Source organism: Eublepharis macularius, chromosome 5 (genome assembly GCF_028583425.1).
Source record: "Eublepharis macularius isolate TG4126 chromosome 5, MPM_Emac_v1.0, whole genome shotgun sequence".
Classification (NCBI taxonomy): Eukaryota; Metazoa; Chordata; class Lepidosauria; order Squamata; family Eublepharidae; genus Eublepharis; species Eublepharis macularius.
Genome location: NC_072794.1, coordinates 3,880,087 through 3,938,689, shown reverse-complemented (window position 1 = coordinate 3,938,689; position 58,603 = coordinate 3,880,087). Strand labels below are relative to the sequence as shown.

The 58,603-nt window shown below is 47.1% G+C and overlaps 1 protein-coding gene across 4 annotated transcripts; it reads right to left on the bottom strand.

Moving 5' to 3' along the window:
* Positions 1-13,725: 13,725 nt before the first annotated feature.
* On the bottom strand, positions 13,726-55,384 carry RANBP3 (RAN binding protein 3). 4 transcript variants are annotated; one of them, XM_054981209.1, is made up of 18 exons: positions 55,337-55,384; positions 53,297-53,352; positions 48,580-48,765; positions 43,994-44,033; positions 42,640-42,726; positions 41,834-41,905; positions 35,926-35,991; positions 33,415-33,504; positions 31,208-31,314; positions 30,784-30,903; positions 29,654-29,757; positions 29,451-29,529; positions 25,619-25,721; positions 24,436-24,560; positions 23,251-23,371; positions 22,485-22,627; positions 21,528-21,714; positions 13,726-16,391 (listed from the first exon to the last, which is right to left on the bottom strand). In XM_054981209.1, the coding sequence occupies exons 1-18, from the start codon at positions 55,356-55,358 to the stop codon at positions 16,348-16,350; spliced, it is 1,752 nt and encodes a 583-aa protein (XP_054837184.1). In that variant the 5' UTR covers positions 55,359-55,384; the 3' UTR covers positions 13,726-16,347. The 4 variants fall into 4 exon arrangements, with proteins under 4 accessions (XP_054837184.1, XP_054837186.1, XP_054837187.1 ...); XM_054981211.1 differs by having other exon boundaries at positions 24,436-24,545; XM_054981212.1 differs by lacking the exon at positions 48,580-48,765.
* Between the last annotated feature and the right edge of the window lie 3,219 nt (positions 55,385-58,603).

Sequence of the window (58,603 nt, the reverse complement as noted above, 5' to 3'; positions counted from 1 at the left end):
ACTTGAACACATTTCAGAACTTTCCCAGGGGACAACAAAGGAGGATAACAGGGTTGCACTTACCTGTAACCAGGGCTTTTTTTCCTGGGAAAAGAGGTGGTGGAACTCAGTGGGTTGCCCTCGGAGAAAATGGTCACATGGCTGGTGGCCCCGCCCCCTGATCTCCAGACAGAGGGGAGTTGAGATTGCCCTCCAAGCCACTGAAAAAAAGCCCTGCCTGTAACTGTTGTTCATCTAGGTCTTCCTCCAGGCACACATTGGGACTGCGCATGCGCAGGCCTGCTGACTAGAAAAGAGTCTTTAGCTCTAAATGACCAGAAGGGGGCACTTCACCCCTACTGTGCACGTGCAGGAGTTTCCCGCTGAACACAAGTAGGGGGTGGAGCGCCCCCATTCCCCACAGTTCTCCTGAGCTGCCGGATGTAAATTACAGTAAAAAACAAACACACAGCGGGACAGGAGGGAGGGAATGTGTACCTGCACGAAGACCTAGATGAACAACAATTACAGGTAAGTTCAACCCTGTTTTCATCTATGGTCTTCAGTGCAGTCCCACATTGGGAGAATAGCAAGCTACTCACCAATGGAGGAGGTTGTGAGTGGGTCAGCCGACCAAGGAATGCAGGACAGCTGTTCCCACTGCTGACGCTTTTTGGCATTTGTGTTGCCAGTGTAGTGCTTTACTAAGTGATATCAGCTGCAGACCACATAGGAGCCTGACAGATGTGCTGAAGAGGGACCCTTTGTGAGAGAACTGCCAAGGCTTGTATCATAGTCAAGTATATTCTGATCGCCCATGCTTCAGGTGATCTTAATCTCTTTTTTATTATTATTTTATTGGTTTCAAAAAGAATACATACATATACACATAGACATCACATCAGGGGATATCAAGCACAACTTAATAAGAAATCAAAGGCGATAACAACAAACTATACTCATTTTCCACCTCTACAGTTCCTTCCTCTCTATATCTTGTTTTCCTTATCCAAAACCTAGTTTTCCTGTAAGGCTACCCTGCTTAATTCCTGTAAGTATTCTATCTTCATATCCTATGCTTAATGTCTTGTTCCATATTTTGATTTAACCCATCTATGAAAGGGTGTCCATCTTTTCTGCTGATCGCCCCTACTTTGTTCTTTTATCAAGTCTTAAGACAGCCATTTCTGCTGTTTCTAAGATTTTTTCTATCACTTCTCCCTTCAATGGTATCTCTAGCTTCTTCCAATACCTCACATATATTATTCTTGCCGCCGTAATTACATGATCTTAATCCTGTGGTGTCCAGAATAACGGACAAGAAGGCGTTCAGATTTGTGAACCCTTTGGTTTTTCTAATTGCTACTAAAATCCCTTCTTTATATTCAACCTGTGTAATTCATGTTCTGCTACAAAAGCACCATTAGGGAAAAAACAGGTGAAATTTTGACACCACCTTTGGGTGGAATTTGAGGCTGATGTGCCAGACAACTGCATTCAGAAGAATTGAGTAAACGGGGAATCGACCGGAAGGGTCATGAATTCCCCCCATTGTCCAGCCAACATTACAGGAACCATAAATGCCACCTTCTGAGATAAGCAGGGAAGGGGCAGGAAAAAAACATGGGTTCAAAGGCTGTTAATAGAGAGAGAGAGAACCAGCAGGAGACTCCATAAAAGAACTGGAGGGATTCTCAGAGGAAGGGTACCAAAGATAATTCTGAGAAACACAAGAAATATGGTAGGAGAAGAAAACATGTTGTTGTCAATCCCACCATGAAAGGCTGATGTGGCAACGAATTGTCCTTTAATAGAAGACAAAGTGGTTCTGGTATTAAAATTAGTTGTTAATGGTCAGAGCAAGAGCCATAGTCCTTTAGGTTCTAACCATATTAAGAATCAATCCCACGTGAGACCATGAGATATGAAAAAAAAACACCATTTTGCAGATATTCAAATAGCCTGGTTCACCTCCTTGGAGAGAGGACCTTGTAGGTTCAGTAGCCACACAGTCAGTTTCAGAGGTGCTATATCACAGTGCTATACCTGACCTCTAAACAAAGAGTCTGGTAGTATTGGGAAGCAGAGGCATCAATATTGGGACAGAGTCCCTGAAGCGGCATGGCCAAAAACAGGTGGGTAGAATGCAGTGAGTGTGGAAAATCCAAATTCTGCAGAGTATCCTTATATCAGGGAAATAGTTGGAACTACGAAGAAACCTCTGGTCCAAGGAATTTGGAAAGGATCGGGTACCTGCTAGGAGACACAATTATTTAGTCTTGGCAATGCAAGGAAGTCCATGGTGGGGAAAAATCACAGATGAAATGAACAGGACATACTTGATACAATAACAACATTCAATTTATATACCGCCCTTCAGAACAACTTATCGCCCACTCAGAGTGGTAAGTATGTTACCATTATCCCCACAACAATCACCCTGTGAGGTGGGTGGGGCTGAGAGAGCTCCTAGAAGCTGTGACTGGCCCAAGGTCATCCAGCTGGCTTCAAGTGGAGCAGCAGAGAATCAAACCTGGTTCTCTAGAGTCCCACACTTAACTACACCAAACTGGCTCTTGCCCATTCATGGTGATTATGAACAGTTGCACTGAGCAGCTCCACTTTGTACCTTATTTCCTACAGCTTATACCACAGAGGTGTGTTATCCATGGGAGTCTGAACCCTCCTGATGTGCAATAGATCTGCAACAGAAACAGGGAAAAAGAACGGACGCTCCAAGTCCAAATATCCTAATGTGTGGGGATTTTTTTTTGAGATACCATAGATACCCCAAACCCTGAACGAAGACCAAACCACAAAGTGCACCCCCATCTAATGCTGAAGCATTTGTGGCTATAGAAATGACAGCACAGGATCTTCTGAATGGGCACCCTTGGGTTAGATTCTCAGTTTGGGCCCACCGTGACAACAATCCAAATACAGATCCTGGGATAAACAGCTTTTGCTTGTTGATGGGTCATCACCAGGTTACAGTGATGTAAAACCCAATTTGCAGTGGCCCTATACTCAGTTGAGTGAAGAAATAGGACAGAGGTAATAGTCGCTATGAGACCCAATAGCTTCCAAACCAATAACATGGATTGGTAACACAGCGATGGGTCAGAGATCAAACCTGATTCTGATAATCAGGAATAAGATTCTGTCCACGGAGAACCAAATTCAGACCCCAATGAAGTGTATAGTTCTACCAGGGGTAAGAGTGGCTACTAGTAGCCATTTCCCCCAGGAGGGATACACCTAGCAGAGCCTGGGTTGGAGGAACAGGACTACCACTGTCATGCGCCCAGTAAGCACACCAGGTGCAGAGGACAAGGGGAGGGAAGGCACCGTCTATTGAACATTCATCACCCATAGAACAAAGATCCCTCCTGTGGTTGGGATGTATAGAGATGCATAGTGTGCCTCTTTAAGGCTGACAGTGCAAACTCCACAAACAGTGGATGAGATAAGCATGTGAATCCTGTGAACTTAATTATTCAGGAATGGAGGCTCAAGTAACACCTCTGTCCAGTGAACTATAAATACTCTCACTGAAGGCAGGAGAACAGGCTTCTGCTCTAGAGGAGCCTACACAAGGATGGTCACTCAGAAAACATATCAATAAACCTGTTTCTATAGGCAGCATCAAAGAAAAAATAGTGACAGAAACCCAAGAGAAAATAAAGGGGTGTAATCTGTCTAGAAGAACAGAAGAGTGCTAGACCCAGCATTGGTTAGTCGTTCCTTGTCTCATTACCCCTTTGGTGGTGTGACATTGAGCTGAGAGATGGGGTGTTTGACCCTAAGGTCGAAGGTAGGAATACCTTTCAAGTGATGCTGGTACGTTTGAGGGCACTGCACACTGGCTTGGGCCAGTAGCAATGACAGCAAGCAACTTTATGGACCGGTAATTTTCCTGTATCTGGCTTACGGAATCATATGCTGCTCCCTAAAAAGACAACAACATTGAAGCGAACATTCTCAATCATCCTTATCCCCAAGGAGCGCTGTTAAGCATAACCTGGTTTAACTCCTGATAACTACAGCTGAAGCTCTGAACCTGACTAAAGACTTCATAACGCGCCTTCCAGCTGTCCTCTGCTATTTGGCTGATTAATAGCCTTCTGTCAGTCAGAGGAACCAAGAGGGCAGGACAAAAAACAGCCTTAAACCTCCTCAGCAAGCAGGAAGGATGTGCAAGGGAGGTAAAGATGACTGGGCAATCATGCTGTTTAAGGTTGCAGCATTTCTCGATCTTCCGAGATATGGTAAAGGGGAGGAGGGTTGTTTTGCACCGGCTGTGAGCAAGTGCATCAGCTCTTCCATTGGTAGGAAGGGCTACGAAAGCAGGAGAGATGGAATAAAAGTGTGTAAGGCTTTATTCCCAGGTCAAGATTAGAGGTCCAGTTGGCTTCTCCCTTTCAACTATTGGTTCATTATAGATTGCATATTGGACAATTTGTCGTCATTCATTCTACAGTCTTTACAAGGGAGTCTTCGGTGAAAAGAATAAATGCACACTTGAGGACTTTGTTACCTACCGTGGGACTGCCTTAAAGGGACATGGTCATTATTTGTCATTTGTAATTGACTTGTAAAAATTTTGTATAATAGTGATTAAGAAACTGAAAAAATTTTGGTATCACAATTTTGCACTGAGCACTTTAAATAGATGAAATATTTTCTATAGATTTGCAGTAAGTCATTGATTAGATTATATTGCAAGTGCTGTTGTTTGGATAGCCCTATGTTGCAAGCCATTAAACATGTTTTGGACAAATATATATTAATTATAATAAATGTATATGTATCTTCCTGCCTAAGTAATTTAGCCCTCCTTCAGGTTTGGAACCACTTAACAGTTTTTTTGGAGGATATCAAAAAGAAATTTCCATTTGTGGAAGTAATCATAGCAGATTTTAATGTGAGGGTGGGGAGTGACGAATGACTCTTCTTTAAGGCACTGGAGCTTGATCAGGACGATTCACTCCCTTCCTTTTTACCTCACGAGACACTCTTAAGGACAACCACTTGAACACCGCAGGTATTGGTCCTGCTAAATTCTGTGCTCAGTTTAACAGAATTTGGCTGAACGGTCTAGCTGATTTTGGTAACTCAGGCAAATCCACTTTCTTATCAGCAAGAGGCTGTAGGGTAATTTATTATATTTTAGTGCCCACCTCATTTCGGGCCCTTGTGGAAGACTTTTCTGTAGGCGATTATACCTGTAGTGACCCCTCTAATCCTGACTGCTAACATAGGTTCTTCTTCAGATCAGTTCCCCTTTGTATCGACTCTGGATAAGGAGACAACTCTTCTTCCAGAATCTATGGGTACTCAGCACCAGGGCTTTTTTTCAGCAGGAACGCGGTGGAACGGAGTTCCGGAACCTCTGGAAAATGGTCACATGGCTGTTGGCCCCGCCCCCTGATCTCCAGACAGAGGGGAGTTTAAATTGCCCTCCACGCCGCTCAGCGGCACAGAGGACAATCTAAACTCCCCTCTGCCTGGAGATCAGGGGGCGGGGCCACTGGCCATGTGACCATTTTCTCCAAGGGCTATCCACTGAGTTCCACCACCTCTTCTCCCAGAAAAAAAGCCCTGCTCAGCACTAACACCAAAAATTCAAGAACGACTTAAAAACTAGATATTTCTTAGAGTATAGATCCTGAATGCTCTGTGCTGATGAACCCATTAGATATTCATAAAACCTATGAATTACTAATATGGTTGATTCATTAAACAAAAATCAGAACCCCGGAACAACTGAGGGAGAAATCACACAAATCCCTGGTTTGACATGGAATGTAGGAACTTAACATTTTAATACATGATACATTCAGTCATTATTGGAACACTAAGGCTGCAGTCCTTCCATTAAAATGTTTTCTTCTTAAAAACCAGCTTCAACAGCTTATCAAAAAGAAAAGCAATGATTACATCAAGGGTCAATGGGAACAATTAATTCAAGCCACAACTTTGAACAGATCAAAACAATTTTGGGCCATAGTTTCAGGAGGATCCCATGTGGAATCCCATTTCATGTCCTGCATTACTCCTCATTCCTGTTTCCAACATTTTTTAACCTTATTTCTTTAGAAATGTACGAGCGTCATTGAACCCCTTGAACCTCACCTAAATGATCTACCTGCCACCTGTGGAAGCTGATGAAGTTAAGGAATTAATTGCTCAATTAAAAGTAGGGAAAGCTCCTGGACTGTATGTGATAATTGCCTGAAGTTTTAAAATTAACCTAGATCGGTGGGCACTTCTTCGTGCTTCCCTGTTTACAATGGTAGATAAGACTGGCTTAATGCCAAAGGCTTCAATAAATGCAGTTATAGTACACCTATTTATAAAAAAGGTGACCGTACATCCACTTCAGACCTATAAGTCTCCTTTCTATAATTGGGAAGCTCTATGCCAAGCACTTATTTTCCAAACACAATACGTGGATGACACAACAACAAATTCTGGGGCCTGAGCAAAAGGGCTTTTGTCAAGGGAAAACCACACTGGACCACTGTACTATTGTATCCCATCTGGTAAATAAATACACTAGGAAGGCAAATCTTAAATTATACACTGCTTTCCTAGACCTTAAAGAGGCTTTTGATTCTATAGACAGAGATGCAGAGGAGTTAGCCGTGTTAGTCTGTAGTAGCAAAATCAAAAAGAGTCCAGTAGCACCTTTAAGACTAACCAACTTTATTGTAGCATAAGCTTTCGAGAATCACAGTTCTCTTCGTCAGATGCATCTGACGAAGAGAACTGTGACTATAGACAGAGACTTACTCTGGAACAAACTGAATAAAAAGAACATTGATGAGAGTACTTTTGCTTACCAGAAAATTACATACCTCTATGACCTGTCAGGTTAAATGTTCCCCAGCTGGAAAGTTAACCCCCCAAATTCCAACTAATAAAGGAGTTAAACAGGGCTGCATTTTAGCGCCCTCTTTATTCAACCTTTTCTTCAACCACTTTGCATCGACCCTCTCCGGAGTCAATGGTTACAGCCCTAAACTTGGTTATGCTCATACATGTACCCCCGTTACTTTATGCTGCTGATGCACTATTAATCTCTTGATCGCAAGTGGGCCTGAAACGCCTTTTAAACCGATGCCTTGAGTACTTTGCCTCCAACAAACTTCAATTGAACTATGAAAAAACGAAACTTCTTGTTTTTTCAAGAGCCTGGAAACCTCTTAAATGGGAACTCAATGGAAATAGAGTAGAGCAGGTTAAACATGTTAAGTATTTCAGTATCCACTTTCAATATAATGCAGTGTGGACTATTCATCATAGGTCTGCAACTAATACAGCTAAATGCAGTGCCTAGGCTATTATGTGGGGTTTTTTACAACAAAAGTAATCCATTTGTTCCGGCTGCTTTGAAAGTTTTTAATGTCAAAGCAGATGCACTGTTGCTATAATAACAATAACATTCAATTTATATACCACCCTTCAGGATGACTTAACATCCACACAGAGCAGTTTACAAAGTATGCCATTATTATCCCCACAACAAAACACCCTGTGAGGTGGGTGGGGCTGAGAGAGCTCTGAGAGAGCTGTGGCTGACCCAAAGTCACCCAGCTGGCTTCGAGTGGAGGAATGAGGAATCAAACCCGGTTCTCCAGATTAGAATCCTGCCACTCTTAACCACTACACCAAACTGGCCAAACTATATGGTATACCACTATGGATTGGTGCTTTTGACCATTCCTTGGAATGTGATCCTCTCGATTTACATAGCTGTGCCTTTCATCTTCAAGGAACATCATCTGCACCTGGGCTTGTGCACATTCATCACCCCCATCTCATCCATCGCTGGAAGTGAGGAAACCTTGTGGCCGCAGTCCAGAGCCCGTTGGGGTCATAAAGCTGGAGGTGGAGAACCAACGCTGAAGGAGGGGGGCACCCTGGATTCTCTGCTGTCTGTGCAAGGGCACCACTGAAGGGCAAGCACTGCTGGGTTGAAGTTCTGTAAATATTTTATTTTTGAACAGGTGACTGTACATATGTAAATATTAATAGATAGCAACTGTTTCCTAAGAAATTATGAGTTTTGTAATCATTACTATACAAGCTATAAGTCAAGCTGTTACACTGAACTTTGGGTGTGAACATAGGTAACAGTAAATGTGCAACAGGAAACTGAGAAAAAAAATTAATGGTTAACACTTCAAAATGTAAGCTGACAGCAAATTATTTACAATAATCATACCTACGAAAGATACTATGGAGCAGTATTGTAGAATGAACATTAGGTACACTAAAGGAACGTCAAAGACAACGAACGGGTTTTTTTAATCATACAGAGGGGTCATCTCTCTCTCTCTCCTCCGAGCAGTGCAGGAACACTTTGTGTGGAGGTTGTTCCCTAATTGCCGAGGGAGGAGATGCATTCCCTGATTGAGAACATGCTTCCCTGCACTCCTGAACAAACAATTCAGTCAGGCTGCTTAATGCGCTGACCGCTTTGTTCAGTACTTCCATATTTTGAGTCTAAGAGTTCACAAATCCCTTCCTGTCCTTCCAAGCCTCTTTCAGTAACTCCTCATGTTGCTTCCTGTCCTCCTGCAGGACCAGCATGTGCCACCTCTGCTCTGCATGCCACTTTCTCTATCTTCCTCCTCATACTATGCCAGCATTTTTTCAGCCACAGTTTTAAGAAGCATGATGTGGTGTGTCCTACTTTTAGCATTCTCCATGTGCGTTGCGGGAGACAACTGTGCCACGGCAGAAGACGGGGCCCATCTTTGGGGAGTTTCCATGATCTCTGCATTAGAACACAAACAGTTTGTTCATTCCAGGGAGAAGCCAGGAATACCATGGCCAGTTTTGATCAGTTGCCTACCTTCCTGTGCCCCTGGGGTTTCTTGATTTTCTCCATGATCATCGGCTATTTGTGTTTCATCAAAATCTCCTGAAAAATAGCAAGGAACGTAAAAGTTCAAATTTGGTTTCAGAAGGGGATTTCAGATTCCGCTTGTCACCCAGGACAGCAGCTTCACCTGTGAGCTCAAAAGTACTACTAAGTACGTGAATTTATTGTATATGGCCACAGGCCTTCACAATCCAAAACTGTTCATTAAAAAACAAAAAAAATACAAGAATACAAACATAATTACATGCATATAAATAAAATTACTATAAAATGCATTTTACCTAAAATGTAAACATTGAACAACATTAAAACCGAATGGTTTCTAGCAGCATGTAAGACAACAATCTATATCAGGTGTTTACTCTCCTGGTTACATTTGCCCTTATTTTCCTAGCAACCAGCGCATAGAGGGCCATCCTATTTGAAATAAAGGGGTCTTAATCTGAAAGTATAAAAATTAGTTTATCAAAGTCAGAAGATGGAGACCAGATAAAATATTCACAAGAAATTTTCCCCTTGGTTCCTGGTATAAGGGACAGTTTAAAACAGTGTGGGAAGTCCTCAGTTGAGGTTCCACAGATACATATATGCTGATCAATGGGGTTTTTTTAAATCGCCTGAGTAGCATCTCAGTTGGCATAGACTGGAAGCATAATGACATACATGCTACCCTAAGTTTATAGACTGTGATATCAGTCAGATAATGTGCTCTAGTATGGTCTTTTTTGATGGTTTTATACCATGGAGCAAATTTTGTTTTACTGATTAAAAAATTGTCAGTGTGGGTTCAAAATGATTACCAACAGTTGTTATTTTTTGGAACCAATCATCTCACTGCCCAACTCAACAAAGCATGCATAGCTGCTGAAGAACAGCAATACTAGTCTGACCCTTAATTGATTAAGAGCAGCCAGGGTGTGACATTGGGGGTTGGTGCTTTCTTCACCTCATCTGCACATCAGGAGTGCACAGGTACACAGTCTTTGCTCATTCAGACAAGCATTTGAAGGTATGTTCATGCACCGTCACAAATGGACACCTTTATCTTATAAGCATTGGCAGGATGGCAGTATTTTTTCCCCACTCACAGCACAAGAGGAATGAGGAGGGACTGATGATGCTAAGTAGATAGAGAATACATGGGTTTACATTAAACAGACACTGACCTTCTCCTTCATTCTCTCCTGCGTCTTCTGCTGCAGAGATGAGGTGTGCCTCACTAGTGGATGGCCCTGATCCCTCTGAAGTACCTGCTAGGGAGCAGACTAGGAGGAAGATCAGCAAGGTGAAGTTAGTGTACTGTTCCCTATCCAATTATTCCCACACAAGTGATGGCACCCTGCTATATAAAAAACAAAACAGCTCCAACAACCCAGCTTTCGAATCACCCACTTTTCAAACAGTTATTATTTGGGAAAAGCATTTACCTGTACTATTGGCGTTGGTGGTTGTGGAGATGTCCTGTTGTTTGAGGGTCACCATCGCGTGGCTGAATAACTCCTCTGATCTCTCCCATCACGCCTCAGAATACAGTGAAGCTTGCTATAGAAAGGGCAGGATGCTGGAGTGCTCCCAAAATGGGCATTGTGTGACACCACCCTTTTGTATGCTTGTCACAGAGCCTTAGGTTTTGTGCAGCATTCAAGTGCCATCCTGTTGGGCCCTCTTGCCAGCATCTACTCAGAAATCTTCTCAAAGATATCAGTGTTCCTGTGGGACACCGTCAGTGCCTCCAGCACCTTTTCCTCTTCCTAGATCTTGAGGAGATCCAGGGTCTCCCACTCTTGCCAAGAAATCCCTGTACCTCCAAGCTCTGAGCAGCCATCTCTGGGGTGGTTCATTCTCAACCGTTCTCTGCTGAAAATGCGCTGAGGGACCATTTTGGCACCCAGAAAACGGTTCTCCGCTAATAGTCTTTCCTGTCATGTGACAGGATGGGGTGGGGATTAGTTGATCAATGCAGCCTCAGGATGCTGCTCCATCGGCCATTTTGTGAGACCCGTTACTGGAGCCATTAGTGTTCAAGCGTCAAATAAGTAAAAGAAAGCCTTAAAAAAATGAGAGATACGTTTAATACTCATTCTGAATGTAAGACAATACTTATGGAACACTCAGGAAGCTCTACAGCTGCTTTCAGCTCCAAAAATGTAATGCTGCAGTTTTGCTTCGATTAATAATAATAATTTTAAAAAGGGGTCGGTAGAACCGCAAGCACTGTGATTGAGTACTCCGCAGCAGCACAAAAAAATAAGAGATGCGTTCAGTACTCATTCTAAATGGAAGACAATAATTATGGAACACTCGGGTAGCTCCATGGAAGCTTTTTGCCCCAAGTATGTAACGCTGCAGCATTGCTGCACTTTCTAAATTGAAAAAAAAAAACCAAAAAGATTTTAGGTACTATAAGTGCTGTGGATGTTTTTGCCTGTGAATTGGGTCTGCTTAAGCATCTCTATAAATCTGGTGATTAAACGCAGTAACGTTGCAGCATCAAACAAGGGTTGGGGAGCTGAGGTGGGTGGGTGTGGTTACTATCATAGAGACCAATCACTTCCCGGTGAAAGGAGGGGGGGGGGGAAGCAGTTTTCTATTCTTCACTGTCAGAATATGCGCCAGCAGCGACTGGGGAGCAGCTTAAAAATCACGGAATATGCATGGGGCGGGGGGAATGGGGAAAAGACAGACAAAAACCGTTTCTGCTTCCCATGACTCCCTTACAGGTGCAGAACTCGGGAGAACATAGAAAGCAGAATAGATTTTGAAATGCTGTAAAGTGACCATGCGGAAAACGCCAGAGTCTTGCTTTTCTCCACTATGGCACCTAAAGGGGTTTTGTTCTCTTCCATTTTATTCTCACAACTGTGTTATGCTGGGAGTGACTGGCCTACTCATCATGCTTCTAGGTTTGGGCAGGGATTCAAGAAAGCTCTCTCTCCCAGATCTTAGTCCTATACTTAGTCCATTGGGCCACGCTGGCTTTGTGGGAGACGGCAGTAGTGGAGGAACAGCCCCCAGGAGATAAAGCCCTGGAAAAAGAACAAGGTGACAGAGGAAGGCATAATACTGCTGTTCTTTGAAATTCTCCCATGTTTAAAAAACTCCCTGCAAGCAGGAAATTAGCACAGCAGGGGATAAGCATGGACAGGGATAGAAAATTATTTCCTGCTGTGCTGATTTTCTATTTGCAGGGAGTCTGTGATGTGGGAGAGTATTCAAAAAGAGACACTGTCAAATGGTACAGTCTGTTCCATCACCTGAGGACTCTACCACCTCCGTCTGCTGTATGAGTAGAAGAAGCCGTAAGACAGCATGCCAACTCAGGAATTGTCTCATTGAATTTGATGGGATTTACTCCTGAGTAAATAGGCCTCAGATTGGCCTGCAAAATGACTATTGTTGCAATTCCCCAAAAGCTGTATCTTCTGCTTCTTCCCTGTCCTAGGCCAGTCAGATCCAATAAAGGCAGAACGATGGAGGGGAGGGGGACCATTGAAAGGATGGGCTTGTTTGGGGGGAAGAGGGGACTCCTTGGCCTCTTTCCACACACTTCCACCTGCAAGTAAGCCCCCCTCACTGGTTGAGTCACAACATACATTTAGCTGGGCTGCACATTCTGGTGTTTTATGATGCTCTAGTTTGAATTAAAGGTGTCATTCTCTGCTTCTGAAAAGTTAAATTGCACAAACTGAGTTTGGAAGGAGGCAAGGAGATCAGAAGTTAATTCTAGCTGAGGGAATTGGAAGTTCCCTAAAGTGCTTAAGAATTAGCCCAAACTCCACTATGCTGTTCAACTCACTCTCAACATTGCTGGAGCTTGTGATATTGCTAAGATCAGGTGATTAATTAATGCTCAGCCCTGTGGGCTGATTTAGTATTTCCTCCCCTCCTCTTAAAAAAAGGCGGGGGGGGGCTTGCTCTTTGAACTTTATACATGAATCCAAGCTAGTTTTTTTTTTTAAATGAGGTTTCTAGTTTCTAGGATTGGGAAGACAAACTTGAATGTGCATGAAACAAGCCTGCTAAAACATACCAAGCCAGAGGGAACCAAAATAAATGTCCAGTGATTTGAGGAGTGCCACCAGGAACCTGCATTTTCTCACCAAAATTTTCTCTATTCTGCATAAATGGGACTGGCCCGGGGCAGAAGATGACTGCGGTTACTAGGCTCTTGCTTCTGTGCCCCAAAATACAACTGGGGAGAAGGCTGTGAATGCCTCCTTCTTGCCTTCGATCTAGATCAGTTTCAGGAATGGTATGCCTGAATATGGCAAGGAGAGTCCCTCTCAACTAGACCCTGCAAACTTTGGCTGAAATTGACAAAGCCAGAGATTAAGGAAATGGGGGAAAGGAGGGTTAAGTAACAGCACGAACAGAAATACTACAGGAGGCAGCCAGATCTAACCATCCAGCCAATGCTCAGTGCAAAGCCTCTCCCAGCACAGCCCTACTCTACAGGACGTGTGCCCAGCTTCTACCTCTCTTCACCTAGTAGTATCACATGGGGAAAAACAGAAGAATGGCTGCAATTGGCAAGACATTTTGACACCCACCTTTCAAGCAGCTTTTTTTTTTATTGTTGGTCACCTGCAGCTTTGCAAAGCAATTGAAACCCACTTACGAGATACAGTCTTAGCAGCCTCTACGTAGAAGTTTCATTCAGCTCTCATGGCTAAGAGAGACTTACCTGTATGCATCTAATTCCTTTTTGCAGTCATCTAGGATCAGTAGTCGGCTGGGCATCTTGTGGCTGTGAATTCCACATGCAATGAGGGGGAAAATCTACACTATTGGTCCAGAATAAAAGCCGCAAGAACTTCCCTTCTCCAGAGAGACCAAAAAAGAACTGGCAGTAATGATTTGTTACAAGTTTTAATGTAATTCCCAAATACATCTGATATGACCATCATACAGAAATCTTCCAAAACACACGGGCATTGTCTGGTTTTTACTCGTCACTAGTTGGCTACGGCTTGAAGCAGAAAAGAACGTTAATAAAGTCAGTTTCTGGCCCATCTGACCCTCCTTCTCCAAAAAGCCACCGCAAGGTTTTTCTGACATGCCGAAGTTCCCAAAAGAGGGTCTGTGGCTACTCCAGAAGCAACGTGGAATCTCCTTTGCTTTGCCTGAGGTGAGTCTGCTGGATCCAAACTGCCACATCAAAAATAGCTGCCAGATTTATAAGAACTAAGTCCATGGGGAATTGTTTCAACATCCAAGTGTTAAAAAGTTCTGGAGAAAGCAGCTGCCCCCCAACCCCTACAGTTGCTTTCTGCTGATGCCTCCAAAGTCATTCCCACAACTCTCACATGTGAACATACTAAAAATAACCCCGTGGCAATCCCAGATGTTCTCAGGAAGCAGACCCCCCCCATCCCACCCCTAACACACCCGCTTTGCCAGAGTAAACTGCTTTAGGGGCTCGCTCCTCCTCCCCCTATTTAAATACTAGACATCAGAATGCCACCACATTTCAATTTTACCAGTTTAAAGCTGTCCAAAGGTTTAGTCTCCTTGATACAAGCGCCCCACCCCCCACATATTTAACAAACCAGTGCCCACGAGTTTCACAATCCATCCAGACTTCTCTGCAGCTGGCTAGTTTCACTCTATATGGGAAAAGAAATTAAACACTAGAGGAGGTTTGGAGAAGGAAGGGGGCAAAAGGAGACAGATACAGCGGAATCTGCCGTTTTCTCTCTTTGCTTAGCCAAAGAAACTTGTTAGCTACTAGGCAGCTTCTTGAAAAGGGAAATAAGGCCTGGTTAAGACAGACAACATGTAGAGAAGGGGTGAGATAGCTAACCCTGGCCACCACCCCTACGTCTTCTTCCTTCATCAAGTTGGGGAAGGGTGGGGGGTGGGGGTGGAATCCAAAACAAACGTATATGAACAATGGGAGGAAAAGCCCACACAGAATACAAAGCTGCTGAAATTGCTTCTAGAACATTTCTGGGCAAAAAGATCTGTCTTGTTTTGGGCAAGGATGCAAACATGGGTGGCCAGGATCCAGCAAAGAGGATTACGTAAGCCCCTGCAAGGGCTTCTCTGCTGCTGATTAGAGAGGACGGAAGAATCCCCCTCCCCCCACAACCAGGCCCCTGGTGCAAGGGAGGCCTTGCCCTCCAACAACTAGCAATGGCGAGTGCTTGCATGTTCAGGCAGAGGGTCTTTTCCTGAAAGATGCTGCTCATACCACTGGGGTTATTTGGGCAACCAAGACAAAGCTAGCCATGATTCTTCAGAGGTCAAGACCTCCCCAAAAGGACGACAGCAGAAAGATCTAAGGGGGCATATTCAGGGCATCTGCATCTGATGGGCGGGCAGCCCCCTGCTTGGGAAGCTCCAATTTAGGCACAAACTGAAGCCCCTCACTGGCAGAAGACACGAGCTTGTAGTGAGAGGATGGGATGGCAGCAGCGTTTCAGCAGTTGGCCCCGCTCCACCAAAACAGCATCTGTGTTCTTGAAAAGAGAAGACTGCTGCGTCCTACTCAGCTGTTAAGCACCGTGGTGAGATTGGGAGGTTACGAGGCAGGAGCAACACACAGCCTGGTACATTAACACCTGTTTTGTGTGTGCGCGCGCGCATGTGCAGGCACACATCTAGAGTGGCTTAGCTCTCCCTTAAATAGTAACAGAACAGTACAAAACAGAAGGGGGCTCACTTGCTCATCACACTAGAGTATCTCATATAAAACTAAAATAAAAAAGTTGTCACAATAGAAGTCTCAAATAATAAGAAGAAAAAGGAAGGGTCTGTTAGCACACCCTCCCTGCTCCCAGTTGAAAGTCTCTTCTAAGCTCAGAAAACGGCTGTCCAGGTATTGTTTTTAATCTCTGTGTGGAAAAAAAATCTAAACACAAAACACAGCCTGTCAGGCAAGCAGCACTTCCAGGCTTCTGTACAGTTCCACGGGATTGGAAGTTGAAAGACGAGGGTCTTGTAGTTTGCAATCCAATGGAGAGAGGAACCATTTCAGAGCCTTGGGGCAGAAGAGAGCTGGTGATGGGAGAGGCAGACACTGGGCTGAGGAGGGGGGGGGGAGGGAGACAAATTCAAGTAGGGGCCGCACTGGAAGGTTCCATGGTGGAGAGGAGAGAGCCAGGAGATCCCGCAAACAGGCTGTGGTGAGTCACACGATGCCTTAACAGTTAATAGCAATTCACAGCAGGGTGGGGGAAAGGGTATTTCTTCCCACTCATCAATATGATGAGCATTGGTGTCCCCAAACCGCATCCAGCAAGTTTTGCCCACAGTCTGCTGCTGTTTTTTCTTTTCTTTTTAATATGGATTCAACTGATCCAGCCCCTCCCCCAAAATCCAACACACACACAAAAAAACCAGAACAGGGATGCACAGTTCATATGCCTCGGTGCCTCGATTGCTGGCCTGGAGCAGGACATTCCACCAGAAGGTCTTGGCTGCCACGGCTCTGGCCAGGCCGGAGGGGGGAGGGGGACGACGGTTCAGGGCTGCTATGTGCTCCCACCCGTTTGTCCATCACCTTCGTTGGGAGGGCCTGCAACGGATACAAGGAAGCTTGTGAATCATCTCTGGCTTTGCAAAAGGACACTCACAACAGCCTGCAGGACAGAGGGCCTGCCTTCACCCCACCCCCCACCCCCGACTCTCCTCCTGGCCCATCCCAGGCCTCTGGTGGTGGTTACTGCCTGGTTTAAAACATTTATTTGCTAGTTATTTTCTTGGTTAAAATACTTCCACTTTGCTACACAAAGCAACGTCCAATATTAACTTTAAACAGAAAATAAGACACAGAATAACAACAACATTTGATTTATATACTGCCTGTCAGGGCAACTTAACACCCACTTTTTAGATAGTATATCATTATTATCCTCACAACACCCTGTGAGGTGGGTGGGGCTGAGAGAGCTCTGAAAGAGCTGTGACTGACCCAAGGTCACCCAGCTGGCTTCAAGCGGAGGAGTGGGGAATGAAACCCGGCTCTCCAGATTAGAGTCCTGCCGCTCTTAACCACTACACTAAATTAGTCTTATTTATGTTATTTATAGTCCATCTTTCTCACTGAAACTCAAGGCTGATTACACAGTGTGAGTCAGTAGAGTCTGTTTCAAAGAAATCTAAATTAATGACCTAATAGATTCTATAAATGCAAATTTGCAAAGATTTAAAACCAGCAGAAATCCAACAGAGTTGAAGAGATGCTGAAACACAACATAAGCAATTCTAAGACTGGCATATTAAACAGCAGAAGAACTAACAACAACAACAACAACAACAACTTCGATTTATATACCGCCCTTCAGGACAACTTAATGCCCACTCAGAGCAGTTTACAAAGTATGTCATTATTATCCCCACAACAAAACACCCAGTGAGGTGGGTGGGGCTGAGAGAGCTCCAGAGAGCCGTGACTAGCCCGAGGTCACCCAGCTGGCTTCAGGTGGAGGAGCGGGGAATCAAACCTGGCTCTCCAGATCAGAGTCCCACACTCTTAACTACTACACCAAACTGCTGTAGGATCATACTTACAGCAATAGTGGTGAATTCTATCAGGACTCCCCAGCCCTTTGCTGATGCATCTCTTTGAAACTGCCTCCTTATAGTACAGCCCTCCTATCTGAGTAAAAAGCCCTTATGGATAATTCAGTTTTGCATCATCTGTGGAAGGCCAGGAGAATGGTAGCTCTCCTGACCTCTTTAGGCAGGCCATTCCATAAGGTGGGGGCCACCACAGAGATTGCGCGTGTACAGGCAGCCACTGATTTCGCCCATGTGCACCTGCAGAAAGCCCAGTTCAGATGAGCAAAGCACCCTGTGGTGATTAGGACAGTGAGACACTGGGCGTTATCTGCATATTGATGGAATCCAATTCTATAGCTATAAATATACCTTTAAGAAGATAACTATTTTTAAACCTCCAAGTTTATGAACCTATTCTGATTCCAATACAGTTATCAATATTCTGCCACCATCATGCACGTATTCTTATACAGAAATTCTACTTTTGTTTAAACAAAAAAGGATCCTTTTTTATCTCACAACTACCCCCATGTACTGACTGTCCTGTCATACCCACTACCTATAAACAAGCTTTCCTACAATACCACTGAAACTGAAGAGATCTAAGGTGGGAATGGCAGCAAAACCCTTTTTGGGAACACTGAGGAAGTCGATATATTGTTGAAGGCTTTCACGGCTGGAGATCGATGGTTGTTGTGGATTTTCTGGGCTGCATAGCCCCACGGCTATGCAGCCCAGAAAATCCACAACAACCACTGAGGAAGTCAGTCAGGAAGAAATATACAGGTCACACAAGGAGGACAAAATGCCACAAGAGATGGTAGTAATGGGATTCACACTTTGAAAGGGAAGGAGTTCTCAAGCTAAAAGCCTTGGTAAAGTAGGGAACACCTGAAGCTCTGTGTGTGTGTGCGTGTGTGTGTGTATACACAAAAGGAGCGTTGGTTGTGACTGGGGTCCTCCTGAGGTAATAGTGACTTAGGTAACTTAGGAGGAGCTGAAATAAAGATCTAAAGTATTTTAAACTAAAACCTTACACCCTGCTTGGAATGTATTTAGAAATCCAGTAAGAAAAAGGAAAGTTTTTGAGTCCCAATTAATGACAAGAAGATAATCAACAGCACAAGAAGCAGGGTCCAACCCCCTGCTATAGCCTTCGTAGAGACTCTTTTCTACTTAAAAGGTGAAAGCACAGGGGGTCCCCTGGCAGCACAAAGGCAAAAATGGGCGGTGCATGGACTGTCCCACTGAGTGGCAAGGCCAAATCGGTAGCACCTCCTATCAGAGTATCTAGGTGGTTGCATCCATTGGTTGAGAAAAACACAACTGCCATGCTTTCCATGACAACATGGAATGTTTGCACTGAAATAAAAGACAAAGAAAAGTAAGGTCCGTCTCGTGCTCTAGGTGAAAGTAGTAGTATGACGAACTCATTTTGCATTAGACCAGGAACAACCTGGAGACGCCCCATTACAGCAGGGCTACTGCAGGGGCAGCTCCCGAGACAGCAGGCGCAGGCCTCAGAAGAATGCCACGGGCAGAACGCAGTGCTGAGAGCATGAGAACGGTGCACGCATGCTCTGTCTAGGAAACAAAGAAAACACATCTGGGAAACCCCTGATGAGTGAAACTTAAACCAAAGATCAAGTTCTGCCAAGGAGTCGCATACAATTATGCAAGAGCGCAGGAACTGCAATTCTGAAAACGAAAAAGCTCAAGAGAGCCAGTTTGGTGTAGTGGTTGAGAGAGTGGGACTCTTATCTGGAGAGCCAGGTTTGATTCTCCACTCCTCCCCTTGAAGCCAGCTAGGTGATTTTGGGTCAGTCACAGCTCTCTCAGAGCTCTCTCAGCCCCACCCACCTCACAGGTGTTTGTTGTTGTGGGAATAATAACAACATACTTTGTAAATCACTCTGAGTGGGTGTCAAGTCATCCTGAAGGGTGGTGTATAAATCAAATTTTATTATTATTAACCATCATAGTAAAAATCAGAAGGGAAACGCTTTCTCAACTAGTAGGACGGAAAAGGGGGTTGCTCTGGAAAGGGCCAATAACCAGCCATCAATAGAGCAGGGGGAAAACTGTATTTCAGCCCCATGTGGGATGTCCTAGTTGTCCTGCATTTTATGAACATCACCAATACACATAATTAGATGACCTGGACCGAAAACAGGGTATTTTCATCTGCCCTCCTTAACCTGTAAGGAGCATTCAAAATAACACCCTTTATTCTGTCTCAGGGGGGAGTACTGAATGGAATAGTTCAATTAACGGGAGGATAGGCAGCCTCCCCTGAACAGAAAGGAACTCCCACACTTTATTTTGGAAATGGGTGTGGGCAGGAAATTAAGAAGTTAATTTTAATGTGTTTGTTATACTACTAGAAGGAATTTTAAGTACTCCACAGAGGTGCTTACAAGCTTGACAGCAGTATCTGGATTGCTGGTAAACAGCTGCATCTTTAAAAAAAATACCAAGTTTCTCACCATTTCCAACCCTTCACAGCATTTCCAATAAGCACAAATGAAGTCTGTTCAACACCCTTGCTATACACCAACAACAAGAGGAACTTCTTATGAGAAGCAGCGGGAGAGAGCTGGGAACCCGGATGGGTAGGAAGTAGGAAGCGAAGAGAGCAGAGACAAAGCAAGAAATCATACTCGATATAGAATGTTGGGAGTGTGGGCCCAGGAGGGTGCACGAAGGATCCCCTGGCCTCCAGAAGGATAATTAGACCACGGAGAAAGAGTTGGCAGGCTCCAGTTTGCAGAAATGTGAATATGCTTGTCTTCTGAGGGAAACTGTGGCAAGATCAATCCATAAAGGAAACCAAAGCGAAATGGACTGGGAACCCAAGAACACCAAAAGAGCCCCACTGAATCAGAGCAGTGGCACGGAACCCTCTCTCTGGCTTCACGTCGTGGCTAAGCTGCTGCTCTTGAGGGCCAGCATGGAGGCAAAGCCAAGCCCCTCCCCTCCCAGAACTGATATTCAGAGGTTTGGTGCCTCTGAATATGGAGCTACCCTTTATTAACCACGGCGAGTAGCCATTGATGGACGTGTTCATGAATCTATCTGATCTCCTTTTAAAACCATCTGTACGTTCTCTGCCTGTGAATTCCACAATTTAATTTCCTGTCGAGCAAGTAAGTATTTCCTTTTGTGTGTCCTGAAACTATTTATGGAAGAAAAAGTCTCCCTCTATCCACTTTCTTCACCCCATCCATAATTTTACAAACCTCTACATGACTCTGACCCACCTTTTTTCTACACTACACAGTCCCAGACTTTCCAGTCTTTCTTCACAGGAAAGGTGCTCCAGCCCCCAAAAATACCTTGGTTGCCTTCCTTTGTACTTCCTTTTTGCATCCTTTTTGTGATAGTGACCAGAACTACACACAGTATTCCAAATGAAGCTACATCACAGCTTTATACAAGGGCATTACAATATTGGCCACCTTATTTTCTAACCCCTTCCTAATAAACATAGAGTTTACTCTTTTCACCACTGATGCACACGAGGCAGGTATTTTCATCAAGCTTTCCACTACAGCCCCTAAAAATCTCTTTCAACCTTAGTTTCAGCCAGTTCAAAACTCATCAGCATGAATTTAAAGTTAGGATATTTTGTTCCAGTGCGTATCACCTTATGCTTACCAACACTGAACTTCATTTGCCATGGTGTTGCCCACTCACGCAATTTTGACAGATCCTCTCGTGGCTCTTCATAATCTGGCTTGGTCATCACCATCCTGAATAATTCTTTGTCATCTGCAAACTTGGCCACTACAACGGCTCTCCCCCAATTCTAAACCACTTATGAACCAATGGGAAAGCACGGGCCCCAGTGCTGCTGCTTGTGGGACTCCTGCCCACTTCCCTCCATTGCGAGGACTGTCCACCATTTATTCCTACTCTCTGCTTCCTGTTTAGCCAGTTTCTAGCCCATACAGGACCTGTCCTCTAATCCCATGACTGCAAAGCTTACTCAGGAGTTTCTGGCGGGGTGCTCTGAGAGGAAACCAACCCCAGGCAGCAGCTCCAAATCAAGAGTCTGACTGCTTTGTAGTCTACCTTTTCTCCTATCCACAGCTTTGGTTTATTCACCCCCCCCCCAATTGTTTAAGAACGTTTTCAGAGGTTTGCTCACCACTTCCAGGTGATCCTGACGGGGCCAAGCCATCGTCATCATCGTCACTATCTTCCTCGTTCGACTGGGTCACCTCTGGTTCTGGTGCGGAGTTTTTGGCCTCTTCCTCCTGCTCCACATGACTCCGCAAGGCCAGGATCCGGTGGTGCAAGGCAGCATAGAGCTGTCCTGTGTCTTTAGAACTCGCCTGTGGTTCAGAAAGGAAGAATCCATTTTGGATCAGAAGCCTTCCCCGAGCCCAGATGATGAGCAACTAGCCAGACACAACCAGAAAGGAAGGTAGGAAGCTCTAGGTGGCTTTGGAAAAGGGGAAAGGAGAGAACTATAAGCAGCCATTCCCTGGGGAAGCCGAACAGAACCTCCCATGTCTCAGGCAGGGCCCTGTATCCCAGAGAGCAGGGCAGGGAGACTGCCCGTGAACTCCCCAGAAGTAGCTGGATGACAGGGAACTTCCTTCTGATCCAGCCTTTTACCTGTACCGTCCTGTGACCTGGTGTGAGACTCCCCATTTCGAGGCTACCTCCAAGGACCAGGTATGGAGGCAGCACTCTCCTTTGCGCTCCCCACTCAGCCCCCATCAGGAGAAAAAGGATCCACCTGGGCTGCTGGTCTGACCCAGCATGGAGAGGCTAAACGATGGCCAGCCTTTAGCCACCTGGCAGTCACTGGGCTGGATTCCACACAGCCCTTCCACTACCCGGTGGCCTTTTTCTCCAGTGTCATAGGGAGGCTCCCCCTGCTAGAAGGAAGCACCACCACGAGCAGAATGGATCCACTAGATCCACTGCTTCAATGGAGCCCCTACCCAATACGTTATCTAAAACTCTCAAGAGAGAATATCTGACTTGAAAAGACAAAGACGTTTGTCCAGTGAAGGAGAAAATAACATGTCAAAGCAGTTTAGGGGGCACACGAAGCTGAGAAGCTGGTCAAGGAGGATGCCACCCTGGCCCTTACCGAGATGAGGAACACTTTGACTCCCTGGTCCTCCGTGTCCATGGCGGTGATCCGGATACTTTTCTCACTGGCTTTGTCGATTTGCATCTGTGCCCAAAGCTTGGTGTTCAGGATTAACCGCAAGCTGCCCTGTGTTCTCATGACTGGGCAGGGACGAGAAGAGGAGAGCAGGCTAGCAAACCCATGCCGGACCTTCGGCGATGCCTGAACCATGGTGACGGCCCCCCCCCCCCCACGGGCATGCTCCAAGACACAGCCCTGCTCTTTCCCTGGGCTTCCAGGCACCCAGCCCAAGGAAGCACTCTCTGCACTACAGCAACGTGTGGGTAACTGCGTGTCCCAGGAGGACCCCAGGGGACCAGGCCTCCCTCTCTGCTCTCCATGCCGAGCTAACATATATCTAAGGCACTCCTTGTTCTGGGCCCAGCCCCAGAGTAGGGTATTTGACTCCAGCCAAGCAGCCAAGACTGGCATGACTGGCTTCCCTTGCTCCCTGACGAGGGAGGCGGGTGGGTAACATGTAACAGTAATACACCTGCTGTGAGTGGGCAGGCTGGCTAACTTTAAGAGGCTGGGGGCTAACCACCATGGGGGACTTGCTGGCTGCCATGTGCTGCTGCTAAATGGGAATTCATTTCCAGGCTGCTTGGTTGCAGCAACCAGATGGCCCTTGCAGGAGACGGACCCAGCCTGGCTGCACGTGCTGGTCTCCTGCTGGGCCAGCTTTGGCCCACCCACTGGGCTCCCTGCACCTGCTGGGTCTTACCGAGGCGCGACTGCAGCGTCCCATCGTCGGTGGATGCCATGTCATTCAGCCTGAGGAGCCCTCGGCCTCTTTCCACCCAGGACTGGGAGGTCTTATCAAACACAAACAACTTGCACTGGATCTGCAACAGAAAAAGTAGCTCCTTTGCTGAAAATCTTTATGGAGGAGAGGCGGCGAGAAAGTTACACCGCTGAATGCCCTGGACAGCCCAAGAGGATGTTTGTGGAGATGTCAGGTACCTGGTGTCACCTGTCGTGCTCAGACTCAATCCAGTCTGCGGTTGTGATTGCAGTTTGATACTTCCTGTACTTTATGTTATGGTAAGAGGGTATATTTTGCTTGAGCTGCATCTGACACTAGCCTTGGTTCTCGGACCCGTGAATGGGAATTACGTATTTGTTCCTGGCAAAAATGGAGCAAGTGCATGATACTGGTGGCTTATCAATAAAATGCTTTTACTGCTTGCAGTGAAGACTTTGAGAGTTACTTGGCATCCTTACAGGCTGTCAGTCAGGCAGCTTTTGGCTTTCGGCCTCATTTGGTTTGTTATGTGGCAACGGGTTAGATCGCATAGATGCTTCCCACTAGCAACGGTTCTTTTCTGTATATATCACAGAGAAATAGAGAGGTAAGCCCTGGGAAGATGTCTCTGGAAGTCAAAACCCTTGAAGAAAGCATGCTGCACTAGGGCTCCAGAGGAGGCAGCACTTCCTTGCAGGGCAAGACAACTGGAACTGCCGCGTTCAGGGGCAGTCTGCCTCTGAATACCTGCTGCCACAAGGGACACATAAACAGAGGAGGAGTTGTTGGCCTTTGCAGACTACCCAGAAGCCACCTGGTCAGCCATGGCTAGGAACAGGATACAGAACCAGAAGGATCTTTGGCCTCAGCCACAACCACTAGCCAAGGACAAACAGGGGTGTGCAATGGGCTCACCAAAGCATCCCGACAACTACAGTGAGAAGACGCCTGCCTTGAAAATGTTTTAGGGGCACGAGCCTGGCCTTCGGGCCCCGATTCCCCTCCCACCTGCAGGTCCTAAGGCCTCAGTGCAGCATCTGCCTCTTGACAAAGAGGCCTCAGTGTCCACTCGATCAGCTCCAAGAACGTCCTTCACACATCGGAGAAGGAAGGCCACTGGCTACGGAACGGCCAGGGATGCGATCCAGCTTCTGCCAGCCTCACCTGCAGGACGTTGCTCTCTGCTTCCTCCCCAGTGATCACTTCCACCTTCTCCAGTAGGCACTTCCGGGCAGTAGCTTTCGTGTACGCCGCAGCAGACTCAGCAAGTGACTCTGAAATATTATTGGCTGAACAAAATTTTGCAAGTTTATTTGGGGGGAGGGGCCCCCTGAATGCTACAAAGTTCTTAATGGTATTTTCAGACACTAGATGCTTTCCTACCCATATTTCTGGCTTTTGGGCCAAACCAGATGCAAGCGGGTACTGATGACGGAAATGTAGCAAGAGAACCAGGAACACAGACCGGCCAGCCCTTCACCACCTTTTATCCAGAGCACAGGAAGGACAGGTGGAAACCAGCACCAAAGAATTCTGGAAGCTTATCTAATTATGTAGCTATAGGTTCAGCACGAGGACAAGAGATGTAGGAAAGTGGAGTCTCTGGAGCGCCAATTCGAAGAACTAGGTGGGCACTCTTAACAGGCCTCTTTTACTGGCAATGCCCCCTCATCCTTCCATCAGCACCCTGTACTTCCCTCTCCTGTCCTGATACCGGCTGGCCTGTGACCTTATTCTTTGGCGCTCAGAAGATCCCTCAGAGGACTTCGCCCAGTCCCATCACGTTGAATTTCCTGCACAGAGCAAGGCGGTGGGCTAGGAGGACTCCAGTTGAGGACCCCCTTGCTCTGGAACCGCTTCCTCTTCCCAGAACGCCCATATGGCAGCACCTCCCCCACCTGTACTGTGACCAATCTGCAGTCTCAATCAATGACGGGGACTCAACTGGAATGAATGCTGATTCTTCCCATTTGCCCCCAGCTCTTTTTTCCCCTCCCATTATTGCAGTCTCAACCCCCCCCCCCGCCCCCACTCCTAATTTTGTAAGTTCCTCAGGAAGAGACCACAATATCAAGCCCTTGTCCTTTGAATCTGGGGACCTGCCCAGCACTCTGGTGGGCATCCCCGAGGCTCACCAAATCTGAGCTTAGCACTTCCTGCAAGCAAGTAGGCAAAGGGAACCGGGGCAGTTCCTAAAACAGTCTGTCCTGAAACCTCAAGGGTTGCTGGGAAGCTGCCAGCATGAATGAAAGGGGAAGCCAGAGGCCCTTGAGGCTCAGTCCAACAAGACTAGGTTGTAAGGCAAACTGGGAAGCACCAGAGCCTGAGAGCAGGTTTTGGCATTTACCTTTTTCTGGAGTGGCTTCCTGTGAAGAGGATTCAGAGCCGGAATCTCCAGCAGCGTTCTCCTTGTTACTGTCTGTGCCAGGCTCACTCAGTTTGGGTGGACTCTGCAGCACAGGGAGGAAAGGAGCAGACATCAAGGCCGGAAATGCTGAGCACAGAGCCTGACGCCAGGCAAAGGACTGCAGCCCCCAGGAATCAGTGACAGCACAGTCCTTTGGGTGAGGTCTGAGCTGCTTTTTATTGACTTCGTTTCCACCAGTATTTTAATATGCCAGGTTTCTGGTTAGGTTTTAATCTGTTCTGTTTTTATTGTAAACTGCTTGGAGCTATGAGGAAAAATGGTATAGAAATGTACTAAGTCATCATACATTTTAAAATTTCCCCCCAACAAACAGCTGTGTTTGTCTGCAGCATCCAAAACAAAGGAGGGTCTCGGGGTGACTTGAAAGGACTTGTAGAAGAATCTTGTGTGTTCCAGAGCCTGCTTCATGCCCTCAGCGAGGAGGCCCATCTGCCCATCTAAATCACAGCCAAGAAACAAGGCAAAGCTGGGCAACAACATTTTTGCACTCCCCCCCGCTCCCCTCCTTCAAAAGCCGCTCTTCTCTTTGCCTCCCTAACAAGTATGATCAACTCCACGGGTGAGTGCTCAGAGATCCTTGTCCACAACTGCACAGGTGCAGCCACTGTTTGACTGCAGGGTCTGGGGACTGCATTCGAAGAGGCACAAAAAGAGGAGCCCTTTAACAAAGGAGCAGCTCCTTCTTCACTAGTCACTTGGGGAAACTGTTCTGTTCATAGTTTTCTGCCTATGTTTAGTGTGGCCCTACAAGGTAGCATAACCTGTTAAAAGTAGCATACAGAATAAAAGCCCAGAATAAACAGCAATCAGCAAGAGCTCTAAGAAACTAGTAGTTTTGCACAGTACATGAAAAGCTTGCAGAGAGGGAGTTCTTAACAGATCCTCCTCCCGTTGGCCAGTCCACAAACAGGAGGCCCCCAAAATACGGCATATGCCCTTTGCCTTTGGACAAATTAGACACACATGGGCACCCATGGCAATGCCTGAGAAGAGATTTAATTTCCACTCAATCTCGTGGCCCTTCTTACACGCCCAGGGTAATGCTGATCGTCACCTTGGATAGCAATTTTCCACAGCAATTTTCCACACCTTGACTAGCAATTTTCCACAGGCCAGTTTGGCTAGGGATCCTGGAGGTGTTTTACCATCTTTGGGGCATGGAGCAGGGGTCACTGGGGCAGTTGGGGGAGGGGGGTAGTTGAGAATTGCCTGCGTTGTGCAGGGGGTTGAACTAGATGACCCAAGAGGTCCCTCCCAACTCTATGATTCTATGATTCAATCCACTGCGGACCAATAAGGATTCTCCTGGCAGGGGCATTCACTCCATTTAGGTCTTGGCTGTTGGGAGAAAAGGTGTCAACTACTTAGGGGCCCTCCCTCCCACTAAGTGCACACATACATCATTCCAGTACCACTGCTGGAAGGAGAAGAAAACCCAGTTTGATGACCAGAATTCCTGCAATAGGGAGGACAAGAGAAAACGGTCGTAGGATGGCAGCACGGAAAAAGGCTTTGCTATACACTGGAGCTATGTGAAGGGGCTGTGAAGTGCCAGAAGGGAAACTTTAGCCCATTATAACCTCTCCAGGTCTAAGCCCAGCTCTGGAAGGCCGCTCCAGCCCATTTCGATTCCTCATTGCCCTCTGGTTGCGATTCCACAGAGTTTTAGACTGGAGAGGTGAAATTGACAGAGCCTTTAGGAGCCGAAGATAAAATTAACAAACCCACCTGAGGAGTGATCTCCACTAGCTCTTTCTTTTTAAACTATGCTTCCTGGCTGACATTGCATTTCCTTATGCTTGACGAACACATGCCAAAGCATCTCATGTAGAGAGACTCTTAAGTTATTACTTCAAATTCTGACTTAGATAGGATTCATCTGTGTTATGCCTACAGAAAATATTTCTCCAAAGCAAAGTAGTCCTTTGTATGTCATCATTTGAGTCGCAACAATTCTTATTAAATTCTTTGAAAAGTGAAAAAAAAGAGAAAAAGGTGGTAGGTGATACCCAGAGGGGTGCCATATCCCCTGTTTGGAGTTTCCTTCTCTTTCTCTTGTACCTCTTTTATTAGTTTTTCTCTTGGGGCGGCAGTGTACACACCAGAAAACAGTAAGGGGATGAAAAATGTGCATCATGGGGGCCACACAGGGGGAGGGGACACGTTTCTCTGAACCAGAGGAAATTCCAGGTTTTCAGAAAAATACAAAAAGCTTAACCCAACCTCCAACTCCAAAAATACCTTATAAAAAAAAACTTCAAGGGGCAACCATGGAAGGAGGTGAGGGAAAGGAAGCAGGAGTGAAAGAAAAGACCACGGGATCAATGCGGGGAAGGAACAGGGGCTAGCAAGGGTGGAGAGGAAGGTCAGGAGCTGGGGACAGCAAGTGCAATGGGTCCCAGGCGTGCAAGAAGGCTGGCAAGAAGAAAATCCCCCCAGCAACAAGTCCTTGTGAGTCTGCCCTCTTATCTTGTGGCAGTTCTTATGACAGTTCTGATAACAGCCCGGTAGGATTAGCCAGTGTTTTTCCTATACTGCAACGGAAAGTTTCGAAGATCACCGGGCAGAGGTAAAGGTATGAGGTGGGGACTCAGAGCTGACCATTCATTGTCAAAGCCACGGTGCTAGCCCAACTCACAGGCCACTCATTTGCAATCTATTTCCGCAACTCACTGTGGAGGGCAGCTGAGACCACAGGGCTGGGAAGTGTGTGAAAATCATTAACAGTGGGGGGGGGGAGGAAGTCAGGGGTTAGGAGTACTCAATGGGGGTCTGCTGCTCAGTTTCCTCAAAAGGGACTTAAATCCAAAAGAGTAATTCAACGGAATACATTTCTTAAGAGGTAGGCACGAACCGCGAAAAAAAAATGAACTGTGCAGTTGGTGACTTTTCACGAACCACGAACTTCCACGAACTGGGGCAAGTTCGTGAACTTGTTCGTGGTTCACGGAGTTTAAATGCCCTTTTTCTTGCCACTTCGCAGCAGCACGGAAAGGGGTATTTAAACCTGCGGATAAGCTGCTTGTTGGGTAGATCCCCGACAAGCAGCTGATCATTTAAACAGCAGGGTTGTTTAAATGGCCGCACTAAGCGGTGAGAAAACGGCCATCTAAAGAGCGCGTGGGGCTTGGCTGGCCGGCTGGAAACTCCTGGCTGGCAAGCCAAGCCCCACTCACAGTTTAAATGGCCATTTCCCCGCTGCTCGGAGCTGCAGGGAAATGGCCATTTAAACAGTGGGGCTTGGCTGGCCGGCTGGGAGTTCCCAGCCAGCCAGCCAAGCCCCACCAGTTCTTTAAATGGCCATTTCCACTTGGAGCGGTGGCGAAATAGGCATTTAAGCTGCAGGTGGGGTTTGGCTGACTGGGAACTCCTGGACGGGCAGCCAAGCCCCGCTGTTTAAATGATCAGCTGCTTGTCAGGGATCTTCCCAACAAGCAGCTGATCTGTAGGTTTAAATGCTTCTTTCCGTGCCGCTGCAAAGGGGCATATCAGTTTAACACAAACCAAATGAACCAGTAGACCAGTTTGTGGAAAACGAGCTTCCACGAACTGCTGGTTCACGAACCCCGAACCGAGCCGGTTCGCGGTTCTTTTTGGTTCGTGTTCCATTTCATGCCCATCTCTAATTTCTTAGTAAACATCTGGGAAAAGACATTACATGGACTCTGTTTTGGGATTTAACTACAGACCAAAGGGGCTACCTACTATTTTTTTTATCCAGGAGAAGGTAGAGGAACAAAGTAATGCTCACCAAAACCCGCTCACTCATGTTCTGCCCAAACACAAACTTGGTGCTGGAAGCGTCAGTGCCGTGTGTCGAGTTTTCTATGCTGGAGAGACAAGAATGCTCTTTTTAGGCCACGAGCCTCCACCCCTACCCTGGGCGCAGTGACACAGCACTGTGAGGCTGGCAGGAACAGCAGAAATAGGGACAGAGCGGGTGTCCTCTCCCACCTGGAGCTGATGTATTGCAGGAAGTAGTTGGTAGCTGGAGGAGTCTCGGAGCTCGGGAGCCGGGCATTTGGCCGGTCAGCAGAGTCATCCCCTTCATCTCCTAACTGCAATAAGAGGCACAGTGTTCAGAACACACAAAGCAGCTTCCTGCTGAGCCAGATGACAGCCCACTCAGTCCCCTGCGAGAGTCAGGCAGAGAGAGGCCCTTCCCAGTACCTCCTTCCCCAAAACTTTAAATTGGAGATTCTTGCACATTCTTTCTGCCCATGGATAAAGGAACATACGGCCTCCCTTTGCCACCACTAATGTTAATTTCAGGTGACAAGCTTCAAATCCTCTCTTAGCGATGAAACTCATGGGGTGATCTTGGGCCAGTCACCATCTTTCAGCCTAACCTACATCACAGGATTGCTGTGAGGATAAAAAGAGGGGGCAAGGGCCATGTGTGCCACCCCAAGTTCAACAGAAAAAGAGTGAGATAAAAAAATACATACATTTTTAAAAATGCAAGGCTCAACAAGAATGCAGGAGAATTCTTTCAGAGTTTAGCTTCTACAAGAACACATAAGGAGGGACAAAAACACGCTGGAGCAAAAAATCAGCTTCTTATGTAATGAACTGCAATTCTGCAGGAGCAGAGGAAAGCCTTAGAAGGCGAGACTGGGCACAGGATTTGCTTTCCTGAGGTAGCGAGCAAGTCCCTAGTTCTCATGGTTGAAAAGATGGAGCTGGAGAGTGCCCAGGCAAAGCCTACTGATGCCTCCAGAACAAGAGGAGTTTGTCAGACGCCAGAGACTTCAGTGCCCTGAGATGAGTTCCTGCTGGGCAGAAGTATAGCAAAAGGACAGAAAAGAGTAAAGACTGCTAAAGTAGTCATGCTAACTTTTTTTTTAAAAAAAATGCCAACTGCTGCAACTTCAATGATCTAAAGACACTGAGGAATCTAGATTTTATTGGGACAAAATTCAGATCGAGGGGCACAGAACTTTTAATTTAAAAGGACAGAATAGACAGAAATACTAAACACAGAATACACACAGCCCTGCTCAAGATTTTCTGCTGAATGAAGGAACGCAAGCAAGAAATCCACGCTAAGCACCACTGTTCGCCACAAGCACCTGGACAGGTACCTTCACTCGGTCTCTTAGGTTTTGCCCAAACACAAATGACTGCTGTGTATTCTGTTCAGCTGTTTTGCATTTCTCAGCCTCGGCAGCATGATGAGGCTCAATTTTCTGACACGTGTTATCCTAAGGAGAGACAAGGAATAGGATCTCAATGATTTCCAGGAGTTCTCACCCCCTTTTGTTGATCGAATTACAGCAATCAACTATTTTTACAAAGCCTTCAGCAATATATGTTTACAAAGCTTGTAACTAAAATACGTTTTAGCTAGCCTTTAAGGTGTCACAAGACCCTTGCTTATTTTTACTGCATTTTGTACAGCGGATTCCTCATACTGCAAACCGATCACATCCGTCAAACTGCAGGACAGTTACAAACACCTATACAGACCGCTTCCACGGGTTCCTCAGAATCACATCATAGACTCACCTTTTCCTCTGAGTCAGGAGATTTCAGCGTCGTGTTACTCATGGACTCAGGTGTGGCTGCCACAGGACTGGAAGGGATGCTAACACCATTGGTCCCGCTGTTCGGAACTGCAACAAGCAGCAGCAGACCCAGTCAGCATCTGAAACATGGCCACGCAGCACCTCCAAGAAGGTTCCAAGCCAGCCTGCCACAGGAAATGCTGGCAAGGTGCCCGATTGTTGGCAACTACGCCATCCACACACCTGTTAAAAATCTCACTGCAAGTTCTATACACATGGCGCTAGTTTCAGGCGGGTAGCTGTGTTGGTCTACAGTAGAAGAGGAAGGTTCGGGTCCAGAAGCACTGGACCAACCAGATCTCCAGGGTATGAGCTTTTGAGAGTCAGAAGGAGCTCTAACTCTTGAAAGATCATACTTCGGAAATCTAGTTGGTCTTTTAAGATGCTACTGGACCCAAATCTTACACATGGTGCTGTGATATTTCCACACAGAAAAAAAGTAGCCTGCTCTCACCTGGATAGCCCAGGCAAGCCTGAGCGTGTCAAATCTCAGAAGCTAAGCAGGATTGGCCTTGGTTAGTAATTGGATGGGAGACCTACACGAAAGAGGCAGGCAATGGCAAACCACCTCTGAACATCTCTGGCCTTGAAAACCCTGTGGGGTTGCCATAAGTTGGTTGCAAATTGATGGCACTTTCTACCACCAAGGGTGGTTTACAGTTGATCAGGAGAAGCCTTTTCTGAGATTGTTATTTTCACTCAGCTGGCAGTGCAACAGTAGAAAGCACTTCAGAATCAACTCTCTGACCAACAAGTCTTATTTTAAAGACAGGACACACGTGATTTTTCCCAAAGCCATCCAGCAAGTTTAAGGTCGCACAGGGATTTGAACCGCAAGCCCCTGACTGGCTCAGCTTGCAGTTTCACCTAGGAGCTGTGCAATTATTGTTCCATTAACCACCACTCACATCATCTCAGCAGGAAGTGATATTGACAAGGGTGATTCTCTCCATGGTTCTCCACTGAAGCCCATCAGCCAATTCAAACAGACTGTGTAGGGCCTGACCCTCCCCCCATCACATCCCCCGCTGCAGAATTCCCTAAGGGAGCCTCTCATTCAACAGGCTAAGAGAGGTCCAAGGGCTACCAGTGAATGACTTCCTGTCTATCCCGGTGCCAGTTAACACGGCCCATAGCCTGGCAAGGACATCCGTATGTACAATATTAATCACCTAGAGCCTAAAAATGCAGGCACACAGATCAGCGGCTGCCCACATTCAACCGATGCTTCCCACAGATGACCAAGTGCCAAGCTATTCACAAGCCTAGCATAGCACAGGTTGCATGAACTAGCTGGTGGGGCCTTCCATGGGCCAAAAGAAGAGACAGAAAATCAAATCAACCAATAAGTATGAAGCTGGCTTATATGGTTGGTTCATCTAGCTGGTGTTGTCTTCTCAGCCTGGCAGCAGCTCTCCAAGGCCTCAGGTAGGGAGAGGTCCTTCCTAGCTGTAGCTCCCTGAGAGCTCTCTCACAGGAGATGGCAGGGACACTGCACACCAAAGAACTGCTCTACAAATCAGCCATGCCCTTCTGGGTAAAAGAACTTAGCTACCATTTTTGTTCAGGAATGATATCATGCTTGGAAGTGGTTTGCCAAGCTCTCAGGCAAAGAGGAGACTCTGTTCCCAAGTGAAAAAACCCAAAGTATATGTTCAGCCTCTCAGCTGCAGCTGTTCTACATACATAAATATTCTTTAAGGAGAAGCTTTCTACACGAAAAAGAAGAAAATGTAACCTTTCTCGCTTTCCACCAGGGTACCTGCTGCACTGAAGTCTGAAGTGCTGAACTTCTATGATGCTCTTCTCTGCCTGTCTCCATCCATATGAACCGGCAGAGGTTCTAAGATCAGCCGGTGCAGCACTGGCAGAGGAACAAGCCGTGCCTGATATCCAGGTAGCGGAAACTCATGCAAAGCCCTTTCTAGCCTCGGCCTCTAAGATGAGAGTTCCCTCCCCCAGAGGCATGATGAGTGTAGCTTGAATAGGCCTTTCCAAGTAAGCGGCTGTCAGTTTGCTGAAGTTCGAACGCTGTTCAGGGCTTTGAGGCGACTTTTTCTTCACTGTTGCATTATTCTGCATTTTACTTTATCAACAGCCACCTCTGGAGTTTATAAACAGAAAACAGGCTATGGGCCTACTACTTACCTGCCGAGAAAGCCTTTGGCTGTGGGGCTTGCAACACAGCTGGGCGTAACACACTTCTTTGCTGTTCCTTCGGTTTCTGGCTGGGGACACCTGAAAAGGGAAGCAAGGGTTTACTGGGTCTTCAGAACTGCAAAGATGGGAGAACAGTTCCTCACCTAACAGAAAAATATTCTGTTCTTTTTTCTACCCCTTCATTTCAAACTTCTTTTGATTAGCCTTTGCGGTCTGAGGATTGCATCAAGATGGTGTTGATATTGCAACACTTCAGTGTAACTGATTCCCTCAAAGAATCCAGGGAATTGTAGGAGTGGAGAAAGATGGGAGTGCAGGCAAATTGTATAGAATTCTCTTGGGAGGATATCTAGCGTCACCTTCAACCCCTTCAGACAACAGTTCCCATGACTAGTAAACCAGGTTCACTCTGTGGAGTACAGATGAAGCTGCTGCAAGAGGGCTTGGCGGGGGGGGGGGGGCTCTAATTCTTAACACCCCCAGTCCATCCCAGATGAGCAGTTTAAAGGGAAAGCCATGAAATCTCAGTCCTGTCCAACACGTTCTCTATGCTGGCAGAGCAGGTCAGCCCAGGCAAAGTCTTTCATCAGGGAGATTTATTAAAACAATTTTATGCTGCCTTTCCACCCAAAGTAGGGTCTCCAGGCCTACGAACAAGAAATATTAAAACATTTAAAGCATTAAAATAACATTTGTATATACAAATACAAAAAAATATGGACATATAAACCCACATACAAACAAACCATGGAGGAGTCCAAGGGGTTACCGCCAACGAAACAAGAGAGTCTTCAGCCACTGGCAGAGGGAGACAGGCACATCTCCCCAGGGAGGGAATTCCAAAGTTTCAGTGCCACAACCCAGAAGGCCCTTTCTTGGGTTGCCTGTCGGCTAGCTTAAAATGGCAGGGGCACCTGAAGCAAGGCCCCTGAAGATGATCGCAGTAGACAGCTAGGTTCACGTGGGCGAAGGCGGTCCTCAAGGTATGCTGATCTCAAACCACACAGGGCTTTAAAGGTCAATACCAGCACCCTGAAGTGGGCCCAGAAGCAAACCGGGAGCCAGTGTTGATGGAATGAGACTGAAGTGAAACGGTCCCTGTGATCCACTCCAGGCAATACTCTGGCTGCAGCATTCTGCGCCAACTGCAGCTGCCGGACAATTTTCAAGGGCAGCCCCACATCACAGTAACCTAATCTAGATGTCACCAGGACATGCACCACAGTGGAAAGATCCTTCCTGCCCAGGAAGGGGTGCAGATGCCTCACTAGCAGGACCCAGTGAAAGGCTCCCCTGGAGCCTGCCACCTTATCCAACAGGAGGCCCACTCCAGCAGCACCCCCAAGCTACGAACCTGCTCAGTTAGGCAGAGTGCAACCCCATCCAGAACAGGACACATCCCCATTCCTGGGTCAAACCTTCCCCCACCAGTAGCACCTCTGTTTCATTGGGATTAAGTTTCCAGCTTGTTAGCCTTCATCCATCCCAAAACTACTCCAGACACCTGTTGTTTCCACAGCCTCCCTGGATCTGCTGGAAACGTGAGACAACTCTGAGTGTCATCCACATACTGGTGACAACTCAACCCAAATCTCTGGATGACCTCTTCCAGAGATTCAATCGGAGGGGTAGAAGTCTGGGGCCTGCAAGTAATTGCCAGGGAAGACAAGTATCTGGAAATCCCCAAAGCAAATCCAAGACTACTCTAAGGAGCTTAGTAGGCCAGTTCTCCAAATCCCTTTCCTCTTCAGCTGACTTCAAGTATTTTTACCATTCTGAAGCTGCTGAAGCATGCTCACACTTAGCCATACATTTTTTAATCAAATCAATATATTCACCAATTTTGGAACTATCCTTAATTAGGAACAGTTACTATCATAACATGACAGATCACCAAAGCACCTCACCGTACATTCAGTGACATACAGCATGAAAAAAACGTTAATCCAGATCTAGCTCAAAAGATGCAATTCCCTCTCATATAAGTACACACAAGCCAGAGGTGGAAAGAAACAATGATTAAGTTGTGTAAGAAAGGGGAAATCGGGTCTCAGCAAAAGTTCAGGCAAGGTGAGCAGGGAGGGTTTAGGAAAGTCATGAGTGAGAAGTTATTTGGCAGTGGCAGCCCCCATACATACTTTGTTTTATACTTGACGTTTTATATTTTATATTCAACATTATATTCAATCTAATCATGTTTAGCATGTTAGCATGCAACTATTTAGCTTAGTGATTGAACCATTTTAATATTACTTACATTTAATTCTCCTTAGTTTACAGCTACATATTAAAAAAAAAACCCTTGCATTTTTTGGTAAGCCTGAGGAATCCCTCACTCATCTATAGGTAGCCCATTTTGGGACTGGCAAGAACAACTCTCTTTATTATGAGACAGAGTTCCTTACCTGTATCACTGTAAGAACGTTCCAGGAGAAGGCACACCCAAAATTTCACACATGTGCCTTTCCCCTGGCCTCTGCTCAGAGAGGTGTTGCTTACCTGCACTGGGTGCCTGGCCGTGGATAAGGGTGGGCGGCTTGAGTCGGAATCCTGAGCTCTTTTCCTCTGAAATTCATAAGACAGTACAGGAGGGAGTTAGGTTTCACAGGACTTTCAAGTCTAGCCAATGCTTTCTGATAGCTGAGCTGGTATTCAAAGGCACCGAAGTTGTCATGGCTGCTTTTTCTGCTCAGCTGCCCATGCTGACTACCTCTTAAAGATCTGTTGAGATGTTTGTTTTTGGTTAAAAAGGCACAGCTGATGCTTGAATGCATATATGCATTTAACCAGATTACTTCCTGATACTAACAAATAACTAGCAAAGGATTTGTGCTTCACTCAGGGTATGCATTACAAGGTTTTCTGGATAATTCCCTAAGTGGAGAATTATCAAACGAATCACCTATCATTAACTGACACTAAGAGCCTGGCAGCTTCCATCCAAATGGTACTCTTCAGATTAATGCTTTTCTGACAGAAACTGGTTAAGATACATTTGGAATAATGCAGAACTGCATGGGAGGGGGGGGGGAATCACTCCATGAGCACAAATAGAGGACAGAACTTAGCTACCATTTATTAAGTGAAAATTTAATATTAACTAGAAGAATTCTGGCTATTTTTCCAGTAATACTAAATAAAGCTTCCCCCCCCTTTAACAGTTGTGCTTTATTATTATTGTTGTTTATTTATAGTCCACCTTTCTCACTAAGATCCAAGGTGGATTACATACTGCAAATGAACACAATATAATCAATAACCAGGACATTCACAGCAAAAATACAGTATGATAAGCAGTAGGGACATTCAATGAAAAACAGAATATAACAGGACATGGTATATGTAAATTTGAAAAGTAGCATAAAGCAGAAACACACAGGTGAAACCTTTCTGAATTAAAGCATAAATGATTAACATGACTTATTTAGCAATGTCAAACTACCCAGTAGGAGTGTCTCTACATCAGCAGAAAGAACTCAATACCCTAGTGTACAGTCTCTGACCCTTACCAAGGCATCTCTTTGAACTCTTTCTTATGACACAGCCCTATAATCTGACTAGAAAGCGCTCCTGAATAATTCAGTCTTGCATAGTTTGCAGAAAGCCAGGTGCTTTCCTGACCTCCTCAGGCAGGCCAGTCCACAAGGTGGGAGCTACTACAGAGAGTGCTTGTGTACGGGCAGTTGTTGATTTAGCCCAACTGCAGGTGGCATCTGTAGTAGAAGGCCTTGTAAGATGAGTGAAGCTGCCATGGTAGAACATAGGGAGAAAGGCGGTTTCGCAGATATGAGGGACCTAGGCTATGAATGACCTTGAATTAAGCTTGGTAACTGGTGGGTAGCCAAAAGACTGCAGAATGCTTTTTCTAGCTCTCAAAGTGAACAAGCTGCAGCATTTTTGCACCCGATGGAGTCTCCAAGTTGTCTCTGAGGGGAGATGTATGTAGTGAATTACAGTAGTCTAGTCTCAATGTTACAGGGCATGAACTCAAGTGGCCAGATCAGCCATGTAGGAGGCCATCTTCCAGGATAGTCTATTGGGAGAAGACCTTTGATGCTGCTGCATTTGCTTGCTTCTCAAACAGCAATGCAGGATCCAATATAACCCTTAGACTTTTCACGGAGTCAGCCGGGGTCAACTGGATCCCATCAACAGCCAGAAGCACAATGTTCTTCAAGAACTCTGCTTTTCCAAGCAGCATCACTTCTCTCTTGTCTGGGTTCAATTTCAATTTGTTTGCTTTTAGCCATTTGACAACAGCTGTCAAGCAGCAACTCAGTCCCTCTATTGCATCACCAGGGGATTTGGATAGTGAGATACAGAGCTGGGGATCATTTGCATTACTGATGGAATCCAGTTCCACAGGTACGAATAATTTTTCCTAAAGGCTTTACACAGAAGTTGAATAACAGGGAGGGTAAGATTGCACCTTGCAGAATCCCACAAGATAATTCCTACTAGGGGTGTGCAATTTGGGTTTCCGATTCAGGATAAAAACCCAAATCAAACCCAACTTGTAAAGATTCAGGATTTTCAAATCGGGCCAAGCATGCTGGCCCTGATTCAGAAATGTCAAATCAAAGCTTCCTGAAGCAATTCAGGTCACTTCGGGAAGCTTCGGGGTGCTTTCAAACCCTGTGGCTGACTCCAGCTGACCGGCGGGAGGGGAAGAATCCCCCCACTGGCCAGCTGAAGCTTAAAGGGTCAAGTGGCATGGAAAGGGCTCTTTAAATTTCAGCTGACTGGTAGGAAGAATCCCCCTGTGGGCCAGCTGAAGCGCTGGAAGGGCCCTTTCCATGCCGCTTGCAAGGGGCATGGAAAGGGCCCTTTGAACTTCAGCTGTCCGGTGAGGGGAATCCCCCCTGCAGGCCAGCTGAAGCGTGGGAAGCCCTACTCCCACTTATATCACCTGATGGGAGGGAGAGGAAGGAACCTCCTCATCCGCCTCCTATCGGATGAAATAAGCAGTGGGGCGGGAAGTTTCAGTGTGCTCTGAATCTTCACAGAACATACCAAAGTGGGACAATAAGCGGTTTCTGAAGTGGCTTGCCACTTGGGAAATCACTTATTTCCAATTCTTTTTCCTGCTTCGGAAATTCCGAAGCAGGAAAACTGAATCTTTCTGTCCCTGCACACCCCTAATACCTACACTGAGGATAGCTAATCAATAGCAACCCTTTGAGTTTGCCCCATAAGGAATGATTTAAACCAGTCCAAGGCACATCCCCTGATACCAACTTCTGTCTCCAGATGCTTCAACAGGATGGCATGGTCTATTTTATAAAAAGCTGCAGATAGATCTAGGAGGAGCAACAATGAAGCTTAGCCTTTGTCTATGGTGGAGGTCATCAACTAGAACCACTAGGGCTGTCTCTGTGAGTACGAGAATTGTCCAAGAAGGCTGAGAGTCAGTCAGCTACTGCTCTCTCAATCACTTTGTCCAGAAAGGAAAGACTGGAGACTGGGCGATAACTGGCTACATCATTTTTGTTTAAGGATGTTTTTTTCAGTAGTGGGAGGACGATAACCTCTTTGACAGGCTGAGGGAAGATGCCTTCAGAAAATGACTGGTTTATGATGAACATCAGGGGCTCCTTTAAGTGGTCTTTACAAGATTTTAGTAGCCAGGATGAGCAAAGATCCAGAATACAAGTAGTGGCCTGCAGAGATGCTAGTATTCTGTCAGTAACCATCACCATGACTGGATCGAAATGATCAGAAATGGACCGGACAGTGTGTTAAGCATTACTTCTGCTTTGCCTATGTTAGAACTGTCATCAGGATCAGAGCATCAAGATCAATGCCTCCTGTAGCTTGTACTGGGAGTCTGTGGAAGTTGAACATCTCGCAAGTACAATAGCAGTTCCACGTCTCTTGCTGTGTGAGTGGGGTTGGTGGAGGACTGCAAAACTAGATGGAGTTAGCTGGGGCAGGCCCACCACATTTTCTTCCAGCCATGTCTCGGTTATGCAAGTCAGATCAATTCCCTCCTCCTGCAACAGTGCAGCAAGGCAGGCAGACTTGTGCCATACTGATCTGGTATTGCACAGCTTTGAAGAGAGAGTGGGGGAAGAGGAGGGCCTCGCATCATCATCTCTAGGAAAGCAATGGAGGCTGGGCAAGCAGTGAAACCTTGCTTGACACCGGCCATCTTTGATAAACCCCATCCCCGTATCTACCAACTCCTTTCTGTGCTGGAATAGTGCATTTACTATACATCCTGTTCTACGCAGACAGCTACCACAAAATTGCACTGAGTTTTAAAGCTTCCTGACAGAGTGGTCCCTCAGTAGAACAGGCTTCCTTGGGAGGTGGTGGGCCCTCCTTTTTTGGAGGTTTTTAAGCAGAGGCCCATTTCTTAGGCCCCATTTCCTTGCCACAGGGCTCCCCCCAAGACCAACAGGTAAAATCTGACAGCAAAGCTGATGCTGGGGACCTCGGCGGATCATGAGAGGGAGGGCAGAAAGGGTTACATCAGGGCTTAGTTCTCGTGGCCAGGGTAATGCCCAGGGTAATGCCGATCACCACCTTGGGGTCAGGTAGCAATTTCCCCCAGGCCAGCTTGGCTAGGGATCCTGATGGTGTTTTGCCATCTTCTGAGCATGAACTAGGGCGTGTGTGGGTGTGGGTGTGTGTGTGTGTGTGTGTGGGTGTGGGGAGGGTAGTTGTGAATTTCCTGCACTGTACAGGGGATTGTGAATTTCCTGCATTGTGCAGGGGATTGGACTAGATGACCCTAGAAGTACCTTCCAACCCTATGATTCTAATGCCTAATCAACACAGCCTGATAATTACAGACTTTCCCTGCCTGTTTTCCATGAAGCAAACCATGCTGCTTGTTTCATAGAATCACAGAGTCAGAAGGAGCCATACAGATCATCTAGTCCAACTCCCTGCCCACTGCAGGATCAGCCTAAAGCATCCCTGACAAATATTCATCCAGCCTCTTCTTGAAAACTGCCAGTGAGGGGGAGCTCACCACCTCCCTAGGCAGCTGAGTCCACCTTTGAACTACTCTGACCGTGAAAAAGGTTTTCCTAATATCCAGCCAGTACCTTTCGGCATGTAATTTAAGCCCGTTGCTTCGAGTCCTACCCTCTGCTGCCAACTGGAACAGCTCCTTGCCCTCCTCCAAATGACAGCCTTTCAAATACTTAAAGAGAGCAATCATGTCCCCCCTCAATCTCCTCTTCTCCAAACTAAACATTCCCAAGGCCCTCAGCCTTTCCTCGTAGGGCTCAGTCTCCAGACCCCTGATCATCCTCGTCGCTCTCCTCTGCACCCTCTCGATTTTGTCCACATCCTTTTTGAAGTGAGGCCTCCAGAACTGCACACAATACTCCAGGTGCGGCCTGACCAAGGCGGTATAGAGAGGGGCCATGACCTCCTGCAATTTCAACGCTATGGCCCCTTTGATACAACCCAGGATTGAATTGGCCTTTTTTGCCACCGCATCACACTGACTGCTCATAGTTAGTTTACAGTTCACTCTTACCCCAAGATCTCTTTCACATATACTACTGCCCAGAAGTGTATCCCCCATCCAGTATTTGTGCTTCTCATTTTTGTGGCCCAGATGTAATACTGTGCACTTGTCTTTGCTGAATTGCATCCTATTCACAGCTGCCCGCTTCTCCAGAGTATTCAGGTCTTGTTGAATTTTAATTCTATCTTCTTGGGTGTTTGCTGCTACTCCTCCCAATTTGGTATCATCAGCCAATTCAATGAGCAGCCCTTCCACTCCTTCATCCAGATCATTGATAAAAATATTGAAAAGTACCAGGCCCAAAACCAAGCCCTGCAGCACCCCACTGAACACCTCCGTCCAATCTGATGAAACGCTACTGACCACCACTCTTTGGGTGCGGTCCTCTACCCAGTTCCCTATCCACCAAACTGTCCTATAGCCCAGTCCACACTTTTCCAATTTGCCCATCAGAATGTCATGGGGGATGTTTGTTCAATATGTATTTTCCAATTTCTCAAGTGAAAATATCCATTCTCTCTGGGACACCAAAATGACACCAGTGCCAAAAGGGAATCACTGATTCTGCTTTCCACCAACGTATCTCTGACATGTATGTAAATGCAGAGAGGGCATGTTTTGGTAAGAGGGAATTACTTCTGCCCATAGGAAATAGCTCATGTTTCAATGGCAATTAATGGAGCTGGAAAGGAAGCCAAGTTCCCTATACCTGCCCAAAACATAAGAATCTTTCCCCAGGTTATCTGAACGTAAATTCAAGATTGTGCAGCGCAAGAAGGGAAGTGGAGAAGGTTTCTTTGCTAGTAAAACAAGGTGGGAATCTGCAGAGAATTCAACCTGCCCAGCCCAGCAGCTCCCTCGCCTCCTCTCTGCAGTGGCTTTTCCTTATACAGTGGTCGGACCAAGGATCAAGATGCTCACCTGGTTCTGAGTCAGAGTTTCCTGCTGAAGGTTCACAGAAGCTTGATGGCATAAAGACATTGTTCTTTGTCACTGTAAACAAAGTGAAAGAATGAATAAAGACACGAAGCTGGAGCCTGGAGGGCAAGGAATCCCTCACTCCAGAGAAGCAGGATCCAGCAGGAACAGTGGACTACTTGACCAGGGCTGCCTCTTCCTTGGGACCCACCAAGGTCAGCTGCCTTTAACAACAACAACAACAACGGTGTGCTGATAGACCGTCCTGGACAGATTAGTGCCACACTCAGAACAGTGAACAAAGTCAGTGTTATTATTATGCCCACAATACAGCTGGGAAGCTGAGCTGAGAGGAGTGGCTGACCCAAGATCACCTGCAGAGTTCATGGCAGTCGTGGGATCTGAACCAGCAGAGCAGCCCAACCACTTAACCACTATACTACAGAAGCTCTCTGCAGCTTTACTGCAGGCTCTTGCCCACTAAAATGGAAAGAATCAGCTGCCTACAATATTGTTAACCTCTTCCTCCAAGGAGTTCACGATGCCAAGCGAGCGCCCTGGAGTCCTCCTTTTTATCCCCACAGCAACCCCATGAAGGAGGTCAGACATACTGTGTGACAGGCCTCCTCAAGTCTCACAGCCAACGGGGCAGCTGAACCAGGGTCTCCCCAGTCTCCCCACTAACCCTGGCTCCCCTGAGGAAATGCCCCAAGTCACTCTGAAGAGGCTCCCCCTCTCCCCACCCAGAGAAGATAGTCAGCAGGACAAATGAGGTCGGGGGGGGGGGTGCTGAGAAGCTCAGCCTTTACCTGACTGTGAAGGAGGAAAGTGGGTGAGTGAGGACGTCCTTTCACGCTTCATGGGGGGGCAGTAATTCCCATCCTCTCGATCTGACTCTGCAGGGGGAAAGGAGGCAGAGAAACAAGGCTGAGACCGCAGACCCAAGTCTCTTGCAGTTTCTTCCCATTCTCCGGAGGAGAGCCAGGCTCCTGACTAAGAACCAGGCAGACAGCTGTGAAGCAAGAGCCCCTCCTCTCGGGGAGAGGCCTGGTTAGAACACTCTGACCTGGCACCCAAGGACAAAGCTCCAGCTCTCAACACGCTTGGAGCCAAAGTGGGGACGCCAGGACCCACTATCGACTGTGGTGCTGCCCATTTCTTAGGCCCCATTCCCTTGCCACGGGGCTCCCCCAAGACCAACAGGTAAAATCCATCACTACAAAACACACACCCATGGGGTGGGGTGGGGTATGTCTATGGCTCCTTGTATGGCGTAAGGATGCTTACCCTTCCCCAATCTCTTTTTGGTGTTTTGAGTCCTTGTTGCTACAGCCTGCTGGCTTGTTTATCCCTTTCTGGGCATTCTTGCTCAAGGGGAGCTTTCAAATAACTTCCGTTAGGATTCTGATACCCACAAAGGAGAGTTTATACAGGAAGAAAAGTAATCAAGTTCTCCCACCATCCACTGGGGCCAGATAAAATCTTGAGATGGTGGGGCAGTCAGCTGCTGGAAACTGGGAGGTGGGGAGAGAGGACAGAGGAGCTCTGCCAGTCCATCACTCCCCCTCTTCCCCGCCTCTCGCTTCTGATCACTGGGCCCTCAAGTGCCTCCTCTGCAGAAACGTCTTGGCTGAAATTCCATCTGCTTCAGCCCTCATTTAGAAACTTTAGTAACTTCATCTCCAGCTTCCCACATCCCTCTTTTTATTTTTCCTGCTCCTCCTTTTTTTGAAAGAAGAAATTGCCTAAACGAGAAAAGAGGATGGTGGGACTCCTTGAGTATAACTTGCTTGTGAGTCCTGACCCACCAACCGAATGCCATCAGCTCTGTAATAAAGTGCCCTCCTGCAAAGAGAGATCTCTGAACATATGAAGCTGCCTTATTACCACGGCAGCCTCCCATCCCACACAGCCCCTATACTGCCTGCTCTGACCGGCAGCAGCTCTCCAAGGGGTCTGGCAGAGAACTGGAGATTCAACCTGGGCTCTTCCGCATGTGAAGCAGGACTCCGCTATTGAGCCTCAGACTCTCCCCTTCACCTCGCAGGTTTGCTGTGCCACACAGTGTTCACACAGCCCTGAATCTGAGCCACATACGGAAGTATTCCCTTTCCCATAATCACACCAAGGGTGTGCCTAGCAGCAGAAGTCTGCACTCCTCACCTTCTCCATCTTCTGGACTTGACCCATCATCTGCTGATCTCTGTAACAACAACAACAACTATTAGATGGTCCGCAGAAGAAGAAGAAGGTGCCCCCTGTCTGGATGTGCCGTTAAGTGCCTTGCTCTACAGGAACAGCATCTGAGCTTGCCTAGAAAGCACCGTTTCATGACACGCTGGAGAAGAATGACAGTAGTTTACTTTTACACAGAGTGGACATGCAACATGGATGAAGAATCTAAGCACCGTGGGAATGGAGGGATGCCAAGAAACAGGCCAAGCAAGTACATAAATTGAATGCTGTTATTATTATTATCAAGCAAAGAGCAGAGACGTTGTCACCTACAGAATCAAGCCCTCAATCCACCTGGCTCTGTGCTGCCTATCTGACAGGCAGCAGCTCCCCCAAGCCTTCCCTGGCACTGGCTCCCTGCTAGGTGGAGGGGCCTGGGATTCCACCTGTGGCCATCTCTGAGGACAAAGCAAGTGTCTGACTGCTAAGACTGGATCCTCCTGCTTGACAAACAGCACCGCATGTTTCCAGGGTGCCAGCGGACTGGGGTCTGGAAGGCCGCTTTCTGCCGCTCAGTGTAACAACAACTTGCCTAATCACGACTAGTGAGCAAAAATTGCCTCTAGATAACCAAGTGCAGAAACACGACAAAAAACAGGCTCCCCCCCCCCCCACACACACACGCCTGAGAGCCAGGAACTTCTGTGATTATGTTTACAAAACTGGATCATTCTCCTGCTTGGGGAAGGAACTGTGCTCATTTATGCTACTGTGGGGTGGGGGCAATAATACTGCGTCTTTGTCTATTTCCCACCCTAGTTACATAAGTCAAGGCAGGGTATAGGCTGAAGCAACTGAAAACACTTCTACATCCCAAAGGCTCAATCTAAAGTCCCAAAGTAAAGCCCAAACAACTCCACTCCCTCTTCAGTCCAAGCCTCCATAATCCCCAAACCATACAACTCATACTGCCGTGCAAGAGTTACAGGCCTCTTCCAGCCTTTTTAATGGTCCACTTCCGGTCTGAGGTCTTTTTAACAGTTTCATGCTGTTTATGACCCTAGGCTTGTTTTAAAGGACTGTTGTTTTTATATTCGTTAACTTATTAATTGTAAGCCATGTATATATATACTAATCCTCCCATACAAACTAAAGCACAGGAGGCAAGACAGATACACATGCCACCCACCACAGTAGAGGCCATGTCACCATTTGAATAACCTGAAATATTCATTCACAAATTCAGAAAAATGAACAACCAGGGCTGAACAGGGACATAGGATTCTTCTCTCACTACAGATGCTGATAGTCTGCATTTCATCCCTTGCTCTAACCAAGCAAATAACATTGCACACTGTATATCCTATATTACATCTTTGCAACACCTTCCCACCTTCTGACTGGGATACAAGTACACAGGTCTCCATTCCTACTTGTCTCTGACAGCTTTGACTCTCGAAAGTTTATACCCTGGAAAACCTGGCTGGCCGACAAGGTGCTACTGGACTCAAACCTTGCTCATCTACTGCAGACCAACATGACTACCCACCTGAAGCTGAAATACCTGAGGTGCTGGAAGACGCCAGATCTCTATTGAATCCAGTTCTGAATATTCTCAGGGCATGGGAAGGGGCGAGCCTGCCCCAAACGTTCAAGAGATTTTTAAAACCCCTTTGAAATATTGTACATATTCTCAAAGCATGTCACAAAACTATTTCACTGTCCTTCTTCCTGGAGGAGAGAAGAACGTTGTGTACTGATCTGATCTTTGAGGTAAAGGGACACCTTCATCTCCACAACGCTCCTGGCTCATCAAGGAAAGTTCTTTTCTTACCACTGGGGTCCAAAGATTTGCCAAAACTTGAGACAGACTTAACAGCCCCCTGAGTGGCCATCTATCACAAGTAAAAAACACCTCCAAGAGACGAGGAAGAGAAGAGAGTTGGGCAAGCTCTACCTCTAAGACCGAGAATGTCTGCCAAAGGACTAAAATAGATAATAGGCATCTATGTCTGTAAAATCAATTGAGCAATCTGCATGGACTGGCAGCTTTGCAGACTACCTTATGAGGAGAGCCAGGCTTGTCCAGCCATGCTACACAACCCACAAAGAATGACAGAGACCACTCAACCAGGTTCAGACTCCTTGTTCTAAGGGTCCTGCTGGACAGCAAGAGACTTCCTTCCTGGAAGGCTACTCTTAAACCGAACAACATTTCACTGACTTGGTTAGATTTTGAAGTATTGTAATCTTGGATAAGGACAAGAAAGTTGCGGGACCTGTTACAGTTTCACAGGGCCTGTAAAACAGAGATGTTGTGCCGGGCCTTTGGCTGAGTGCCAGCGGGTGTCCTCCTTCTTCCATCTAAGACCACCACTTCTTCTGGGGCTGCCCTCGGCCATCTGCTATGCCCGTATACGGACTTTTAAAAAATTATTATTGATTTTATGTTTTTGTGACTTTTAATGTATTTTTTTAATGTTGTTAACCGCCCTGAGCCCTATCTGTGGGGAGGGCGGGGTGTAAATAAAATAAATAAATAAAATCAGGCCAAAGACCCAATTCTTGATTCACTGCTAGTCACAGCTATCAGACCGTGATCCTATCCTGCATTGTTATCCAAGTCCACTTGCCTGGAAATATTCTGGGGGAGAAGAAGGGGCCAACTTACAGATGTGTGTTGAGTTAGAAGCTCTCTTGTGTGCCCCTGCCCCATTGAGCCTTGGCTAGAGGATGATGGGCATCTGTCTCTCACAATGCCATGGCCTCCTACAGACTTACCCTGTACATGGAGAAGCCTCCAGCAGAATCCTCTGCCGAAAGAGGTGTGCTACTGGCTCACACAGGTACATCAAAGTTGTCCAAATGGGGAAAAGATGACACCCGGTGGAATTCTGCCTCAACCCTCGCACTCAGGACCATTCCTGGTGACATGACGATTTGTAAGAGCTCAGAAGCAGCAACAGCAGAAACAATTTTAGAGGTTAGCTTGGCACACGGGTCAAACATCCCAAAAGCCAGCAAAGCGACACTAACAAGGGCAGGAGCAAGCAGTACAACATCAGAGCACAGCACCCTCTGCTAGCCGCCTGCTAGACCAGCAGGTATGTCCAAAGAGGCCGTGGTCAAAAGCACCAAAGGCTCACACTGAGTACAACCTCCCATCTTACAAGTCCCAATAATGCATTACTTGATTTCGCAACAGTTTAATCAATGCCTAAACTAGCTGATGGAAGTATTCCTTTTTAAAAAGTCACTTTGTTCATGCTCCAAAAAAACTTCACCACTATCCAGCCAGGCAAACACCCAGATCGCTCTATGCAGAACACTCTCTTTCGCCACCACCACATTTTTTCTCCATGTAAATGTTCGCCGTAAGTCCACTGTGACTTGAGGGCGCTCTCCACACACAAATGTTCAAGAATGCCAACTGGCAGAAAAACATCCTCTTCCACCAATCACTGTATCAGTTCCACCCAGAGGTGGCCCAGTGGTTGCGCTCAGCAGATCTGCTCCCCTTTGTGCCAAACCCATGGGAATCTCTACACGCCACTACACATGTGGTGCTTCCTCCACCAGGGCTGCTGCTTCCCATGCAGAGCTCCATAAGTTCAACCCAAGTCTTGCACTGGCTAAAAACCAAGGCTGCTCATGCCAGCCAGCTTCACATGCCACCCCTAAATTATCACATCTCTATCCCACTCTTTCTCCAAAGCACTCAAGTAGGCATCGTCATTATCCTCTCCTCTGTTTTATCTTCACAGCAACCCTGTGAGGCAGGTTAGACTGAGAGGGACTAGGCCAAGGTCATCCAAGAAGTGACACAACTCCACAGAGATCAGAACCCAGACCTCCCCAGCCCAAGACTGTCACTCCAGCCACTGGACCACAGCCACTGCTGCTTGGATCCGACCGGAAACAGATGCAGATGATGCAAGTCTGGTTATCTCAGAGAGATTCTGTATTTTAAAAAAACAAACAGAAACATCTGTTCTGCCAAAGACAGCGAGATGGAGCCTCTTGCTACCTGAGCTGTCTACAGTCAAGTCAGACGTGTTCACACAAAAGAGAAGGAGTCTTGGCAAACCCCGCCCCCTGCCGCCCCAGCTCGTTTCTACTGAGCCCTCACTAAAGTCTACACCCAGGCTACTTTCCAGAAGCACTTCAGGCTGTGTTTTCCTCTTCAGGGGGAGAGTTTACTAAATTTGATTCCATCTTTCCCCACTGTGCTGTGTGGAGAGGTGGGGCTGCCGCGTCCACAGAAGGGGCAAGCGACCTGTCTCAAGAAAGAAAGCCAGAACATTTCGTCCAGCTTCATTCCCAAGGAGATGCAGGGCAGCCTCAACCTCCACCAAGCTAAGAGACTAGAAGAGCTCTACTGTTTCCACATCTTCCTTCATAAGAAATGGCTCTTTTTAACTGCAGCCATCACATTTCTGGGGAGCCACTGAAGCTGTCAGTCTTACTGTTCATGAGTTAACTGCAAATATTTCAGGGGAAAGGAGCAACTTAGAAGGGGAAAAAAAGAAAAGAACCCAGCGCCTCACCAGAAGAATGTGTTATTTCAGACTTACCCCTGCCAGTTCTTGTGAAATAGGCGCAAGGTGGGCTTCAGCACTGGCACAAGCAACTGTGGGGGCAGGTGCCTCAAAGCTGCACTCCCCTGGTGACTGGGGGTGACCCATCCCCCGGTGAGGAGACTCAACTTCTCCCTGGGGGTCCTCGCCTGAATCCGACTGCCCTTTTTGCTCTGCAAGGAACTGGGAGCAAAGAAGACAAGGGCCCTTCAGTCCCCAGCAGCATAAGGGGGAGATGTGCACAGACCCTTCCCTTCCTCCTAACATTGATAGCCGCTGCCCCGGGCACTGCCGCAACCTACCCAGCTGCTGAGTTCTACACACTGGGAGATGGCTCTCCCAGGTCCATCCCACTAGCAGTGCCAGAAGCATGCCCTTAAACAGATCCATGCGATCCACCCATCTGACAAATCTCAAAGTTGGCTTTGGGACACTTGGAAAGGCTGCTGCTGCTGCTGCTGCTAGATGTTTTTATTCCAAATGGGCCGTGGCAGCTACCTGCTGGGCTCCGGGCAACACTGAGTTCAGGCACCCACAACAAAAAGAGGCTTTGCTGACTGGGGCTCTGTGCCCTCCAGCCACTACACAACACTACCCAAGCCTGGCTTCAATTGACTCTTTACTTCACTCACCCAAGGACAATTACCGTCAATTTCACTTCTGCACACTACCCAACTTGGAACCACTTGTTCCAATCAGTGCAGGCGAGAAATTCGTATTATCCCTTGCTTTTAGATTCTCAGAGAGAAACAACTTTTTTTTTTTTTTTAAAAGAGCTCTCTCTGACCCAGAATAACCATCACTGTATCCTAGGTTCCCTGTCACAAACTCCTCAGAGATTCTTAGAAAGCTAACTTTAAATCTCAGGTGTGTTTATTTAGTACATTTTCATCCCAGCATTCTTCCCTTTTGAATTTTTCCTCATAAAAACCCTGTGAAGTCAGCATCATGGAATGAAGGGGCAACTGTCAGTTTATGGTGACAAAGAATCCCTTGACTGTGTCTGGCCTGGGAACTGGCCTGCTCCAGATGAAGTACTTTTACAGCTCTGTGCCAAAACATCTGCAGCCCTTTGATATATAGTCACTTTGCTACTGGACCACGGGAACTGCTGGGCTTTCATGGCCAAGAGCCTTAAGAGCAGTTGGGTAACTTACTTAGGAGCCCCTGTGGGCTGGACCCTCAAAACATGTTGTTCCTTTGTCTGTGTGTGAGGGGCACTCTCGCCCGCAAGAGCTGACAGATGTCACGATACACTCACCCGCCAGCCTCCCTGTACCTCTCAGCCAGTACTTAATCTCTGCCTTTATTTTCATTACCCTGTATCCTTAGTCTTTGCCTGTATTTACCGGAGCGTTGTGTTCTGTAGTAATACGGTTATTTAGTTAGATGCCAGTCAGCACTCCCTCATACCCCTAGAGAGCAGTTGTACCCTGAACCACAAGGGGGGGGGGGTGTCCCTTGGTGGGGGGTTGCAAACATCCAGAGGTGGTGGCACACCATGCACAAACACCAGCACCTACCTCACAGGATTGTTGGAGGGAACACAGCACATACTTCCCAACCTCAGCTTCCCAGCTTGGACAACACAGCAGAGAGAGAGTATCACTGGGGCGCTGGGGCGAGGAAGGAGGGTTAGGCTGACTGTGTATGGCTGGTCCATGGTCACCCAGCAAGCCTCCATGGCAAGTGGGGATCCAAACCTGGGTCTCTCAAATCCTAGTCCGGGGCATCTTAAACTCTACACCATACTGGCTAAACATTTTGCCCCCAAACTGTCTGCTTCTGTGAAATGAGGTGGTCATTTCCTCAGGCTGCTCCCACTCCTAACAGAGTGCAGGGAAGGGGGGGAGGCTCCCAATTCATACGTCAGGCTCCCATAGCACAGAGATCCTCCTGCCTGCTGCTTCCCAGGAGGTTTGCATTTATTTACTTTTAGCCCCAAACATTTGTCCTTTTTCTAGACAAATTATAAATGGGTTCAATTACTTGGCAAACAATTTATTTGTAAGTTTTTAGTTCTCAGTATCTAAAGGAAGTCAGTCTGCTCACATCTGTGAGAACCTGTTTTTTTAAAAAAGGACTAACTCTTTTTGCAGTTATCCAGAAAATAATACCCCCCACCCCCCGTGGTGTTGAACATATCCCCAGCCCAACCATGGTTATTACTACCTGCCTTGAACGGGAGAGGGCTGGGGCTGATGCTGGGACCTCCACAACCCAGAGCAGATGCTCTGCCACCAAACCATGGCCCCTGCCCCACAAAGGCTGCAAGGTTCTAAAGAGGACGGATTCCAAGGCAGCCTGTTGGAACAACTGCCCCAAGGTGCCCCATAAGAATGGCAAAGGCAAGCTTGCCTATCGCAGCATCAATTAGGGGTTGGAACACCTTTCCTATGAGGAAAGGTTGGAGAGACTGAGACTTTTCAGTTTAGAAGAGATGTCTAAAGGGAGGGCCATAACAGAGGGTTTATCAATTCATGCCCAGGGGAGAGAGTGATTAAAGTGTGGAATTCACTGCCAGAGGATGCAGTGATGGCCACAGACACAAGACAGCTTCAAAAGGGGATTAGACAGGTACTCAGAGGACAGGTCTATCAGTAGCTACTAGGCATGGTGACTAAAGGGAACCTCCACATTCAGAGGTAGTCAGCCTTTGAATACCAGTATCAGGAGACAATATCAGAGGAAGGCCTTATCCCCTCTGTCTTGCGGTGGGTCCTCCAGAGTAACTGGTTGGCCACTGCGTGAGACAAGATGCTGGACTAGATGGACCATGTGTCTGATCCAGCGGGGCTCTTCTTATGTTCTTAACACTGCAGACCCGGGCATGCTTAATCAGGACCAAGTCCCATTGCGTACAGTGGTACTTCTGAGTCAACACACATGCAGTCAGCTGACATAGGGCTTCACAGTCCTTCTCTCTACCCCCACAGATGGTGGCCATAACACTGATGTGGCACCAGCACTGACCCTGCATTTGACATGCACACAGCTCCTTCATTACCACCAAACAACAAATACAGCAGGCCTCAAACCTTTTAATCTCTTGTTCCTTCACACCCTCCTCACAGCTTCTTGGAGGCATCCAACAGGCCACTATGAGAAACAGAACGCTGGCACAGACAAACCCACTTTGGCCTCATCCCGTAAGGCTTCTCTTATAATACAAGAACTAGCGCTTGGTTTCATGTAATATAATACTAATATGGAATGGAGGTTTTTTGCTAGCTTGCAGATACTGACCATCTTTTCCCACAAGTTTTGAGTCAGAAGAGAAAGTAAAGCTTCACTCCTCAAGGCCAGTGCAGAGTTATGGCCTCTCTTGCTAAACTTGAACTCATATTAAGGCATCATAACCAAAACACAAGGTAAGCAGGAACAAGAGTTCCCTAGAGGCCCCCAGCCCATCGCCTCAAAATTATTCCTGGGGAAGTTAACCACAACATGGATATACCGACATTCTAGAACTTTATCCAAACTGCCTGTGAAATCAGGAGATGACTTCAGTGACGCTTGGAAACGCAGCTGCAAGTGAACAGATTGGCACAACCGAGACTGAACTGCATGCAGTCCTAGAGAGTCAAACACAGCTTTTCCCCCTCAGTCTTTGGGGTGGATTCAGAACCCACTTCCTCTTCACATAAGGCATCTGACTGATACTCTCATGACAGCATCCTGTGCTGAGATGTGACCCTCTCCTCTGCTGCCCTTACTGGCTCTGGCCCTTCAGCTGTTCAACAGGTTTCCAGGAGCAGCAAGCAACCTACTAACAAGCTCATGCCACTGTCACTTTCTGATATTTCCAACATGTTGCTACACAGCTTGAGAGTGGGATGAAAAAATCCCAATGGACAGACAACCTCCACCCTTGCTGTGATTTGCCAACTGATCACCCCTGAAGTCACCCCCCCCCGCAAAAAAACTATTCCAGACTAGTAAATACCATCAAACTCCAGAAATGTCATTGCTGCTGTCAAAAGTAGCCATGACAGAAACTAAAATATGTGAAGCCACTAACCAGCTTTATCATTGTTGCTTTTTCCGTCTATGGTTTGGTTTGGCTGAGCTGTGCCATGTTTTAGCACTACAGAAATGAGACACAGGTTTGCAATACCGGTGCAGAGGGAACTGCCACCCACCGCTTGCCAGTTCAGACAAAATGATAAACTGATTTGCCAACACCAGAGAAGTGTAGGAGTTCAATCACAGTTTGGAATTCTCTCTTTTTAACTGGATATTATTTCTCATGACTCTCTAGCCAGTGAAGAGACCTTCTCCACTCAGAATCTACCCCAGTTGGCACCTGCGTTCCTTGGAGGGGTCCCAACAGTAGATAAGCTTCCCTAGGAGGTAGGCAGCACAACCACTACTTGACCATCCCCTGCAAAATGCAACCAAAGGGAGAGCTACATGCATTCTACAGATCACGGGCTACAGTGAGCCTCAACAGCATCTGTGTTAAGGGCCTGCTTTCATGCACTCCCCAGCCTCCCAGGCAAGAGCTCTGTGGCAGGCAAGTCAATGTGGAAAAGGCAGAAAACACATCCTGGAAGCAAAAGCGTGAAAGTCTGCCTTGAGGTTCAGTGAGAAAGGTGGGCTATAAGAGAAGTAAATTAAAAGTCACTAGTCTAGCTTATTCAAACATGACTTCCAAGAAAAACAGCCAACAACTTTTAATTATGGCTACTGATAAACCGTGACGCTTTCTTACCTTTTGCGCTTTATCCTTCTGAAACACAAAGACAGGAGGCGCAATGGCTGGCTTTTCTGTAACAATATAAACAGTACTTTACCTCTTGATATACAGAAAGCATACATGCCTTTCCCTCTCAACCCTTTAGATTGCATTAAACTGTGAATCAACCAGGAAGTTCCTCAGCTCGGCAAATGAAATTTGCTGCAGTTGGTGAATTGTGTCCTTTGCAGCTAACCACGGCCATTTAGGAAAAAAGGCAATAATTCCTAGGGCAAATATGAGATCCAACTGGTTTTTTAAATCCTGCTGAGAATATGTTGGACAGTCACAGAACCTGAGAAGCATCCAGCTGAGTAGCTATATTCCAGAAATTTCTCATGCTTCCCTCCCTAAAGGGGCACTTGCTGCACTATTAAATACTTGCCTCTGAGCAGTGTAGTACATAAGACATGCAAATACAAAAAAGCTGAGTCAAATACAGGATTAACCATGGAAAAACCTCCCAGTGGGGAAAGGGAGAGTGGCAACCCAAGGTTAATGAGCAGCTCCCATTCATAGATCTCCAGGGGGTGATTCATCACGTCAGAATTGCAACTTTCACATGACAGACAGGGGGGGGGGGAGCTTGCATAGAGCAAATAGAGGGCCTGAGCATCACATGAGCATAGTCACCCAACACCAGGGTGTAAGGAGTTTATCACAGAAACAAACCCCTTTGAAGGAACTGTAGGCTTTTTGAGAGTGCAGCAGCCTCCTTCAGAGGGAGGCTGACGTCTCACATAGCATGGGGACAAAGATTAGTGGGGAGAGATGATCACAGAATTTAATTTAATTTATTATATTTATATTCCGCCCTCCCCGCTTTCGCAGGCTCAGAACTAGAAGAATCCCTGGAAAACACATCTTACAGTGCAATTGTTCCAGGACTGGAAACCAAGGTAGTTATGAATGGTACACATCAAACACTGGAAGGATCCAGATAGCTGCCAGCATGTTCCCAAGCAGGAAGAGGAGGGACCGTGGCTCCACTGAGCATGCTGATTGGCCAAGGTTCAACCCCCAGCATCTACACTGAAAAGGATCAAGCAGGAGATGATAAGACAGACTTTGCAGAGCTGCTGCCAGTCTGAGTCGACAGCACTGACCTCGATGGACAGATGGTCTGATTCAGTATAAGGCAGCTACATGCCTGTTCAGTGGTTGAACAGTATTCTGGAAAATAAGTTTCTCCAGCCCCCTACAGTGGTAGAGTTTTCTAGAGTGAAAGCTGCTTATCTGTTCTCCTATTTATACTCCCAGAGCCTTCTGTGACCCACATTAATTTAACGGTGTTTGATTTCTGAAAACACATCCACCTCCTTCTCTTCCTGCAGACAGCCAAGATGCCTTTACAGTCTTTAACCTTTTGGACACTCAGCCAGCTTCTGCCTGCGCCCCTCTTACTACTATGGCCCAGGTTCTGTGGAATCAACGGAAGGGAGAGAGAACAGGTGCCACGTGCATCGAGTCCGTCCTCCGGCTGTACCTGAGGTGAGAGGCACTCTGCACATGCTCAGGAGTCACCACCTTTTATCACCGACACCACAGAACAGCCTACAAAGCTTGGGAGAGAGACGGACACTCGCGTACAGGGAGAAAGAGAGGAGGGGCGCGGAACAGCGGTGCTGCGCGGCCCCCCAGGCCAGGCCGGCTCGTCCTTCACTGCTAAGTCGCAGGTAATAACGGGCCCTAGAAAAGCTCCGCAAGGCCGGGCTCGCAGCCTGCTCGGGGGCCACTGACCACCACCCCCGCCTCCCTGAAGAGCGGGGCCCACGGAAGCAGCCGCGTTGTTTGCAGAGGGGCCGAAGCCCGCCCGCCTCAGACGCTCTCCGCGCTCACCCCCGCAGGCGGCGCCGCAGCCAGGGCCACGGCTGCAGCCGGCCGGGGCGCCGCTCGCCCTCTGCACATGCTCGGGCGCCCTCTCGCCCCTCCGCTGAGGGGCGCCTCCCTTCGGCGGCCGGGCCCCGCCCCCTCTTTCTTTTCCTCCCCCCTTCCCGCCCCGGCCGGGCCGCCTACCTTCGTTGGCCAGGTCCGCCATTTTACTTCCTTAATCACTCCCACAATGCCCCGCGCCAACGACGGGCAAAATCTTCCTGCCCAGTCTACGCGCGCCCGTTTAGGAGCACCCGGTGCAACAGTGAGCATGCGCAAAGCGCGGGGGCAGGCAGACGCGTTCTTCGGAACTCTCTATCGGCCATGCGCAGTGTCCTTGCGCGGTCGCCCTCGAGACTCCGCATGCGCCTTACACCCGCGCTCGATCCCGCTCAGCTGCTCCGTCCTCTCTTGGATGCATTTGTCGATCGGGCTGGACAGCGGCTAGGGCGCACGCGCAGTTAAAGGATCTGCCGTCGTGGAGGCTGCGCCCCCTAGCGAGGCGGAACGGTTTCGCCCCGACCCATTTAAATTTGAGCATTCATCGTATCTGACGTTGACTGATCTCCGATGTTATCTCTGTTGAAAGGTATAAGAGATGCTTTATCTTTTTGAAAACATTTATCATCTCAATAAATTGAGGTTATACATATTGGGGTGTACTGCTCGGGAGCCTCATAATTAAAGGCGTCCAAGCCGGTTAATTGCACAGCGTTCAGCTGATTAATTAACGGGTCACGTCCCTGCCCCCTTGCATGGGAGACGCCCAAGGAAGGCGGGCTCGGGGCTGCTGCCGGGAGGAAAGCCAGGCAACGGCGAGCCGCCTCCGCTCGTCCCCCGCCCGCGAAGGGTCGCCCTGAGTCGGCTGTGCCTCGCTAGAGAGCCGTGGCGCCTGAGAGGGCGTTTCCAGGCATCCGCGTCCTTCTCCCCCAAAGCAAAGAACCAGTCCTGGCTTTCCTCCCCCTGAAGTTGCCAGCCTCCAGGTAGTGACTGGAGATCTCCCGGAACGACAACTCATCTGCAGCCGACAGAGCTCAGTTCCCCTGCTTTGGAGGGTGGGCTCTATGGGCAGGGAGCGGGGCTCACCCGGACAGTCGGGGAGTAGTTGTGAATTTCTTGCATTGTGCAGGGGGTTGGTCTAGATGACCCTAAAGGTACCTTCCAACCCTATGAGTCTATGATTAGACCCTGCTGAGGCCCCATCCATCCCCCATGGCGAGATTCGAATGACGTTCCCCTAAGCTTCATTAATATTTTAAAAACCGTTTTGCAGGCTTTTCCAGAGCATCTTTTTAGTTGATCTAATGTAAACTGACTGAATATAATCAAGTGTTTGCAACACTATGAAAAGGAGAAGATATTCATGCTATAACATATTCTGACATTGTAATATTATTTCTTTGCTGTATTTTTCTGCTTAATGTTAGTCTTGCAATATTGTTGATTTTGTTGTTTTTGTTGTTAGTCCACCTTTCTCACTGGGATCCAAGGTGCAACTGAAAATAGTATAATCAACAGTTAGGACATTCACTAAGCAAAGTACAATAATGAATGATAGTTACAACATTCTGTGAAACAGATACAAAAGGGAACGGTAGCAGACATTTTAAATAAGCATAAACTGAGCAGTGATGAAATCTGTCTAAAACAAAGCATACTCATTTCCATGGCATTTTTAGCACTGTGGAAACTTACTAGAAGATAACTATCTAGATCAGCAGCAGGCAGTACCCAGTAGCATAGTGTTTAGTCCCCATCCCAACCATTGCATCTCTCAGAGCTATTTCTTATGACATAATCCTGTAATCTGGGTAGAAAGACCTCCTGGATAATTCAGTTTTGCATAGTCTGCAGGAGACTGAGAACCTTCCCGACCTCTTCAGCAACGTTATTCCCTAAGGTGGGGGCTCCCAAATAGAAAGCATGTGTGGGGGGCTATTGTTGATTTTGCCAAACTGCAGGGCAGTATCTGCAAGAGGCCCTGACCAGATGAGCAAAGCTGCCATGCTGGAACATGGGAGGAGATGCAGTTTCTCAGATATGAGGAGCCAAGACCGTGAAGGGCTTTGAAAGCGATTGTCATGACTTTGCATTGAACTTGGTAACTGACGGGAAGCCAATGGAGTGACTGCCAAATGGGAGTGATATGGACGCTCCATCTGGCTTCTGAGAGTAAAGGACCTGCTGCATTCTGTACTAACTGAAGTCTCCGAGTCGACTTTGTGGGGAGAACTATGTAGAGCGCATTACAGTAGTTAGTCTTGACATTACTGTGCTATGACTCCAGTTGGCCAGATTGGCTGTGTCAAGGGTGGGGACCATTTCCAGGCTAGTCTGAGTATACCTTTTTTGTAGCTGCATTTACTTGCTTCTCTGGCAACAGTACTGGGTCTAGTATGACCCACAGGCTTTTAACTGAGCCAGCCAGGGTCAACTGAACCCCATCAAAGGTCGAAAGCACAATGTCCTTTACTTCACCAACCAGCATCACTTCCAGTTCAATTTCAATTTGTTTGCTTTCAACCAACTGATGACATCTGTCAAGCAGCGACTCGGGACCTCTATTACATCATCAGGGGATTTGGATAATGAGATATAGAACTGGGTATCATCTGCATATGGATGGCATCTAATTCCATAGCTATGAATGAGTTCTAAAGGTTTTATGTAGAGGTTGAATAACACGGGGGATAAAACTGCACCTTGTGGAACCCCACAAGATAATTTCCACACACCATGAGGAACTATTTATATCTATCCAAAGCACAACTCTTGATACCTACTTCTGCCTCCAAACGCCTCAGCGGGATGGCTTGGTCTGCTGTGTCAAAGGCTGCAGACAGGAGGAGCCACAATGAAGCGTGGCTTTTGTCTATGGTTAGGTGGAGGTCGTCAACTAGAGCTACCAGAGCCATCTTTGTCTGGCCTAAAACCAGACCAAAAAGGGTCCTAGAATCCTAGAGTTGAAAGGGGTCTTACAGACCATCTAGTCCAACCCCCTGCCCAATGTAGGAACAGCCCAAAGCATCCCCAACAAGTATTCCAAAGCATCAGAGCTGTCCAGGAAGTTCTGGAGTTGGTCCGCTACTGCTCTCTCAACTGCTGTTGGCTTGGAGGCCAAGTCTATCCAGAATGCAAAACCAAGGGTGGTAGACCTAGCCTCCTTCAGCTTTGGAGGCCAGGTCTACATCCCAGGCAAAGGAATGGGAGATAGACCTGGCCTCCGCAAGTTCAGAGACCAGGTCTCCCTGCCAGGCAAAACAATGGTAGGTAGAGCTGGCCTCTGAGGGGAGAAGGAGTCCTTGAGAATAAAGACTCTGGAGAGGAGGATTAAAGCCAGTGTGGGTTTGGGGGCAAAGTGGTAGGCAGGATGGAGGAAAATTTAGCCCAGAATAGGTGTGGGCCTGTAAA

What these genes read in the sequence shown, in the direction of transcription:
- RANBP3 (XM_054981209.1), bottom strand. Translation starts at nt 55,358, where the DNA reads ATGGCGGACCTGGCCAACGAAG. An exon ending in GCCAAAGGCTTTCTCGGCAG is followed by an intron (nt 31,315 to 33,414) that starts GTAAGTAGTAGG and finishes TGCTTGTTGCAG; the next exon opens with TTCCGAACAGCGGGACCAAT. An exon ending in CAGAGAGCAACGTCCTGCAG is followed by an intron (nt 23,372 to 24,435) that starts GTGAGGCTGGCA and finishes TTTCTGTTGCAG; the next exon opens with ATCCAGTGCAAGTTGTTTGT.